Below are 60,948 nucleotides of genomic sequence, written 5' to 3'. Positions count from 1 at the left end.
ACAAAAAGAACTGATGGAATCTTCTAAACTCCAAAAGGAGGAGAGCCCACGTGCATTACCAGAGTAAGTGTCTTCTGCTTTGCATGAAAGCAATATTACCGCAGAGTATACAATTATCAGTGTATATTTTTTTCACCTAACAGACTTTGTTATTTTGTTTTTTGTCCATGGATTTATGAGTTTTGAACAACGGTATACTACTGTTGCCTTTATTTATAAACAATGTCAGAAAATCAATCGTTTTAGAACAAATATTTCATACCCTTTATTCCGTTATTGAAAATAATATAACAAAACATTTCGAACTTATATTATGAAGGAAATTCTATTTCATGACATGATCACGTCAGAAAGCCGAGTAGGACAGATTTTTTTTTCGAATAAAATAAAATTAAATCAGAAATTGTTTGTAATATTGTCCATATGCGCTCTGTATATTTTGTACTTCCATTTTTCGGAAGGATATTTAAAATGCTTTATCACGGAAAGTCTAACAAAACCATGTCTCATTTTTCGTGAATATTTTTGCAGCTTTTCGAGCTCTACTTCCACTTAATTCCTTACAATAAACCATGAGATCGCCAATTTATTCCTGACCAAAATGTAAAAACACAAAAATACTGAACTCCGAAGAAAATTCAAAAGGGAAAGTCCCTAATCAAATGGCAAAATCAAAAGCTCAAACACATCAAACGAATGGATAACAACTGTCATATTCATTTTTCTTTGTAGAAAATGGTGGATTGAACCTGGTTTTATAGCTAACTTAACCTCTTACTTGTACGACATTCGCATCAAATTACATCATATTGACAACGATGCGTGGACAAAACAAACGAACATAATAGGTAAAAATGTCAAAAATAGAGGTACAGCAGTCAGCATTGTGTTACAATCTTAATCACTATAAAAACAAACAAATATGTAGCAAAGAAGCACAAAAATGTATATATCAACTTTAACAACCTCATTGTTTTTATAATTTTTTTGTCAGACGGAATTTTCGAAAGAAATTAACGTCATATGTAGTCGTGTGGCCTTTTATTGCTTACGTCCACTTCTTTTGAATTCAAGGGGATAGTTGTCTCATTGGCAATCATCTCCTTATGTTTATAATCATACTATATGGCAATAGCATACCAGTACAAGAGCACTGGCTGCTATAAACTGATGAAATCCATCAATCCACCAGCAGTAAAGGTCGTCAAACAAACAAACGATACCACACCATATAACATTTATCCAAACTAATCATAAAATGACAAATGTAGGAAAAATAATTTATGATATAAATTAAACTTGAAATTGAAGCTGTCAAGTTATTTGAGTTTAGAATAATTGGAATTGGTGGCGAATTTAAGTCGTATATTAATATCGTACAACAAATTTATTTCGATCCTATATAAGATAACAAAAAGAATGTAACCACACTGATTACAATACATGTCAATAAATTATAAATCTAAAAGAAAAAACACAAACCTTGTCACATTGACAAGTACACAAAGGGATATTGGCAAATGCTTAAAGATTCCAAATTTCTATAATGTATTACTTAATTGCACTGCAACACTCGGAATCTCCAGAATGTACCATTCGTTTGCTAATTTAAAATTGTTTGTATAATCGTAGCACGTGAACTGGAAGCACTATCAATGTCCATTCGTATATCTCTGGTATAGACGTTCTAACGACTGACAACAATTAAAACACACAGATGATTTGTTCATGTTGTTTCATCGGGATCCGTTTCCACGACATCTATTTCCTCTTCCGGTTCCGATTCGTCATGGTGTTGGTTATTTGGCACTGATATCGTCGAAGCACTAGATTTAAAATGACTAAATGGAAAACTTGCGGGGTGTTTGAAATAATTGTCTTCTGTGTTTGATTCTGGTGTGTCACAATCTCGCGAGTGTTCATCTGATTGGTTGTTGGTATCTGTTGAAGAATCAAGTGGCTTTTTCTGAAGCTTTTTGTGTTTCATCCTCCTATTCTGGAACCATGTCTTTACCTATTAAAAAACCAAAATGACTTCTTATTTTCTTCTTGTTTGAATTTTCATAACTAATTGGCAGATGATTTTGTAATTTTGCATATCCAAACATCAAAAAAAATGTTCTGTATAAGAAAGGATTCTTGAAAGATAAGTAATATATATAAATTCATTGCGAGTGTATTTCAGACATTTGTAAAACTGCTCACTTGATTTAGGGTTACTCAACAGTATGAAAAATTATTACCGACACTAAAAGGATACAAGTGTATTGATAATCTGTGCGGCGCTACCTATAATTGATATTTGAATGATATGCCTTTAATCAAACCTGTTTCTCATAAACTAATTTAAACAATTATGGTTCAAACTTCATTAGCTATGCTACTTTTTTAAATTATATCTTTATTTCTAATTCGATTATGAGAATGTTTCTTGACACTTGAATACTACCTGTGTTTCTGATACATAAGACATGACTTTTCTGATTGACACCCAAACCATACATGTATTTTTGATGTACTAAAGTAAAGCTACTTCTTATTGACACTCGTATTACCTCATATTCTGTGTTTCGGATACACTAATAAAGGTTTTCTTCATTTTAACGCTTTAAGCATACATTTTGTACCTTTGTCTGTGATAAACTGGGAAATTGGTATTCGTGTCCGACACTTGAAACATACCTCTATTTCTTATAAATATGTATGGCTTTTAAATTGCCCCTTGAATCACATCTGTGTTTCTGATGCATTAATAAATGCTTATTTTTGATTTATGCTTATTGGATCATACCTGTGTTTCTGATAAGCTTAGTTGTGCTGCCAATTCTACCCTCTCTGGTGTAGACAGATATCTTTGTGTTTCAAATCTTTTTTCTAGACCATTGAGTTGTTGGTCACTAAATACTGTCCGAGCTTTCCTTCGCCGACAATGTTTTCCCGGACTGTCGTGTTGGAATAACGGATTCAGAGGAAATCCTGAAAACAAAATTGTATGTTTTAAAACCAGTGCCTAATTTTACTTATCATCAACCCTATAACAACATTTACAGATATACGTGTGCATTTCATATCAGTTTTGAAACATGGTTTTCGATTGGCGTTCAAGTATACACATGATATAGACAATACAAAATAAAATTCTTGAATTAATGAATTGTAAAAACAACCCAAGAAAAAATTCCTGCGATCAAGGTATACTTAAAATTCCTTGGTTTAGAAAAGTTTCATGATTTTTTATTAATGTTAAAAGACATTTTGTTTGACTTTTTGCGATCAACTTTATAGTTCCATCCTTTGTGAAAGTCACTTTAGATGATAGATTTGTAACCAAAAAATTGGGAATTGGTTTTTTTATCAAGCCAGTAACCTCGTAAAGCAAATAACGGAAAATAGATTATGTTTATCAACAAGTAAAAATATATACCTTTATTTACTTTTTGGCAATATTGATAGTATAACAGCAATATTTAGTCGGTTGGAATTTTGTAGTTTAATTTAGTAAAACATCGACAACCTTAAAATCCCATCTATCTGTCCAATTCGGTAAAAATAATAAAGGTTGAGTATTGAATAACAAGATCGAAACGAGAATTAAAGATATATGAAAATTTACGTATTGTTGTCACGAAAGGTAACTTATAAAATGAAAAACTAACTAAATTGTTACAACAAAACCCAGTGGCATGCTTATTTCCTTATTTACTTTTTCATTCTTTAATTGAATACAATAATAAACCAATTACTAGTATGTAAGTAGTATATACCAACACACATACTAGACTAAATACCTATTTATATTTAGTGTTTGTGCTGAAACTGATATATGTATACTTCCTTGTCATGAGATGAAAAGGAAATCAAAATAATACATCTTGTATTGTGTAATGTATTTTATGGTTTATTATATAGAATAGGGGCGAAAGATACCAGGGGCCGGTTTCACGAAGCTATCCTAAGATATATCTTAGTCTTATGATCCTCTTATGACTATCCTAGGACATATCTCAGATTCCGTCTCGAAGCTGTCTTATGATCATCTTAGCTAAGACATCCTAAACCTGTCGCAAGTTCTTTAAATTTTCAAATATAAATATGATCTACGGAAAAAAATCATGTAAATGTAGTATGTCTTACTATAAATTATTCTAAACGTATTGGTTAATATAATGACATAATTTGCAAAATAAATATAAGAAAATAAAAGTAATTTATATATGAATTATCTTTAAACAATACATCAATATAAATATGAAATTTTCAATGCAAAATTAAGAAAAAAGAATATAAAATTATGACATTGTTTTGGTACAAGTGAGTTGAATTCAATTTCGACTTTATTGGTTATAAAAGGTTAAGGGATAAAATCGTGCAATTTTTATATCAATACATCGAATTTTCATTGTTGACAAATCCTGATAATCCGTCAATGTATACATGTTTTAAGCAGGAACAGGAGAATAGATAATTAGATAATAATAAGATATGTTTTTTTTCAAAATTAATATAAAAAATGAGTGTAATTTATATAAATAAACGTACAACTATCCTAAGACCATCATAAGACACCTCTCGCGTTGTCCTAACTTTATGACCAACTTTAAGAGATGTCCTAATTTAGGACCGCTTTGTGAAACCCACTTAGGACTAAGATATGTCGTAAGACCATCCTAAGACATGTCTTAGTCCTAAGATAGCTTCGTGAAACTGGGCCCAGAGGGACAGTCAAACTCATAATCGAAAATAAACCGACAACGCCATAGAAAACAAAGAAAAAGACAAAACGACAAATAATAGTACACAAGCCACAACATAGAAAAGGAAATACTAAGCAACACGAACCCCATCAAAAATTTGGGGGGATCTCAGGTGCTCCATATCGTTATCGCCCTTAATTCGACTTTTCGTTGCATTCTTGAAAAAAGTATTAAAAGCATCAAAAACCATAAGTAAACAATTAAAAGTAAGTATCTATAAACCTAGAAACCTCGACAAGAAGGTCTTTGGACATTCATTTATCAATTTTCTGAACTGTATATTACAATACGAGCAAACAATAACATTTGTTACAGGGACTAACTTGCTTGATAGAGTATGTAATATGTTGTCTGTAGACTATAGAATCAGACAAATTAATGACTAATGGGAAATATACAATTAATGTAATTGTTTACTTCCTCTATGTGCATATATTTGTTTTTCAATATCCACAATATTGCTATTAATGCTACCGTAAACAAAAATTTAAAAAAAAATGTAAAGTATGTGTGAAGTCGCTAAATGCCACGTTTAATTTGAAGTTTTTATATTTAATTTCGAATTAAAAATTATCTGCATTTCGAAATTCGCAACTTTCCAATGTAAAATTTGTAATAAAAATTGGTCCATTGTACAACATCCCTAGACGACCGTGTACATGTACCGTATGAAATGAATGTTTTGGTGATGGATGCCATTATTTATATATATGCAGTAATAATTCTATACTGATCTTATAGGAAAATACATTCTTAAATAGTTTACTTCAGATCCATCTGTACTGACATTGCAAAAGATGCTGTCCTGATGTCACTGTCAGCTGCAACCTTACTTTTCTATAGATATCAAGAAACTGTCTTAAGTCTTCTGAATAGGTATATATTCAGTCTTATTGTCTATTTAAGTAACATTTACGTTATTAGTCTCCCGACTGTTCTGTCATTTCGTGTTTAGTAACAAACTTTATGTGTTAAAAAAAATTTAGATGAGATTTAAATAGAGACACGAATGCTCATTTAATTGTCTCAAAAGCACACCAACGGATTAAATACTTCGTCAGGAAGGCTTTAAGGATGTTTGCTTGTCATGTTTTGGAATTGTTGTCAGATTTTCGAAATCCTCTGGTTTTATCCATTTGAATGCCTTAAAAATTTTTGCCTATGGACCCCCATTTTTCTCTTTATAAATCTTTTACATGTATAATTATAAGCCAATTGTATAAGTCTTATAAAATCTTATTTATTTTTTAATAGTTATTGAGAACTTTAACAATTCCAATGGCTAATATCTCTAAAACAAGCACATTGACCACTATTTTGTTTTCTGCTTTTTTAATTTCTCAATTAATCCCCTATCAATATATACTAGTGTTATGGAAAGCTATTTATTCTAAAACTGAGCAGCGAACTTCCTAAATAGCATTTTCTGAATTTTAAAGCAACTGGGGATGGTGTTGTGTTTTTTAAATGTATTATTTTTACTTAAATTCCAAACATGTTGATTTCGTCAGGGATATATTTTTTCAAACGTTTAAATATCTAAGACAAATGATTTTTCAAGAGAATAACCGTTGAAAGGGGGATAACTCTATTTCATTCCTTTGAACTCTGCTTTTAACGTATAAATTTGATTTGTTTTTTGGGGTTTTTTTTATTGTCAGCATGAAAATACTGTTCTATTGATGATTATTATTCTCATAATGTGAATTATTTCAATATTTTAAAGACCTTATGTGATACAAGACAGGAACATCAGAAACCCGTCAAACAGAAGCCGTCTTTATGACGGAAAATGTAAAAAAAAAAAACAACAGTTTCAATAAAAATTGTTTGCAGCATTAAGAAAAAAAGAACATATACAATGCTTCATAAACAACCATTGTTAAAAGATTGACCGCCCAGTACCTAGCTATTAAACGGATTGTAGCAATAGTATTTGAACCAATTATTTATGTAACTCCAGAAGTGTTCCATTATTTTAAATGTCGCGCCGGTCCATCATTTTGAATGTCGCACTAGTCTGTTAGTTTAAATGTCACACCGGTCTGTTACTTTAAATGTTGCACCGATGCTTGATGCGTCGTGCAAGGTGAAGGTCAGAGTAGGTCACATGGTTTTAAATAAGTTGTTTGAAGCAAATTTAAGTGTATCAAATCTACATTTTCAAGTCGACGGTTACTTTTTCAACTTCGGATATTTATGAAACAATTTCATTAATCAAATTTCCATCTCACTCTTCATGTTTTGAGTATTATAAAACAAACGTAGTATATTTGTATGTGTCCCTTAACATTTGAAAATCTCGATGTACAAAACATAATAACAACTAAATGTATTTGATTTTGATATAAATATAGAGCTATGATATGAATAATACACCAAGACCTTGTGCAATGCTTTGAATAGCATACTTTAGTATACATTATAATTATTTGTATGGTGCTTTACTCTAAAATAGTTTTCATTTTTCAAGTAAAATATACAATTGAAGAATTACAATTGCATTTTGAGTCAGATTTCTTGTGTCTGTTAATGAGGATGCAATATTGAAGAAAATGTCGCATGCAAATTTAACATTCATACCAACATTGAAAATTTGAAATGTGTTTTGCAGGTGGAGTCAGGAAGTTATTAATTTAAATTATGTAAAAGCTATATAATATATTATGATACGTATATATACAATTATTATCTTTCAGATAAAACAGATAAAGACAAATTTGTAGGAATGGTAGAGATCTGCATCATTTAGTCAAATATCGTGCAAGTGGGGAAATAAATAAACAAATGAATACATCAAAAACAGTTGTATTTATATAACTCTTGATATACACAAATTATCTTTGTCCAGTTAGTTTTTATAAATACTTTAATAATTAAATAAAAAAAAGAGAAAGGGAAATTTTCAAAACATATAAATGGTATTTACTTTGGTTATCAAGAAAGGCATTTTTCTTCTATGACAGAATGTATACATTGTGAAATATATTAAATATGTATTTGCCGTGTTTAAACAAAAATAATTTAGCGCCATCTACTGGTATTTTATCTCATGGAATAAGCTCGAGAAGACTATACTGAAATATTCGGGTTAAATATTAAATTTTTCAACGAAGTGAAAGTGCTGTCAATAACTAGCAACGGTGAAACGTGCAGATCAAGAGGAGTAACTCTTATCAAAGTCAAAGTCCCGACAAATTAATAGCTTTAAATTATCAAAAAGAACTTTATCCCATTAAGTATATAAACACCTCAATCGAGATATCAAGCTTTAATTATATCTATATTAACACAATGTAATACTCAAGATATATCTCTATAATTCCTAAAATAAAGTCTTTTGCCTCGATAGTAAAACCATGACAATGTGATAAATACGGGATCAGACTTTTTACTTATTAGAATGATGATAAAATAGCTATTTTTTCCCAGTATCATGCTTGAAATTGTGCCGTTCTTTGTTTGATACTAAAGCTTACATAAGTAATGTTGTTTTCGTTTGTTTTTGGTTCTTATTTCTTTCTTTATCCAGACCTTGCAATGTATATAGATAAGCAATGGATTGCAAAAAAAAGAGAGAACACGGACATTTAATTGACAGTTGAAAATGCTACAAATAATGATTGTTCTCTCGTCTATCATTTTTTTACGATATAAGTATATATTTATGCATTAACATATTTATTTCCATTGGTTTGAAAAAAATCCCTTCTTCAGTTCACATTTTTGTTAGTATCACTTTTTTCAAACTTATTCAAATCTATTTTTATTTATGGTTTATTTTCATTTCGATTTTTATAGAGAGACGATACGATTGCAAAGGATATTCACATTTCTTTTATATCCGATATAAATAATTTGAAACCCTAAGCAGCAATACTAGAAAGTGAAAATGGATCTACGGTCATCATGATCATTATCGCTTTCAAAGACGACTAATTACAGGTATTAATCTCTCCGCCAGTAAGTAGTCCGACACTATAATTGCAATTATTTATCGCATAAGCAGGTGATAAAACAAACATTAACATTAAAAAATAGATATCTGAGGATTACTATCTACTAGTGTGAAAAAACAATCACAAAACTTTAACGGATTAAGTAAAACTGTTTAATATACTTCTGCTGGTGGGAGTTTGAGCGTTGGTTCGCATGTCCAAAAAAAGAACCTAGATTTTGCTACAATTGGCGTGAAATTTAATTTACTATTTCCCACTATTTTAACATCGCACCAATACTTTATAGTAAAAACTAGCGTCATTTCCGGCTTATATATGAGTTAAACTGTTCTATGTATTTCTTTGGTTTTAAAATAATGTCACTTTATAATTTTTACTTTTTGTTTTTAAAAGAAAAACTAATTCTTTCCTCTTTTGAATTCGTAAGCCGTCGGTTTGCAAATTCTACAATTTAAACTATACTTTGCTTTTGAATATTTAAGTAAGCCTACAAAGTATTGACCTTTAAAAAGCAACCATATATATAGTTACTTTTATGATAGGTTAAACATGTCTTACATATTAAATTCTAGTCGCCATCAGCATCATCATTCAAATAGAGGAAAATTTGATATATAAAAATAGTGAAAATATGTTTTAAAAACATTAAAGAAAGCGATAATGAAGTTATATAGGTTATGCGGTTTTGTGTGGTTTGATATTAATTATAATTGCTCTTCGCTCCAGGTTCAGTGGGAAATATTTCATACACTTTAAGGACGAATGTCTTTATGAATGTAAAGAGTTAACGAATTACTCTTTTATTGATGAAAGAATGTGGCACAAATTAAGGAGATTTGTTTAATTTATTTATTGCTGTTTTATAGAATAATGCAGCTTTTATTTAGAGTGATACAATATTGTTATTATGTGATTTAATAAATGAATTTATTTTTCCCTCTCAAGATTCAAGATTTTACTGTACATTTAGTCAAACTATTTTTTCAAATATTAATATTTAAATCTTAATTTAAAGAGAAATAGAGGAATCATTATTTTAGCAAGATAAGACATGAAATATCGTGAAAAAGATGGAAGAAAATACTTTAGATAACCTTTTTTAATATACATTTCTAGGCTTTATACTTTTATAGAAATAAATTGCGAATGTAGACCACAATCGATAATAAATTTTGTCTTTGTGCGTTGAGTCAATCTGTGATATTTTATATGTACATGCATTTAGGCGAAGGATAAATTAATATAGTGATTGTATTTCAAAATATGTATATATGCGGAGCAATAGAATGAATAAAGCATGCTTTTATTTTCAAAAAACAGAAATAAAAGTAAAAATTAGGCATTTATAAAAACAAAAAGAGGTAATAGCAGGTTCATATAATATATTATTTCAGTATCCCCACCCCTCCCCACCCCACCCCCCAAAAAGTAGGTTTAGATATTTCAGTATGAAATAAAAATAAATCACAATATATTACAAAGAAATTATAAAAAGGAACATTGAAAATGACAATATTTAAAAAAAAAATAATAACTCACCAGCCGTTGGTATCAGGAACGGGTGGTCTGAATGCTTGTGTAGAAAGTTCTGTGCTTGCAAAACTTGATGAGGATACAATAGATGTGTTCCCGGAATGCACTGGAATCCGTATTCTGGTATACCGGGACGGAAGAGTCCGTGGTTTATTTCTGCACGGCACATTGTCTTTGGTTTGTTTAACAAGATATCCTCTATAAAGAACGATGTTGGTCTTGATGAAGAATTTTCAGAAAAAGAACTTATGTTCATTTTTCTCTTTCAAAGTAATAAATCTAAAAAAATTAATATATGTTTCAATTTTCTAAATATTAAACTTTCAAAATTGATCAACTTTCATTCAAATGTATTTGTTATTATTTTTATTTCGCCATGTGCCACTATAAAATGTTATCTTTTATGTTCAAATGTAAATAAATGACGTATAAAAGATGAAAAATTTGTCCATTTAAGTAAACTAATAAATAGCCAATCAGATACGGTGATTTAGAAGTCGACATCACATGATTAGCTGGAAGAAAATCTTCCGGAGGTGTGATTAATGAAATGTTATTAGAAAATTGATGAAATTAATCAGCACGAGGGACTTGTTACAGTCGTGTAATTTACCATTTCCTATCCCCTTACTCCGGTAATTAGTAATTCCGGACTTTTTAGTTTTGATTTCTGATCATTTGGAATTTGTGCTTGCCATCTGAGTCCGGTAATCTTTTGGTGACGAGTTGCATAGTGATTAGGTCGTCTGCGAGTCCTGTATAATCACAAAAAGCGTTGATAAAGCTTTTCTTCATAAAAAAATATCACTCTTTTTTTTTTTGGCATCTTACTTTTAATTGATTAGAAATATATCTTGGGATAATGTACGTTTATAAATCAATGAGAGAAATACAAATTACTTCCTCGTTCTATGACCGAGCTTACTTTTGTATCCAACTGAGAACTGTAACGTCCCAACCCCACCCCACCCCACCCCCAGTTTCCATCAAATAATACCTGCTTATAGCCTACCAGAAACCAAATGTATTGATAAAATTTTACATGAAAAATACGTTTCTTTAGTTGGTGATTTGAGAAAAAAAATATTGATACAAAGGTTGGAAAAAAAGAGGTAGAAAACTTCAGCACAAAGAGGTAGGGTGATTTCTCCTGAATAAATTTTACATCTCAACCTTTACAAAAAATCAGCCTTTACTTTAATTCACAGTATCACGGCTTCCTGACTTATTTCTGACAATTTTAACACATATTGGCAAATTACAAATGTTTGTCTCTAAAGTTTATATGAAAGAAATCCTTATTGACAAAACAGAAGCTCTGTTGGAAATACTAAATACTGCCTCTCGAATAGAATTTCATTAATTTTGGTACGCGTCATTAAATGCATTTTGTTTATAAAACACATGTAAAATGACAATTGTTTACAAAAATGTCTTCAACAGCAATATATTGCAATTCATAACATATTAATTTTATAGAAATATGGAAAATATTGATATATATATATATATATATATATAGGAATTCGTCTCTTTGATATTCGAAAAAAACTTTAAAGATTTTGACTCTGTGAGTGAAACAAATACAGAGAACATTGACTAGATACGTCTTCTCTAGAAATTATAAAATAAATATTTGAAAATTAGAACTTCTCTAGCTCATCTCAAAATTAACGATTATATAAATTAAGATTGAATATATGTGTGCTGTTTACAATACAAAGTATTATAACCCTGATAAAATTTATAGTTTAAACTTGTAGATCTGTCTGCGGTTGCAATATTAACTGAAAATATGAGATATTTCTGTCAGAAAAAAATACAACCTGTTTAAGATTATGTTATTCTCTGAAGTTATAAGTGAAATTGTCTAATTGACAATCATACTACCACTTCCTATTTTGCAATTTTATAGAAATATGGAAAGTTTAAGTGTAGTAATTTGTGTCTTTGATATTCGATGCACAGCATGATTTTAAAAGTTTTAGATTTTGACTCTTCTACAGAGTAAATGACCGTACTTCTTTGAGACGAGCTTCAGAAATTTATCTATTTACTAGAAATTTAGAACCTCTTGAACTCACTGCAAAGTTTACGATTACATATATTTTAAATATATATGCTGTTTACAATAAAAAAGCATTATAACCCTGACAAGATTTTCCAATTTTTTTTAAAAGATATTGTCTGTTTCAGTTGCAATAGTTACTAAAATATGGACTATTTTGTCAGAACAAAATACACCCGCATTAGAGAAAAATATGTTGTTCATTCTCTGCAGTTATGAGTGAAATTTTCTTACTAGCATTCGTGACTGAAATGGAACTATAACTGCTTGATCAATGAATATGTCATGAAATGTATTTTTTACCAGGAAAAAGGTCAGTTATGCTTTTGTTTGAACAAACAGTTAAATCGAAGGATCCCAACCACCTCCCATAGTTCCCTCTCGGTTTAATCTGTTGAAAACAGGTCATAATATATATAGACTTTGAAAATTAGGGAGTATGGAATCGGTTCTATTATATCTTAATATACATTGGACAATAGTTTGTTTTAACGTCCTAGTAACAAGATTTTGTGTTACTAAAAGGAATGAAAAGAGAGCAGTGAGACCACCCAATTTACAACACAATAAAACCCTAAAAATCATTTTAGTATTTCTCAAATTGAAATCATTGACAGACGGGGAGTTAATATTTGAATACAGAATATAAATATATAAAGTTTTCACGAGTAAAGAGAAGTTGGGAATAAATAAAACAGAAACTACTAAATAATCGTCAACTTCAAAATATGTGTTAATGAAGAAAACCATTGAGGAGAAGAGTAAGTTTTGTTAAATTTTATATTGTATTTTTTTTTATGAAAAAAAATGAATAAAAAAAGGTGCCATCTGACTATCTAACCGCTTTGTTTTCATCCTTTAAAATATATTTTTTCTCTCCGGTTTCGTGTTTGCATAGATATTTCCTTTATGATAATGCCATTATAGATGTAAGAGTAAAGTCTTAACCTTAACGATTTTCCTGTTCTTTGAATGCCGTTATCTTCATTTTATTCGATGAAAGCGGTAATTGTCCAAGGAGTTTTGACAAATTATACAAAGTTTATTCTGAATAAATCTCGTCAACATGATAATTAAATAAATCATTACACAAAAAAACTAGTAAAACGTCCGTGTATTTGTAAAATGATTAGGAAAACACACATAATTGGTTTAACAAACGATCTTACAAAGAATCTAATACAATTTCACCCACAGTGACAATATTCTTCAGAAATGAACATAATTATGCTCGCTGCGAGCGGCGTATGCCACTAGAGACCGTCGTGACTTGGGGTAATTAATATTATAAATTTGTAACTATCGTCTTCAAAATGAGATAAAAATACGTTGATTTCGATGTTCTTCTAATTAAACGGAAAATAAATCCGTCCGGTGCTTCCTTTAGAATTTTGTTATTTGCTGACCCAGTGGGACCAATTTTCTAAAACGAGACTGATTTGTGGCGTAAAAAGACATTATACAAAGTCAATTCCTACATTGGACCATATGTGTAAAGATTGACCTTCCATAATGAGTAGTTAAGTTCCGTTTATCGTGTTCCGTGATTGGAATTTTTCCCTTGTTTATAAAGATCTTGGAAGAAAATAGTTTAATTGGCATTACTAAGGAATCAGAGAGTAGTAACGTGATCAGCTGCGTTGAGAATTACAATAACTACGGGTTTTATCAAATTGACTAATGAATAATGATAAATTCTCTCTGACATCTCTATCTATTTACATGGAAACTTAAGATTTAACCACCCAGAGACACGTAATGTTATTTAATTGCTTCATCATAAAATATAAACTATAAAATAATTCAACATCCGCAATTAAATATGAAAAAATGAGTGATTATTTCCATGCGTTGACATTTTCTAGTTTTAAGCTGGTGTAAAATATAAAAACAATAACGGCATCCTTTTAAGTCCTTTATTTTACAACCATTTCATTTTTATTTTTTTAAATTGTTATAACTCTATCTTAAAGAAACAATCCTTTCTCTGCTTAGGGGGTTTGAAAATGATTCATTCAAAAATAATTTTATATAAAAAAAACTTCATCATTGAGGAATTCGTTTTTAAAAATATTTTCCCTAGACACAAAAAGAAATGAAAATTCAAGAACAACTCATAATAATTTTTTTTATTCCGCCTTGTGGACTAATAATCGCTTGTCAACCAAGGATAATTTTCTTTCTGTTAAAGTATAACTAGAGTGGTGATTGCCATAAAACTTGAAGTTTTCTTACACTAATCGTCTTTTATTACCATTATAGGGATATCTAATGCGTTGAATGATTAATTATTATGGTATTCTAGAAATTATAACCTAACCGTGCGTCGGAGTAAATAGGAGAGCGAAAGTAATCCCAAAAGTAGATACAGATCGAGGATGTAGGTTGAGATCCTCTTACTTCTCCAAAACTTTTCCATGTAATTTCAGGGTTGGGAATAAGCAAGCTTTGAGAAATTGTAAACTGATGTTTCATGATTTTTTAGTTTATTTCGTTTTTCATTTTATAGTTTCATTATTTAATAACAACACAGAGCTCTGAAATTGCTGTTGATTTTAATGGAACATTATTTATTTCTTTAATTCTTTATTTCTTTATTTCTCTTTAGATATTTCTTTATTTCTTTATTACATTTGTCCTTTATTTCTTTATTTCAATATTTCTTTATTTCAATATTTCTTTATTTCAATATTTCTTTATTTCAATATTTCTTTATTTCTTTATTTCTTTATTTCTTTATTTCTTTATTATCAATTTTTATTTTATTTTCAATTCTTTATTTATTCATTTACAAGTTTTGTTTATTTATTCATTTATCAATTGTGTGTATATTATTAACATGGAATTTTATGTAGAATTTATTGTATCAGAATTTGAGAAATATTTTCACTTTTTCATAGTACTGTATCAACATAGGTTCTTCAGAATTAAACAATATATATATACTGTAATCAGGAAAAAATAAACTATCATATCTAATATAATTTGCTTACATGTCATTATTTTTCAAAGAAATCGAATCCGAACGAACTAAAAATAATAATACAATTGTAAAACAAAAGTACAAAATGCAAAAATTTAGGGAAAAAAGTATTATTGTTTGTTAGTTGTGAGTTTTCAACTTCATTTAAAATGAAGTTTTCGAGTTATTGCTAATTTTCGTTGCGTTAAAACCCAAAATTTTATAAAAAATAGAATATGCTATCGTCATTTTTTGTTTAAATCTAAGTATTTCAAATTTTCAACATTTTCATCAAGAGATAATTGAATACATTTGTATCCTATAAATTGTGTTGATTGTCGCTTCAACCAACTTTTTTATAGAAATTTATTGGAAATAAGTCTGATGTTTTTGAATATATTTTGCTTTATTAGAAAATTAAATTTTCGTCTGCAGTTCTATACTGAATATTGAATTATGCCTGTGTTGATTTGTTAACAGATTTTCTGCGTGATTCAATGCGTTATTCTTTCGTTTTTGTGGCTTGCCGTAATGTGACCGTGCTCTCACTTTGTAATCACTCGGATAATTTAAATAAGACATAATTAGTTTAATTCTAGCCATTTTCATCGTTTATCTCCGAAGACGTGAGCTGAAAGCACCAATAATTTGACGATAAAACTGGTTGATAAACGATTTTGTGTTATTTTCAATATTTCTTCAGAAATTTAGATTAAGGCAATGCTATTTTCTCAGAAGGGCGCAGGATATCAAATCATGTAGCCTTTCAACATATTAGCTGTTTCTTAGTACTGCTTAAAAGCGTCATAATAGCTTCAAATGGCACCAAACCTGACAAATTACATCTTAAATGCTTGTAATGTCACTTAATTTCATGTAAAACGTTGGAAAATTGGCGAAAGCATTCATCAAAATCATCTACAAAATAGCTAGCGTCACAGGAGTGCTAGAAATGCTAGATCTAATTTCCTCATTTTGCCAAATTAGATGATTCCTTCTAAATTGATGGTTTAAGTAAATTTTCTATAATATAAAATAATTGGGCCTAATTTAACAATAGAGTTACTTAAGACAGTACTTTCTTGAGTGCAGAAAACGGGTAAAAATCCAGACCAAAATTTAATAATATTTCTTCACAATTTAATGCAAAATTAGAAAAATGAGAGTAAATAATAAAAGTAAGTGTTTCTTTTTGAGGCTCATGAAGACATTAAACATATAAGTTGAAATATAAATATTATTTTACATTTCATTATTAGATTAGAAGTAAAATCGTGGGAAATTTTATCTTCAAAAGACTAATAAATAAGAGCAATTTTAGGTATACAAAAAATAGTTCTTACCTTTTGGGACGTATCTTCCATTTATGTCCATTTCAGTCGAATTGAATGTTGGAAATTATTTCTGTTAGGTCACGGAATTTGCGAAAGTATTTCATTTTAATTGTTTCAATGCCGAAATAATTTCCTTGTGATGGTAAATATATCCAGTAGTTCTAGCAAAAACGTATTATAGAGCTGCAATTTTTTTTTTGAAAATTATAGCACGAAAGAATTGAAAATACTACTCTGTTAATTAATATATCGTACATTAATGATCGGCCATTTTGGAACATTTGAAAAAAGATTTTGAAATATATGAATATTCATTTAACTTACACCTAAAAGGTGACGTATAATGACCATTGTCCAATCGAGGTACTTATGGGGATTTCAAAAAGCATTTTCATTGTAACATCTTTTTTATGTTTCTTAGTTTTTTTTTATTTCTAAGAACGTGTCCTGACTGAGGATAAAGGTAAAACGAGACACCTTAATTGCAATTGGAAAGTCGACCCAGACCTGATAAACAAACAAGACAATGTAAATCCGGATCTTCGGAGGGGTGAAGAATTATGAGGGATAGGGATTTGCCGGACAATAAGACTATAACAATGGGATTAACAGGAAGATAATGCTTCTGAATAGGAGTACTAATTAATAATAATGTCCGGATTATAACAGTACAGAGATAGGTTCGTGTACATTGTGTAACTTGGTATTCTGTGATCTCAATATGACAAACGAGCAATGATTTGTTCACGGCTGTAGTAGTTTTATCAGATGTTTATTTACGGAGGCGATTGAACTCACGATTTAAAAAAATACATTATTCGTATGTTTACTAGCTTCTACTTATAGTATTGAATTTGTGCTTCTTGTTTGGCGTCCATGTAAATCTTAAATTGCAAAAAAAAAAACAACAAAAAACCCAACACAGATGAGTGAAGTAAGTAAAAATGTGACTTCAGTTTTATTTTTACACCGACATGTATTCAAAAATATAATGTCTGTGATACATTGGCAAATGCACTGTTAAAATTAAATTTAATTTAACTCATAAAAGTCTGAAAGCAACCAAAATGATAAAATTTGAACGAAAATATTTTTTAATATAAACTATATAGACCAATAAGGCCAGTTAAAGTAACAAACGGGAGTACATTTCGTTTCCAGATTTCTGTGTTACGTATATATTTCTTCGTTTTTAACGAACAGAAAAAAATATTCAAACATTAAATGTCAAAATGCAGGTTATTTCAGCAATAAAAACTTGTAATATTTGAATTGAAAAAAATAGCACTAGGCCGAGTAACGACCTATTTTACAATACAAAGGCAAATTTCACTCACATCAATTTCACGTAAATTTAAATTCATGTGAATCTCACGTGAAATTCACATCAATTTCACCTCAAACGAGCTTATACGTGAAACTCATGTAAAAACAATTTTTGTGAGTTTCACGTGATTCTCATGTGAAACTCATGTGAATTTCACATGCAAATCACGTAAAAATTTTTCAGGTGAAATTCACATGAAATTTTAAAATAGAGTAATTCAAATAACATCTTTTTCAAATTTAATTAAAATCATGGAAAATATCAATTTTTTTTGTTGTAAATGTCACGTGAAATTCATGTGAAAAAGTTCACATCAGATTCATGTAAATCTCAATTCACGTGATATTCACATAAAAATTTTCATGTGAGTTTCATGTATAAGCTCGATTGAGGTGAATCTCACGTGAAATTTTACATGTGAAGTCATGCTATATATAGCTATTTTCACGTGAAACTCACATGACGTGATTTCACGTTAGTTCTACGTATAAATCGTTTGAGGAATTCATGTAAATTTCACGCGAGTTTCACGTATAAGCTCGTTTGAGGTGAAATTCACGCGAATTTCAAATGACGTTTACACGAATTAAAATTCACGTGAATCTGATACCGATATTATAGAGTCATCATAGAGTTAACCTCTTACACTGTACTGCTTTTTATTAATTGCTTTTTGCCTATTTGTTAAAATTGAGAATGGAAATGGGGAATGTTTCAAAGAGACAACAATCCTACCAAAGAGCAGAAATAGCCGAAGGCCAACAATGGGTCCTCAACACAGCAAGAAAATCCCGCACCCGCGGAGACGCCTGGCACCACATTAGGGATGATCTTTTGTCACATCGTAATGCAGAAGAAAATTTATGATGGAGGGGTAGATATCGGCCCCTTATGGTGCTACATATATGGTTAATGCAAAGACTTCTTTACTTCTACTTATATTGCCGTTTCGGTACTCTCTGTTTTAATTCACGAGTCTTTATCTGATCTTTTTGTCATTAGGCTTATTGGTGTGGAATTTCGAGGTTTGATTGTTCCAATCTTACTAATTAAATACTTTTTAGTTTCGAAGCGATTTATAGCTTGATGTATTGCAGTCATTGCATAGACACTTGTCTATTGCTGAAAACCTTTGCATCTTTTGCGTCGTTAGAATGCTGACTTATTAGTTGTCTTCGGTTGTTGTCTGCTCTTTGGTTGTTGTCTCTGACATATTCCACAGTTCCATTCTCAATTTTATAACTCACTAATATACTCGGGGCCTTTTATACCTGACTATGCAGTATGGTCTTTGCTCATTGTTGAAGGCCGTACGGTGACCTATAGTTGTTAATTTCTGTGTCATCTCTCCACACCTCTTGTGGAGAGTTGTCTCATTAGCAATCATACCATATCTTTTTTATATTTACAATCAAATATCAATTGAGAACTGTTCTAGGAAGCAAGTTGATAAAAAAAAAATCATATGTCAATGTATCACTTTTAAGATTGAAGATTATTATATTCTCATATCACACGAACTTGATTGTTGGTTCCTTGATAAATTGACTAGTTAACCATACACACGTACCTTGTGACTTTAATCTAATGCATATGTACAGAAATCATATGTCTCTTATTTGACTAAAATATGAATGTGGATATATGCTTGGAAATTTCGATCAACAGTAAAATAAAAATCATTTCACTTTTAATCAACACTCAATTACTTACATCAGCCTTGAAATATATTCGAATGTAGAAACAAAAAGTGTAATTTATTTAAATGCATAGATTTACTAAAAACAACAAAATGATAGTCCAAACAGCCTCAAGACGAGTTGTAATTGTTTGCTAGAACAGCAGTGGCGTTAAAGTCAACCTCTTCATACGTTGTTCTGATAAGGTTCTTCTGAACTGTTCCTTCTTCCGGTTTTTTTTCATCGTCAAAGGTAACTTCGATGTAAACTAACTGATCTGTATCTATCTGGAATGAAAACATATCGAGTCTTTTACTGTTTAATATACCTTTTTATCTTGAAAATAAGTTCGACATGTTCAAAATTATATAACAAGCATAAGTCAAAGGTAAAATGAATCAATGTTATCCATATAATACGTTATCGCATGTGCCTGATCATTTGTCTAATTATGAAAGACTTTACAGCAACTTCTGATATTGTTAACAGTATCTTGATATAGGAAGATGTGGTGTGAGTGCCAATGAGACAACCCTCCATCCAAATAAAAATTAAAAAAAAAGTAAACCATTAAAGGTCAACGTACGGCCTTCAACACGGACCCTTGGCTCACACCGAACAACAAGCTATAAAGGGCCACAAAAATACTAGTGTAAAACCATTCAAACGGGAAAACCAACGGTCTAATCTATATAAAAAAACGAGAAACGAGAAACACGTATAAATTACATAAACAAACGACAACTACTGTACATCAGATTCCTGACTTAGGACAGGTGCAAACATTTGAAGCGGGATAAAACGTTTTAATGGTACCAAATCTTCTCCCTTTTTCTGAAACAATAGCATAACATCACAACATAGAAAAACATACGATAAAATATATCTTGTCTGTTTGTCTATGTATTATCTGACCTCTGCAGACGCTCCCAAACTCTGTTTGAAACAATGAACTTCAACTTACTTGTTCATTGTTTTGTTGATGTTCCGGTTCAGGATCAGTTTCTCTAGTAAGTTGATTTTCCGTTTCTGGATCAGTTTCTCTAGTAAGTTGATTTTCCGTTTCTGGATCAGTTTCTCTAGTAAGTTGATTTTCCGTTTCTGGATCAGTTTCTCTAGTAAGTAGATGTTCCGTTCCAGGATAAGTGTCACTATTTGGTTTAGTTTTCTTTATTACTTCGCTATAAACATTATCAATTGTTGGTTTTTCAATCTGTGCTGCTAAAATAAAAATAAAAAAGTTTTTAATTTCCCATTGGAGACACGTACTGATTTCAATACACGTGTACATGTTACTCAGATCTGGTTGTATCGCGGCGTTAAACCTTTTCCACTGATGCGGTGTAAAGCTATCAATCAATTAATCAATCAATCAATCAATCAATCAGAGCTGATTAAACACATGCTATATATATCTTTATTCTCATCACCAAATACATAGGTACAGAGAAGACGCATGTATAATACAATATATTAACTAAATCAACATAAATATACAATATATACAACAACAACAAAGACAAAAAGAACTTATTCAGGAGGACAAACTCGCTTGTTTATAATTCGTATAAACTTACATAAATTTATGAGTTCTGTCCTATTTGTAGACGACATAATTTCAGTAAATAATATAATGTTTGGCCTTATACTAAAATTACGATTTATAAATTTATTTCTCTCTTCTCTAAAATGTGAACAATTAATAATGTAATGAAACTCATCTCCAATTATACTTTCTTTTTTCCCTTTCTATATTGTACCATCTTCCAAGTTCGGCTGGAAGTTTATGGTTACATATTTTAAATTTACATAATGTCAAAAAAAAATTTTCGTCTAAAATATTAAAATATTCTTCAAAACACAATAAATTCTTAAAAATACGACAATTCAAGGTTTTGGAACAGTTTTGAATAGTCTCGTTCCATGTTTGTTTGAATTGATCACACAATCTTATTTTGCTTATACAGCTTCTTGATATAAAAAGAATAGGTGTGGATATGATGCCAATGAGACAGTTAACTAAAAAAGACCAATAACAAGAAAACAAATAATCATAATCTGCTCTAAGCTACACTTGTTTATTTTTTGACAATATCTTGCTATACTTTTACGTAATTTAATTGTTTAATCTGTTGATTTATTGACTTCGGTGTCAAGTGTTGGAAAAAATGTATATGTTTCTTCATCTTCTTGTATTGGTGCTTCAAAGTTACGTCTACCTGTTTCAATGAATTTAACTAGGTGGTGTTTAGTTTAATTTACCATGTGTATAAAGAGGACATATTGTATGTGCATTGTCGACGATGGACGCTCTCCAACATTATAGACGTGAAAATAATTGATGGCTAAAATCTCTTTTTTTGCTGTTATAGTTTTGCTAATCGTTTATTTTCTGTTTACATTTTCTCTATATCTACTATGGTTTTGCCCAAATCACAAAAATACCCTGGTCAACCGTTCTAATTTAAGGAAAACAGCACCTATATGAACACAACTAGAAATTTCATCTGCGATGCCCTAATTACAGATCTTGTCTTGCTGGTATTTGTTGCTGTTTAAAGTGTCTATTTATCTTGTTCGATTTTCAAAATAATAGGTAAAAAACGAAAACAATTGGTAAATCGTCTTTAAAGAGCAATGACTCCATAAGGAGTCGAGTAAACAAATTCCATCGTGTTGACTTATAAGCAGATAATGTCTTACTGATCATTTTTGGTTTTTTTAACGTCTATCTATGATAGTTTTCAAGATAATTGACAAAACGCAAAGAATTGTAAAAAGTATCACCGACGATGCAATATCTTCAATAAGAAGAGTCGACTGGCAATTTCAGCTGTAGGACTTATGTTTGGATCTTGTCTTGCTTATCCTTTTTGCTATTGACATCTTTTACAGTTTTCAAGATTTTCAGCTATATGCCCAACTATGATTGAGGACAAATTCTGATTCTGAAGAGAAGATATTTGCAAAAGTTAACGACGACGGACGCTAAGTGATGCCAAAAGTTCACTTGCCCCTTTGGACCAAAAGAAGAAAAAAATATAGTAAAATCCTAACACTTGTCCCTTCCCATTAAAAATGAAATACTTAGTGCTTATCTTTTTTATAAATGATCAAGCGGTATGAATGCATGTAACATAACATCTTACAGGTTGTGAACAAAATATTATCTAATTGCATGTATACATTATATTCACTGCAGATTTGAAAAAGAGTGCAAATGTCGAACATGCTAAAAACCTACCCGAAACGTAACTGTTTTCTCGTGCTGATGTGCTGACTGGGTCTAAATCGTCTTTCATGTTTACATACGTTGTATCATTGTCACCACTGTCACCACTCATACCTTCAATGAAATGACATTTTATTGATAAACAACGTCTATTTCTATTCGTACCTCTTTTAAGTAGTTGTAAAGCTTGTAGTCAGCACAGTATGTAAAATAATTACCCTGCTATTGCATCAAATAGTATATTTCTATCGCGATTAGATTTAAGAAGCGGGAATATTGAACTATGCTCTGTTTGTCCTTCACGCTACCTTTTACTGCAGTATTTTTTTTTTATTTCATTACACGTAACTTATGTATAACTTGTGTTTTGGTAAGTCGCGGATATCATTATTAAAAATTATTTAAAACCTTCACTAAATTCTTCCACAGAAACAAAGATTTTTTTTTTTTTATTTTTGTGCTTCATGCATGCTGATTAGTCTTGCTTTTGTTTTTTCTCTTTTGCAGTTATATCACGGTTGCCATAGTAGGGGAGGATTAAGCTCCTTTATTTTTTCGGTCTAAAGTCAGAAGCCTGTAATCTTGTCTTTAGTTGCTGTTCGCCATATTTGGTTTTCGTTTTGGTTTCACCATAAATCAAGCAGATTTGCAAATGAATTGAATTAAATATTTTTTGGAATACATATTCTAATTAAGTGAATTATAAATAAAGTTTATGGAGATTCCGTATTCTAAATATGATTAATGTGTAGATTTGATGGCTATGAATGCACTTAGAATATTCACAATTTTCCCTTCAGGTAAAAACCAACAATTGTATCATTCACATCTTGAGGAAAAACACCTTCCATATTTGTTACAAAACTCATCAATGATACCAGGCTTCGAATTGTGTACACCAGACCAGACGTGCGTTTCGTCTACATAAGTCTCATGAATGGAGATCGAAGGCCAAATAAATACGTAGTTGAAGCCCAAACTCAGAGCAAGTTAGCAATCTTCCGCAATTTACAGCAATAAAACATATTTAATATAAACCCGTGTGCAATATATCCATCTGCAATAATTTTATCCGGATAATTATACTCACTTCTCTTCAAATAGTTTCTCCTAAAAACGACAATCACTACTATAGCCAGTACAACTGCCCCGATGACAATCAATATAACTACTGTCATAGTACCGCTAGACCTGGCTGACAGCGATGGCTCATTTTCTGTTCTTTGAAAGTCTAAAACATAAATATATCTAGTCAAATTACCGTCAGACCTGGATGACTGAAATGGCTCATTTTCTGTTCTTTGAAGGTCTAAAACATAAATATATTTACAGTCGAAATATCGTCAGACCTGGCTGACTGCGATGGCCCATGTTCTGTCCTTCGAAAGTCTAAAACATAAATATATCTTCAGTCAAAATATCGTCAGACCTGGCTGACTGCGATGGCCCATTTTCTGTTCTTTGAAAGTCTAAAACATAAATATATCTACAGTCACTGACACTGAATAGTCAAAATCTAAAACATTTATTTTTTTTTCGGAATTTCCTTTCTGTTTGACAGTATGCATGGTTTATATTAACCTTCTCTTCTTCTTTGAATTTGCCATAAAATAAATGGCTACCTTTTCGCAGAGTGCGCAACAGGTCTTACTAAAGTTAGTTTTGAAATTGGAACTAGGATAGATATATCACATTTGATAATCATTACGCTATAAAATTCTGCCTCTTTACATGCAAACTATACAGATAAGAGACAACAACTTACTTTAACATTGAAAGGTTTTTTTTATCTTTTCAAATGTGTTAGTTGTGAATGTCTGGTTATCGTTGTTGCAATATTTCGCGCAATTTTTCTTCAGTTTATGTAAAGCATTCATATTGAAACATTAAAACACTAAAGGGAAGTAATGATCACTCTCTCCTTCGTGTGTTCCCTCACTGGGTCAACATTTAAAGAAAATCAATAAAATCCTAACATTACAGAGCTGAAATGATGAACTTATTTATTAAAAAAGAAGATGTGGTATGATTGCCAATGAGCCACTCTCCACCAGAGACCAAAATGACACAGAAATTAAAAACTATAGGTCACTGTACGGCCTTCAACAATGAGCAAAGCCTGGTTTGTTTTAATTTGGATCAAATATGTTTAAATCAAAATGTTATTGTATCCTCTACATTGTTAATGAGTGCAAATTTAATAACCCAGACAAATATTTCTTTCTTTCTTTTTTTTTACATTGAAGGACTTTAAAAAATTGTATCATATACTGGTTCCTTTATTCAATACTTTACTGCGTTTAAGTGATCAATTTCATTATAAATAAGCATGTTTTCAAAAATCTAAAGGAAATTGCAATTTCAATTTACACATGATGGTTTGAAATTCTATATGTTATGTAGCTAAATAAGGAATATAAAAATGAGGTAAGTGTCAACAATATTGACAGCAATCCAACGACACAGGTTAACATAAATTGACGTTTTAAACTGATCACAAACGCCTATAATCGTCAACGTACAAAACGGTTAACGATGAATTGGTTCATCAGAAAGAGATATATATACATGTATAAAGAAAAAAATGTTTTTCTTAGTAAATCTTTCTTTCTTAAACTAAATGTGTCAAAATAAATATACCTAATGATAGGAGGTCAAATTCATACACCTAGGTCAATATTAATAGTACTTATAAATATTTTCACAAACAGGGAATTATACTTAAGTATATCATTGAATTACTTCCTGTAATTGTTTCTTCTCGTTATCAACATATTGGATATCCACATGGTATACGGGATATACATTAATAACTCCAAAAAATAAAGAAATGAAAGACAATCAAAGTGCTTGTAAGCATTGAAGGGTGAAGATTGCTTTAAGTCATCAGTAAATATTGCATTGTATAAAGCATTGGTTGTAGCATCTTCGCTAGCCAAGGGTTACGATCCACTTCCCTCCTCTCCACCCTAGGCGGACTGAGATAGAATTTCGGAGACACAAGGTAATGATATTTATTGGTTGCAGTCGAAACTCGCTGCATCCAATAAAAAAGCGCCTATAACATGACCACGTGTAAATGTAGAAAGTGTATGTAAACAAGTCTTTACATCCCTAAACATACAACTATATTTAGTGACAATTTGAATGTTTTTAATCAACTAATAGAAGTTCCTGTGTATGTTTCTTGCACAAATGCATGAATGTCAACGTATATTTTCTTTGAGAGGAGGGAAGTGGATTGTAACCCTTGGCTAGCGAAGATCATTCGTGTGGTTGTAGTTAATTCAACAAAACTCAATCTGAATAAAGGAAGATATCTTAATTTTTTAACGACGACTTCAACAATGACAACATTTATACTTTTAGAACAGATGTGTGATTCCCGCACCTTGCAAAGTTTATGTAATTTTCATAACAAGTGTAACATAATTTTGTGACTTGAATCTGAGTATATATAACATAGATAAATTTTGGGAATTTTCAATGATAGGATGTATAGAATGTTATGATCAATGCACTATATTTTGCGTACCAAAAAGGAAGTGATAAGCCTTGGAAGATTTAGATATCAAGTCAGTACCATAGGGTTTTAATTGCGTTTCGTGCAATCTTTACCCGAAAATTGAAATGCCGTCACGATATATCATTACTAACTTTTGTTTCTTGTCTTTGCCTCATTAACGTGTATGCCACACATCCCTTTACTCACGTTCACTGAACAAGTATGCCCAAACCTATTGAAAGACTTGAATTACTTATTCACCAAAGTTGAAATGAAGTGGGTGTAAGCAATTGTAAGCCACCGTAAGGCCTTCAACATTAAGAAACCCCCACACCGTATAGTCGGCTATGAAAAGCTCTGACATGAAAAATAATAAAATAATTCAATTAACAAATTTGAAATATAACTTCCTAATTCATAAAAAATTTGAAAACAATTTACGGAAAACTCAAATGGCAAACACGAACCAAAGACAACAACTGAACTACTGGATTCTGACTTGGGCAGACACATACCGAATGTGTCGGGGTTAAACATGTTTGTGAGCGTACAACTACATATATTACCAAAACCGCAGTTTTGTGTAATATTTCTTTAGGCAGTACTAGTATACAAAACATGTCAATATTCCTACTAGGGGTTTAAAAGACCTTATTAAGGTATTATCCGAAACACAACTTCTTTAAAATGCTACCTACCAGTAACGATCAATGTAACTCCACCAAAGACTTTGCCGGTAGCATCCTGTAATGTATAGACACCTGAATCTACATTAGCTACATTCAGGATAGTGAATTCAATGGCTGTTATTAGACTGACCATACGCTTGTCAATTTGGTATCTAGTGTCGTCTGTGTTTGGAATTGCATCACCATAGACGATATTAAAAATTACGTCAGTATCGTTTCTCATTATGGCAGCACTCGTTGTTGATACGGATTGAGATAGCTCCCATTTTACTATTGCATTTGTCCCACTTTGGACTCTTATTGTCGTGACTAGAAAATAATACATGCAATCATGGTTTTATTTTGACAATTAATATTCCAAAACGTATTTCAAGAAGCAATTGAACATCTCAGAATTGAATTTTAAAAAAGTAAAATATTCAATATAATTTGAAATGAATAGAATAAATTATTTTTTTAATATAGAATAATGAATGGTCAGACCTTTATTAGAGTAATGTTCGAGTGATAAAAGTAGTTTGATCCATTTTAGATTTAATGCTATTACTATCATTTCGAACTTCCTAAGGACTTGTGTCCAGTCCATTTTACTCTGAGTAAATAAAATGTCTAAACTATGCACATTTAAGGCAATACTCAAATAGAAGTCATTTCAAAAGCCTCTTTCTCTCTTGACATGTAAAATATATAAATTATAACACCCTAGCGAGTAAATAAAAAATAGAAATATAAAACTCACAACAGTGGACAGCAGAGAAACAAAGCACCAATGCAAAATATCCCCTCATGACAATCAAGTTAAAATGGGATGAACACTTAGAGCAATATATGAATTCGGAAATGATTCAACGGAAACGATCGTTTCATTAATAACTTTGTACTCATCAATTACTACCGCTTATATGAATTGGTATATATCTAAATATATATACTTGTGTGTCCTGTTGTATACGAAATACATGAATCTGCAAAAAATTGATAATTGTTTTAGTAATGTTTTTTTAGATGCTTTTCGTTTAAGAATTAACAATACTATGTGTATATGCATGTATATACGTCTTTATTTGCGACACCTCTCCGACATTTTTGTCCAGGAACAGATTCTTCACGGCTATCACTATAAATATACTTTTCCTTCGCCCGAATCGCCTTTTGAAATTGTTAGACTTCTTAGTTTCTATTACCAATAGTGCCGTCTCCCCTGACGTTATGTGCTATCTTTTTGTTGCTTCTCTATATATTCTTACAATCAGTAAAATTTTATAATGTATCTTAAAATATTTTGAGATTCATTCTGAGTTTATCAATATGTTCAAAGCTGCAGTTTGAGCCATTGTCTAATGAGCGTTTTCTTGGTAAAATGTTCAGATACACGGCATATTATTGTTACAACCTAAACTGAGTATGTACCACCGATGAAGTTTTAACAGAAATTTAATTGATACGATTAACTTTCAGAAAATGACACGCTTTAAATATATTCACGGAAGTGGGCAATACCATTTATTAAAAAAATGCTTTCAAATATCAGCTAAAGTAGACCTTAGTTAACATGTTTAGCCCCGCCACATGCTGTATGTATGTGCCTGAACCAAGCCAGGAACCTGTAATTCGGTGGTTGTCGTTTGTTGCTGTGCAACATATTTGTTTTTCGTACATTAATTAGGCCGTTAGTTTTCTCCGACTCGTTTGAATTGTTTTACATATGGGATTTCGTGGCCTTTTATACCCGACTATGCGGTGTGGGCTTTGCTCATTGTTGAAGGCCGTATGGTGACACATAGTTGTTACTTTTTGTGTCATTTGATTTCTTGTGGAGAGATGTGTCATTGGCAACCATACAACATCTTGTTCTTTATACTTAAAGGTTTATTTGGCCTTTTATGTCCCTTTTATTAATATAGTTCTTATAGTACCCTTTCATCTTAGGCTTTTCATTTTTTGAGGTTTTAAACGATTATTATCAAGGGAATCAAGAAAAGAGATTCGGTCACGCAAATTATTAGTGCTATAGTCATTGCAACCGTTTACTTACCAAATACATATTTGCCCTAAAACTTGTATATCAAAACGGACATAATGATAAATCAAGAAAACTTTTCTTGAAAAAAAGGAAAGAGTAATATCTAAAGAAAAAGAATCAATGTAAAATGTACCCTTCCAGGCGCACATGGTCATCGAAGAATCACTGTTTACAAAAAGATTTATTTAACCCTTTTCCTCGCTATATATATCTGCAGTTGCAGATCCAGAAATTTTAATTAAGAGTAAGGTCTACTGACTGGCCTAAAGGGGGAGGGGGCTCCAATGATTCCTTATATAATCAACCAAATGTTTTCCCAAAATAGGGGGCACCCCCACCCCTCCTGGATCCGCCTTTGATCTGATAATTGGACCAAATTCTAGGAGCACATGGTCATCTAAGAATCACTGTATACATAAGATCCATTTACCTATTTACTCGCTCTTTGTATATCTGCAGTGGCAATTATAAGTATTATAATATTATAAGTGGGTCCACTGACTGACCTAAAGGAGTGCGCTCCAGTCATGTTTCAGTGATTTCCTATTTAATCAACCAAATTTCCCAGAAAAAGGGGGTGCTGGATCCGCCTATGATCTTGTTATTGGACCGAATTACGAAATTTAACATTCACTTATCTCAAAAGAAATGGGGCCAGTCAGCTGAACCATGGAGGACTGATGCACATCTTACATTCATTCTATACACCGTGACCAGTCGAACTCTTACAGGTTGTATTTGATAACCTTATAAAGAATGCTTAACATGATTGATTGATGTTATCCCATTAACATGGAGTAAAAGTCAGATGAACCCTGCAGGACAAAGGCGTACATCTTACAATTATTCTTTGACAACTCACAAATGCTTAATGTTAAGCCTACTAATAAATTGGAGTCAAGGTCACGTGGACCATGTCTACACCATACACCTATACACCTTATACAGTTCACTTATTTCTTGTATCTGATATACAGACATAATCACAAAAACTTCACCTTGATCATTGAATAATGTAAAGGTCAAGACAAAACAACCCTAACAGACAGACAGACGTGTACATGTACACATGACAAAAATCCTTTTACAGTTGTACTATTGCCATAATATTCAAGAAAATTTAAACACTATACCCTAAAATGATTTGAAAGTTTAGTAAACCCCTTTCAGACAGACATATCTTGAAATGATTTAATGAACCAAATGAAGGCATCCTGTTGTTTATAATAACTGGAAACAATAATCAAATTATAAAATGTTTTTTTAAGCAACCAATGAAACTTGAAAAAGAGGTCAAGGGCAAAGGACATTTGCCATACAGAAACTAGTGTCCATACATTATCTGTAAACAAGATACTGATAATCCTGGTTTTTTACCTTCTGAAACATAATAGTTGATGCCTTGTCTGCCTTAGAATTATCATCTCTATATCTTGCATTCTTTTAAATTCATTTTAGGCGAAATTGTGTTAGGATGGAGATTGATTTTTAATTGACCATTTCTTTATTACTTTTTAAAAAAATTCTCAGCTCTTTAAAAAAGGTAAGAGTGTGAATAAAATTATTACATTTTTGAAAAAATATCCTTTCTGTACCTCTGAGTCAGTGACTTTGTGACATAATTTTGTAGTACAGCAACATTTGTGTAAATTAATAAGAACATGAGAAGCAGACCATTGTCCTTGGCAAGCTGTGAAGAGTAAACAAAGATGTGTTATTTTTAAGGATGTTATCTTTCTCTTACAGTTGAAATCTTTAAATGGATCTTCCTACAAATATATTTCATATACACAAAGTTTATAGTTTTACTTTCAATTTCTCACACTTGTCTAAGGCTGGCAATGAACTGCTTGTCCCCATAGGTATCTTCAATTCAGGAGTCTGCGCTTCAAAAGTTAATGATTTATTACAGACTATTCTTAAATTCTCCATTAATAGTTAATGTATCAAGTAACAAGAATGTGTCCATAGTACACTGATGCACCACTCACACTTTCATTTTCTATGTTCAGTGGACTGTGAAATTGGGATCAAAACTTTAATTTGGCATTAAAATTAGAAAGATCATGTCAAAGGGAACATGTGTACTAAGTTTCAAGATAATTGGACTTCAACTTCTTCAAAAACTACCTTGACCAAAAACTATAACCTGAAGAGGGACAGACGTACGGACGGACAGATGAACTAACCAGAAAACATAATGCGCTTCTACTATTGTAGGTGGGGCATAATAACTAAGGTTCTAACTAAGCTTTTTTTATGCATAATTCCTCAAATATTTGTACATACTAGGCTTTTAAATATTTGAGTTGGTCTTTTATGATGAAAGTGTATCCAGGTAAGTGCTTAGAATGCACCACATTTGTGCAGTGTTATTGTCATGCACAAGAATAGATGATGAATATATCCATCTCTTAATATATAATAATATATAACGGTAGACATGAACAGGATGAATATATGCAACTCAAAGTTAGCAATACATTCTCACTTTTTAAAGGGGCACTAGCAATCAAATTCATGGTCACTGATTTGACTCAAATTCTCATATTTGATTTATAACAATGTAAAACATTTATCCAAACTATCAAAGGTCTAAAATAAACAGTTCACAGAGCATGGGGTAAATAATATGTAGGTTCGTTTCGTGTGTATTTGAGTCCAGACGCCATCTAATTAACTATCGATTTGACCTCGGATGACCATATAAGCGATGTTAACATAAATAAAGATATGAATAGATAAAACCAATCCGTGTAATTGGATTTTTATAGGTCTGTTTCATTTTATTTTTTAGATTGAAAATATGTTTCTCATTGTTTTTACCGTATAAGAATGATTTTAAGTGGATGGAATCAGTAATCAAATGATTTACCGTAGTTTCACTTTCATTGTTGACATTCTTTTTCTTTAAATAACCAGTACATGTACAAAGCATGCATTGTCAATCTCTAGCTAGGGGTTAAATTGAAGTTCACATGAATATGGATTTAATGAGGTCGAGTTATTCACTTGCAAGTGAATAATTAATTAATTATCAATGTTTCTTAGCTTAATTTGACAAAAAAGAACCATTTTGGCTGCTAAAAGCGAATTATTATTTCATTATTTCACTTTCATTATTGATTGAACAAAAAAAATCTTACTTTAGATTTTTTATATATCTTGTCGCTAGTGCCCCTTTAAATCAACATAATCAAGTAGTCAAAATAAATGGATAATCAAACTTCACCCCAAAAACAAAAAAATGGCACTATTTTATCAATGCAGACTGAGACCATATCTTTATTATTCATTTCCATTATGACATAGCTTAGTACTCAAGGAAAGAGTTCTGTGGATCAATAATTATTCAAGGGATTCCAATTTTCAGGATTTTGAGGGTACAGGGTAACATTAATTCAAATATTCAACAAAGGAAATATTTTCTACAGTCTTCTATGCAGATCTTGACAGAACAATAACAAAATCAAACATCCACATAAAGACTATTTTTTCTCAATCCACAAAACTTAGTATTGACAGAAAATAATAGAATCCCCAGTATCCTAATTACTCCATCTCACTACCAGATTCATACAGACTTTGATTTCTCTTTACTCTTATTTTTTTTGACTGTGGACTCTCTTCACTCTCAGACCCATCACTTCTCTTTCTCCCCTCCTTATCTTCACCTAATACAAGTCCACTAGTAGCTCTTACAACCTCAGAATCACTTCTCTCGCCACTACTTGCAGGACTAGATTGTGACAATGGTATTGTGTCTTCAGAAACTAATGACGGAGTCTCCTCAACTGAAATATCTGGAACAGTTTGAAACTTTTTCTGCTCAGCAATTAGACTTGCAAGTTCTTCGTCATCACTTCCCGGTAAAGCTAATTCAACATGTCCTCTATCACTGGTAAGCTGTAATTGTCTTTTAGCTTTTTGTTCAGCAGTAATTTCTTGTAATTCTGAATCTGTATCGTCTAGATCGGACTGACTTGCCGAACTTTTTGATGGTGAGGTAGATTTATCAATAGATTGTTCTAGTTTTTGCTTTTGCATAATTGCTTTAAACTCTTCATCACTGTCTTCTTCTGAGTCGTTTTGACTTTTGGCAGGGTTGTCTTTTTCATCTACAGAGACATTTACCGATACACCCAAAGACATGATGCTATCATCTGCATTACTTGACGATAAAAAACTTAAACTCTGATCGCTATCAGCGACAAAACTTTCATATTCTGTATCATCGTCAACATCATCATCTTCATCATTATCACTGCCGACATTCTCGTCTACGTTACCGTCCATACTTGTGTCATACTTAGAATCTTTACCGAGGAAAACTGCATTAGGATCAGTTAGATCTAACATTGTACACAGTAGGGTGGTCTGTGAATTAGTCATAGTTTGTGGAGTGGGTGGATTTCTCTCCGATGGATTATATACATCTACACTTTTTTCAAAGTTATCTGGTATGGTTAATGAACCTCCAAAATCTTCAATGATTGAATTCATCTCTTCATTTGTTACATTGAAATTCCACCTGAAAATTAAACAAAAACATATAAAACTTTTCTTTCTTTATTACATATTAGAATAAAAATTAACATTAGTTTTCACATATTTACTCATGAAAACACTAGTTGAAAGAATACTTATAAATTACATTACATGTTTGCTTCATAAGAATCTGTATTTTTTTCATTGGATGACAACAGTCATTGGGCTTTTCAAATTAAGTTATGAATGACTGCACGTGTTTCCCACTACAAGGTTGGACGTGTTATGAAAGAATGATATAACAATATAGATTTTAAAAACACTAAACTCGTACATAATTTGTTTTTAATATATACCCCAATAAAATTACAGAAAGAAGCATTAAATTCTTAAAAACTGAGCATTTTGGAGAGTAGTGTGGATTTATTCAGTGTCTTGGACAAGTCATACATTATCCATTTTTATGCTACAATAGGGATCATTATGAGCAAAGGATTAAAAAAACTAGCAAATATCTTCTTACAGAAAAAGTTGCTTAAAAAACAGAACATTCGCTAAATTCCCTGCATTATGCATAAAATTGCCCTTGTACAAACTGGTGCTCACTTTGCTTATCAGGAGAAAGTCAGTTTTAGGGTTTAGGCAGCCCTATACATTCAACAAAACTGAAAAAAAATTATAACACTATTGTTGCTTATATTTCATGTCATTTGGACTTTATTTGTCTCATTGTCAATCATTCCACATCTCCTTATTATCTTACCATGTAATTAAACTCAAATGTTATATTGGTTTTGATTGAATAGTAAAAGTGTATTGTCATAATGGAGATTTGCAAAGAATGGAAGAGAGATTATAATTTTTCATAGAGTACAGTGAATTGTGTATGTTGAGGTCTTTTTTCTGTTGTGTTGTTGCTGTCCCAATGACATATATATGACATTTTCTTTCATTGCACATTTCTTTGCCTAAGTCAAAATACAGGTCATGGTGACTTAAATGCTGTCCATTTGTGTAATCTTGGTAATATTATACTGTGGATTAATAATTTTTTTGTGCACAGATTTTTGTGGATTAAGGAAATCTTCCATCATGTCTGTGTTCGTGGATATATATTTTCATGGTTTTGGGCGAAATCTACATACAAGACTATATAAAATGTGTTATTTGTTGAACTTTAAATTTCATAGTTAACCATGAATTCCATGAAAATTTGTCTCAAATGAATAATAATGAATCCACAGTATGTTACACTGAAATGTTCTTTACATTCTCAAAGTTGCTTAGTCAGACACAGATATAAAGACAAAATTAAACTTAAATCACTCAAAATCAAAACATGGGGTTTGAATACGCAAGGTACTGTTGTACTGTATACAACAATTGTTGAGGAAAAAATATCATAGAACATGAAATGAGCTGTGATGGATAGAAATTGACCTTTTGCAAGTGCACATATATATATGTACATTTATCACTATTTTGTGCATTTTTCCTTTCATCTTTTTTTGTGATAATTTTCATATCATTCTACTCGCTTGAGATGGATAATTATCGCTAGAAACTAAGCATGCACGTGGCGTTGCTAACGAAATTGACATGAATTTGACAACATTGTCATAGGTAAAATAGCGATAAATAGATTATCATTGTTCATCTCAACTCGATTGCCTTTCTCGCTTTCGCCGTCCCAGCTCAAGCGAGAAAACCAATCTCGTCGAGATGATCACCGATAATCTATAAGTATAAGTGTTTGATGGATTTTGGAATATTCCGATATGAAATAAAACATGAACTTTAGTCTGTTTTGTAGGGTTCTTATATCATTTCAATTTTCCAATAGTATAGACAGTGCATAGATTATTTTCTCAACCCAAAATAAGTAAACAGATGTTTTGATATTCATTTGTGTAAGGTCGATTTCTATCCGACACAGCTCTAATGACATTGAGAAGTATCAATCTATATCTAAAGGAAATAAGCAACAACCTTTCTCTGCCACCTGGGCCAGGTAAATATTTATCAGCTCTTTTCAAATTGAGAAGATGATTTGTAGATTTAAGAATTGCCAACCACTCAGCATCCAGCTCTATATTGATTGGTTTATCACTGTCATGTGGTACGTCAAGTACCTGTTGCAAAGAAAAAAATAACAAAAAATGTAAGCTTGAAGTTTTTGTAAAAGGCAAAGCATGTATGCAAAAATACAATGGTGGGATGTATAAGTACAGAGTTACACCAAAATGATATAACAAAATTTGACTAAACACTAAAGGTTAATTATTAACAAAGACAAATAAACTCTATAACACGTAATTATGGTGATAAACAATGTCATTGTATGCATGTGCTTGTTCCAAGTCAGGAGCCTGTAATTCTGTGGTTATTGTTTATTGATGTGTTACAACTTAACATTTTTGTTTTTCGCTCATTTTTTTGTACATAAATTAGGCTGTTAGTTTTCTCGTTTGAATTGTTATACATTTGACATTTCAGGGCCTTTTATAGGTGACTTTCTGTTATAGGCTTTGTTCATTGTTGAAGGTCGTACTGTGACATATAGTTGTTAATATCTGTGTCATTTGGTCTCTTGTGGAGAGTTGTCTCATTGGCAATCATACCACACCTTCTTTTTTATATCTAAATATATTATCTAAAATAAAAACATGGTAAATTTGAACTTGAGCCTTATTGACACTTCAAATGTGAATACCGGTAACACTGAGTCATAAAATAGAATACCTTAAGTAAAATAACAAAAAAATCAAACTCCAGAAAATTCAAAGTCTTTTATAGTTTGTGGAGCTACAGTATTGTATTTGGAATAGTCATTTGTATGAAATTATGGAAAAGCACCACAGGTGTTATACACTTTTAATGTATGTCTGTTGTAATTCTAATCAATGAAGAAATGTTCCATAACAGAGAAGGCTATGTTATATTTATAAACAAGAATGTGTCCCAATTACACGTATGCAACATCTACACTATCATTTTCTATGTTCAGTGGACCGTGAAAATGGGTTAACATCTCCAATTTGGCATTAAAATTAGAAAGATCATATCATAGGGAACATATTTACTAAGTTTAAAGTTGATTGGACGTCAACTTCACTAAAAACTACCTCGACCAAAAACTTTAACTTGAACCGGGACAGATAAACGGACGAATGAACGAACAAATAGAAGGAGAAACAAACGGACGCACACACCAGAAAACATAATGCCCGTAAATGGGGCATAAAAAAAAGTATGGACTTCTTCCATTCAAATGAGTTTTTTTCAATTATCACAAACAGAAATTCTTATTATATATAGATTCCATAACAGTAACAAGTGCGTTATGATATTTCTCCACTCAAGACAGTTAAATTTTAATTGTTTAAGTGCAAGGCTTGCAGAGCTTTTTAAATAATTAAAATTTAACTGTTGAGAGTGGAGAAATATCAGAATACTGAAGTTATAGTGGTCAAAGTTTCTAAATATCAATGTGTACTGTCATTGTTATTGAAAAACTAACATAACCATAGAAAAAGCATCAAGTACCTCTATATATATATATATAACAAAGGAAGAAAAATATACCTGTAAAAATTTGCGTCTTGGCAGACACTTGTCCAGTGATAGGAACTTTGTTACCTTTGACTGACCATCTGAGGACTGAAATAAAATTCAAATATATACTTTTTAATATTTCAATATTTAAAGAATATTTTGTACTGGTGCTCCCCAATATTTTGTACTGGTGCTCCCCCTGAGATATAGATATATAACTGTCCCAGGGTTGGTCTCCTGCTTGTGTGTTTAACGTCCACATTCTGTTTCACAAGTATGTGTCTGTCACAAACCAAAAGGCTGTAATACAGAGGTTGCTGTCTGTTGCTGTTTGTTGCTGTTTATCATAATTTTTTTTTCAAAACTAAAGCTGTTAGTTTTCTCATTTGATTTATTTTAAATTTCACATTTCAAGTCCATTCATAGTTTGCACTGCAGTATTGACTTTGCTCCTTGTCAGAAGGTTATAAGGTGACATATAGTTTCTAAGTTGTAAGTTTTTTTATGGAGTGTTGTTCTATTTGAGAACACACCATATCGTCTTAATTTATATTTTAGAACTTATTTAATATCGAAAAGCAAACATTTGCTTCAAAATTTCAGCTAAAGATAACAATTTTGTATGAAGGACCTTTTACAAATCAGAAAATCCAGGGTTGACAGATGTGCATACTGGAACTTGCCTCATGTTGGACTGCTGCAGGGAACTTGATGTGTAGATGGGCAGCAAACCAGTATTCTGGCTTTAAAAAATACAACAGTTCCTCATGGAAAGGATTCCCAAGTCTTCCATCATCTATGTCCTTCTGAAAATCTGGTTTCCTCTTCAACAGCTCATGGACATCACCGTATTTCCAAATGTTTCTAGGCCAATCATGGGATACAAATATCTTGACAGGTCTTGTTAACTATATTTTATAGTATAAAAAAAAAGTACAATTTTCAAATGAATAAGAAGATTTAGGTTATGCATTAGCAAAACACTTTTTTTTCATTACCATAATCAACTTGGAAATGTTAAAGCCATCTTTTTTGCTAACAGAGTTTATGTTTCTGCCATTATAAATTAAGGAATTGATTTTAAATATTTCACTCACCTACAAATAAAAGTATCTGTGAAAAAAAAAAATTTCAAATTGTTTGTCACTTTACACATTTATCATACTTAATACAAATCTGTGACATGACCGCATGATATACGCCCATCGCTATATCAAAGAATAAAGTTCAATGACTTAAAAAAATAAAGTGTTTTTGAGTTATTGTCTGAAAACTGGAAAATCAATTTTTTTAATGAATAAAACCCCAAAACACAAAAACGTAAAATCTAAAATTTATAAAAAAAAAACAAAAGGAGCTCACGTCAACAGATAAAAACAATTCTTAAAAGTTTCATGCAAATTGATGAAAGGCTTTTTTTCAGTTATTGTCTGACATGTTGATGACGGATGGACAGGCGGTATACCATAATATGTCCTGTAAACAAGCGTAAAAAAAATGGTTTCCTTGAAATATTGTAGGAAGGTTTAATTTTAATAGTATTTCAACTCTTAACCATAAAACAAAACAAAACTGCCACAACAATTTCCTGGTTTTCAATACGAGCTTAAAACTTTGGTTCATCCGACTATAAAGATTTATATATATTGATATAAATCTTTAGTTTAAACATAAATAAATATGTTTAAACTAAAGATTTATATCAATATTGTTTTTCTAATTAATCCAACTTCCATACTTTTGGTGTGTCTTTCAATTTCTTTTTTTTTATTGTCTTACCTGCTTCAGTCTAAATATTTCCAAAGCTCTAACATGGTATGCTGATCTCTTGGCATCCTCATTGTATGGTGGATGTTCATAATGTCCTGGAATCATAAAATATTCTCTCAAAATATATTGATATCTTATACTATATCTTCAATTTTTTGAATATCCTTTCAATACAGCTTTCTGTTATAAATTCTCCTTGTTTAAGCCATTACCTTGATGAACCAGTCAGTTTAAAATCAAACCACTCACTTGCTATTGTTTAAACATGCTACAGATCATAAAATTGGAGCGCTGAGAGGTTTAATTTTAATTAGACTGTTGATGAACAATCCTCCATACTTAAATGTAAATTCTCTACTGTTGATCCAGTTAAATTATTTTTACCTAAAATCCTGGAGTGTTTAAAACTGTTAGTATATTTATAGGCGGATCCATGGGGGCTTTCCCCCCCCCCTAAATTGTGGGAAAATTTTGGTTGATTAAATAGAGAATCACTGAAGCATAACTGAAGTGGCCCCACCTTAGATCACAGTGGGCCCTCCCCCACTTTTTTATGAAAAGTTCTCAGGATCCACCACTGATATTATCAAAATCAGTTATGAGGATAGGATTTTGAGGATTTTGGTTTTTAATCTTGATATGTCTCATTTGCAATGTTTATGATTTGATTATCACAATAAGATATTGTTTACCTTAAAATCAGATATTTCTATTGACAGTATATTCGTGACTCGGTGAACCCTAAACTATTACATATATCTCATTCTTCATAATATGAAAGCTTTGGCCAATGATGCTCCATTAAAAGTGAGCTGGTTGATTTGCTTCAAATTCTGTTCAGCCAATTTCCTTGCTATTCTGCAGATTTGAGCTGCACTTTCAATCAGTATTAATTGAATCTAAATATATGTAGCTTTTATGGAGGGATGAGTTGACATTAACAGCAAATACAACAGAAATTTTGACACATTCAGTTTGATTCAAAGATAATTTTAACTTGTAGAAATATAACTACCGGGTATGTAGACAAGTTTACCTTTATGTGCATTGTGGCCTTTAAAGATACCAGAACAGCCAGCTATTCTAACTCCTCCTACTTGGATAACACCCGCATATCCTGTAACAGAAAAAATAAGGTAAGTTTAAAGACCAGAATAACCAGCTATTCTAACTCCTCCTACTTGGATAAAACCTGCGTATCCTGTAACAGAAACAGATAAAGTAAATTTAAAGACTAGAATAGCCAGTTCTTAAAGCTCTTCCTACTCGATATATTGTAGCTGAAACTACTTACATATCCTTTATATTTCAGAAACATTTAAGAGCATAATTTTACGAAAAAGCTGTTCTAAGAAATTTGTTTAAAAATGACATGTTATTGCAAATAAAAATATGTTTGTTTTTATGGCTATGTCAAGATTGCATGATAGCTATAATTATGCATATAAAAGTTGTTGCCAGAAATAAAATGTGGTTTTCTGATACATGTAATTTAATCAGAAGCAGATAAAAATTAACCCTTATGCTTCTAATATGACTATTAAAAGTTTAAACTCTCATAACTCTGAATTGACAAACCAGAAAATTTTCAAAATCAAAAGCAGCTCTATATTCACCAATCCTTACGACAGTATCAAGTTTGTAGTAATTTGATTCAAGGATACTAGAGCTTGTGCATGATATTAAAAGAATGCCCCTTATTCATTTAATGGTTAAAGTTCTACAACTCTTGAATGACAAATAAGAAACTTTTTGTTATATTCACTGATTTCAAAAATTTAGTAAAGTTTTCAGTAAATCAATCCAAGCAAACTGAAGTTATTGAATTGTAAGTAAAAAAATACAAAAATCTGTCAGTGAAAAACTTTACCTCTATCAGAAAATAACTAAATGGATATCAAGTTCAACAATAACAGAGAGTTTTGAGAAAAACAATCCAGGAATATTGGAGCACTATATATAAAAAATCTCTGGAAGTATAATTGCAAGATATATATATACATATTCTGTTACTGTATATTACATTAATTTGTAGGATCCTTTACTATAGATAATTTAGCTGATCTGTAACAATAACATCTTCATGCCTTATATATCATGTACTGTAGTACGCCGCTAGATTAAAACTGACGAGGAAAGGTAACACACGGCCAGCGAAAGCTCTTTTTTTGAGAGCCCAGGTGGTCGTGTGGTCTAGCTGGACAGCTGCAGTGCAGGCGATTTGGTGTCACGATATCACAGTAGCATGGGTTCGAATCCCTGCGAGGGAAGAACCAAAAATTTGCGAAAGCAAATTTACAGATCTAACATTGTTGGGTTGATGTTTAGACGAGTTGTATATACATTATGTACACAGCCATGTATCACCATCATTGATGGCGATCTGATGGATACATCTGTTGTAGAGTTGTCACTGACTCAGACATACTTATAAATATAATTATTTTCTGTGACTGTATATTACATTAATTTGTAGGATCCTTCACTATAGATAATTTAGCTGATCTGTAACAATAACATCTTCATGCCTTATATATCATGTACTGTAGTACGCCGCTAGATTAAAACTGACGAGGAAAGGTAACACACGGCCAGCGAAAGCTCTTTTTTTGAGAGCCCAGGTGGTCGTGTGGTCTAGCAGGACGGCTGCAGTGCAGGCGATTTGGTGTCACGATATCACAGTAGCATGGGTTCGAATCCCGGTTTTTGGTTTATACATACATATATATATCTCGTCTAAACATCAACCCAACAATGTTAGATCTGTAAATTTGAACTACAAAATATGTTTGTTTTTATGGCTATGACAAGATTGCACTACAGCATTTTTGTTAAAATCAAGCCAAGTTTAATTTTGGACCCTTTGGACCTTAATGTGGACCAATTTGAAAACAGAACCCAAAATTAAGAATCTTAATACACGGTTAGATTTGGCATATCAAAGAACCCCAATAATTCATTTTTTGATTTACTTATACTCAAGTTAGAGTGCGAAAAACCAAATGTCTTCGGACGACGACGCCAACGTGATACCAATATACGATCAAAATTTTTTCAATTTTTGAGGTTGTATAAAAATCATTCAATTACTCCCAACTCGCCATATTGATGATTAATGTATGTGGTTAATGAACTCCTTACCCATATAATAAATATTAGGAGCCACCCATCCACCATATGGTAATTCCTGTAAATAATTTGATGCCTCATGGTTGCCACCAACAAATATGGTTAAAATAGGTGCTTTCTTCTCTCCGGAATAATACCTGTAAATATAAAAAGAGATATATTTTTTTTTGGTATAATAAACATATAATTACTCTCTTATAACAATAGTGATTACAATATCATTTTGAATTAAAGAACCTTAGTGAGCACGCTCACATACCCCACGTCCCCACATTGTCATTTGAGAAATTAAATAAGTGTAAGAAAAAAAATTGTATAAGAAAAATATTGAATAATAATTTCCTGTCAATATGCACATCTAAATAGTCTGTCCTTATTATCTACAAAATTTCATGAATTCTTTTGTGTGGTCTCAGAGGAGTTGAGATGACAAACTGTTGCAGAAGTACATTGAAGCAAATAAGTTCAAAGGGGCGTAACTTCTAGAAAAAAATATGAATCGTAATTTCCTGTCGATATGCACATCTACGTAGTATGTCCTTATTATCTACAAAGTTTCATGAAACTCTGTTGTGTGGTTTCAGAGAAGTTGAGATGACAAACTGTTAAAGTAGTACCTTAAAGCAAATAAGTTCAAAGAGGTGCAACTCCTAGAAAAAAAATTGAATCGTAATTTCCTATCGATATGCACATCTAGATAGTATGTCCTTACTATCTAAAAAGGTTTCATGAAATTCTGTTGTGTGGTTTCAGAGGAGTTCAACCCGTTGCGTGGAGTATAATAAACAACAGGGTTGCTTTCCAAAGTACAAAATGTATAGAAAGATATGCTACATGTAACTTATTCAACTGAATGCTGACATAAACTATCATACATTGTAAATGTACCAGCAATGACAAAATAGCAATTACGAGGAAATTCAATGTTTAAAATGTAGCTTCACGAGTATCAAAATTCCTCCTCTCAACAGTCTAACCGTTCCCCCCCTAATTGATTCTTTCATTCCTACATGTGATTTTGAATAAATTGTGAGCCTTTTCCCTTGTTTAAATCAGCTGATCTCAGGTTTTCTGATCTCTTTAAATTTCTTATAAATATTCTTGATATGGACCATAATTTGGTATTCGGTCTTTGGTTTCTTTTTGCATCCTTTTTTATAAGTTCTAAAACTTTAACTTTTATTCTGTGGGTTGTGTTGGTGTTAGAATAGTATTAATGGAACAATTGAGTTTTTCAAGAAAAAATTAATACATTTTGATTCACCGTCTACGTGACAGGAAACCAAACAGGAAACCAATCTTTATTTTCTTTATTTTGCACAATATATTTCAAAAAACATAAATGAACACCATTACTAGTGTTACTTGCTTCATGTTTATATTTAAAATCTATTTTCGATGTTAGATTAAAGTTTTTTTTAAACGCGGCAGGAAACCATAAGAAACCGAAAGCATTTTTTTAGTTTTATTGTATTGCAAAATCTGCTTAAAATAATCTGAACAGTATACTTTTTCTTAAAAACCATCTTAAATGTAACAGTATGATAAAACTCCTAAATATGTGCTTGTTTTGAAAACAATTAGTACAATTTATTCAGAAATTTCCATATTTTCTTCATTGATACAGGATACCATAACCGTTGTATCTTGATGTTTTAGCCAAAAAAATGTATTTATATTTGGTTTTGAAATTCCAGTTATATACAATTTATTCCAAATCATTGGCAATGTAAAATTCTTTAAATCCAGTAAAGAAAAAAACTTTGAACTTGGAATTAAAATCTTTAAAATAGGCACCATGTGATATTTGTGACCTGTACCCCATCTACATGGTTTCCACATTTTAACCTACTTTAGTGGGCTAAAATCAATAAAGTACTTCCTTTCAAGTCATGCATGGTAAAAGTTTACTTCTCCTTTGACAAGTTTATTGCATTTCTGAAAAGTGTTTACAGAACATGAATAAAAATAATAATTAAAAATTGTGACAAAGATACCAAATTTGTACATTCAAAGTTTAACGGTATATTAACATGTATTTTTTATTAAATTATCTTAATTCACCTAAAATATCCAGTAATATTTACTGATGAAGCAAAATCAATCCAAAGAGCATCCGCACAATGATAAGAGACGTAATTTCGATTGAATTTTCCAAGGACCCTTTACATCGTTATCTTGAAACGAAGTGTGTTATAATATCGTCAAATCTGAAATTGATTTTGTCAAGTCTTTGGGCATTTATTTTCACACAAGATCATATGTAACATTATGCACATAGGAAAAATAATAGACCCCCGGCGCAATCTCTTTGAAAATTGTATTTTCGTTTTTGTAACAAGACGAAACAAGTCTACAGATTATGATTGCTAACATCCCGTTGGAAACAAAAACAATGTTTAGACCTAGTATTTCGTATATCCAGCAGTAAGGGCGTGATCACATGTTAGTCACATGTTTCACGTATGACCGGAAATGATTAGAACTCAACGACAAAAACAATTTTAATAAAGGAAATAACTGGACTTCTGTTTCGTGTGAAATGTAACGTATAACGATAACGTCATTTTCTAACTTAATTATTACAAAGAACAAAACTAGAATGTAAATCATCTCTGATTTACCTGTTTGAACATCTCGCGAGAGTTCATATTTGCATATTGATATGAGGAATTCTGTTACAACAAAGCAGATTACATCATCTAAAATTTGCGTTACGAAATCGGAAACGAAAGTAATGCCAGTGTTCTTACACCTGCTACAGAAATACTTATAGTTCTCTGCATTTTCTTCTGACTATTCTTATTGGTCGATGTTCTTTATTATTTGAAAGCAAAAGTTACGAATTTGCCGGTGACGATTATCTATAAATCAGTCAGCGTTATGCACTTCGGAAGCGAAAAGTAACGCGAGAAACGACACAAAAATACGGTCGTATAATCTTTGAAATTTGTTAATTTCAATTTTTTTTCTAGGGAAGAGTAGCATACACTTGTATGTTGATAAAAATAAAGGCATCTTTAGATGTAGTTACAACTTTTCTTACAGAAATACACATTTTTATCACTTTTCTATCGTTATAGGTAACGAGCCCAAAAGCAAATTATGGTCCATATGCAGACCCTTCTAATCAATTAAATCTGCATGTTCAATGTATTGGTTTTCATGGACATACAAGTACTCAAAACAAATCTCTTTGCTTCTAAATTTCAAGAATTTTGAAGTTATATGTACGTTCACATAAGTATTTGTTTTAAAATGATTATTACTTGTAAAATGTTTTAATTTCTTGATATTTTTGTGGTACAGCCATACATTGCATATCACTTTTGTTTCTAACAGCTTGAAAATCTCCACACATGAGCAGCAAATCAACCTTAATATTGTTCTTCTGTTCAAGCAATTCTATTGTTTCATAAATCTTGTCTAATTCTCCATGGCAACAACCTTCTACTGCAATCTTCATCCTGAAAAAAATTTGATTTAAATACATTTGTAATATAATAGTATACTTTTTTCTGTCACAAATAAATCCTACAATATTACTTCCAGTGAGAACAAAACTCCAATATTGTCATGAAATTGATATTTCATTTATCATGATTCATGTTCATAGCCTTTTTCTTCTAACTTATTTATCAGTATCAGAAATTACATTTCATGATGACGTATTGGATATATGTTGTCATCTTTTCATGTGTTACTAGTCATGTGACAAAATAAACAATAAAAAGTGAAATAAATTTATCAACACATTTAAGCCTCCTTTTATAACAGATTGATTGTACAGTGTTTATTCATTGATATGCTTTAAATTGTTTGAAGAAAAATAATTGAACCTAGCTATTGAAAGGTACAATCTCTTAAACAGAAGGTCCCAGACCACAAGTCCTCAGAGCACTGCTAATTTGAAACCCTGTACAAAATATATATCTTTGTTATGTTTTCAGTAAGTAACATACAAAAACTTGAAATGGTTCAAAGAAGAGCAGCAAGATTCATCAGGCATGAATATTTAGTTTTATGAATGAGGGTATGAATACTGACAATAAAAGGCATTCATACCCTCATTCATAAAACTACAGTGTCAGTAATGTAAAAATAATTATTGGAAAGGCGTGCAGCTTGCATGACGTAGTTTTGTAAATAATCAAAGATATGGCATATATCTTTAAAATTTGTATGGAATATAGTATATAAAATTAAAAAGATTACTTGTTTATAATTGCAGTGTGATGTCATGTGTAATCTGGTAATAAATGCTTAAAACCTGCTGGCTGCCTTTTCGAAATTCCCCCAAAAAAGTTACAGGAAGCTGTTCAATGATGATAAAATAGAACAAATTCAGGAGTAAGTCTGGTATATTTTCCGGAAGTTGTGGATGAGATTCATTTTTTTTTACATTTTTTTTAATAGATTAATGATGGTTAATGGTTGAGGCAGATATATAAAAAAAATACATTGAAATATGTAGATTAACTGCAGTATTTAAAAACAATCTTATTTAAATGTATCAGTAAGTATGTTATCATGGTATACACCTCAATTTATCGCTAATCCCGGCTGACCCGGCCGCTTGAAATTTTTCAGAGGCAGATCCAGAAATTTTCATAAGTAGGGGCCCACTGACTGACCTAAGAGGGGGCCCGCTCCAGTCACGCTTTAATGATTCCCTATATAAGCAACCAAATTTTTTCCCAAAAAGGGGGGCGGGCCCCCAGCCCCCCCCCCCCCCCCCCCTAAAATCCGCCTCTGATTTTGACGCATACAACAATCACTTTTCCATTGTGGCGTCAGATATTTTGTTTTATGACGTCAAAATTTTACGGGAACCTGTGTGATATCTAGTAATGGCGGACAATTAGCGATAAGGTGTATTGTATAACCAATTGATTGATTGAAAAAATCTAATTATATTTTAATTTCCACCAATTGATTTGCATAGTTAACTATACAAATCCTTGATCAAAGCAAAAAAACGGGTTGCATCGAAAAATAAACATATTTCTCGGCGATTTTCCTTTTTTTGCATGTGTCTAAATTTTCAGCACACTGACCGTGATATATACATTTAACTGAACAAATATATTGTAGCAAATGAGGTAAGAATAACAAACTCATTCATAGTATTCAGTTTCTCAACTAAATAACTTCAAATAAAAGGAAGAAGTTAAATACTCAAATGAAAATGGACAGACTAAGCTATTAGCAATGCCATCGACAGTTAGCATTTTGCGGCATACTTAAGAGAAAAAGTCAAATCAGCCAAATCATAATCATTCAAGAAATGTACAAGACTCTGTTAAAATGTGAAAATCTGTTTCCATTCTTGGAATGATTTGCCGGGATATATTACCATGCAAATGTAACTATAATATATTGTATCTCTTTTAGTAATTTTAGTTGTGCATTATCAATGCACATTATAATATATATTTTTCATGCTATGATAATTATTGTGAAAGTGTTGTATTTTAAAAATTGCGGTTTATAAAATCTTGAATCTTAGATCATTTTTAGGAAGACAATTTATATATAGCTTACAAAATCTTATTTGATTCGGGATGTATGAAACAATAAAACATAAGGTCTTTGAAAGTGTAAAAGTTTTGCTCGAAAATACGTGACTATCAGCGGTCTACATTTAGACAGCAGCAAATACAAAACAGTAAAGCAACCTTTTTTTCGCATAAAAATGAGTATGAATGTATTACTGGTACGCAGATTGGTTGAAACGTATTTTTCAATGTTTGTCTTAAAAAACTAATTATATTTTAATTTCCTGCAATTGAAAGAAAAACGGGTTGCATCGAATAACACACTAATTTACATCCGAATAACACACTAATTTACATCCGAATAACACACTAATTTACATCCGAACAACACACTAATTTACATCCGAATAACACACTAAATTACATCCCGTCATCATGTTATTGTGTCATAGTAAAAGTTTCTTTATGTTCACACATCGTTGTAAATATAATGGAATTTTATGTGACTGTCATACAAATTAACTAGCTATAAAAAGCATGTTTAATCCACCATTTTCTACATAAGAAAAGGCCTGTACCAAGTTAGGAATATGACAGTTGTTATCCATTCGTTTGATGATTTTGCCATTTGATGAGGGACTTTCCATTTTTAATTTCCTCGAAGTTCATCATTTTTGTGATTTTACTTTTTTATAAACAAAAATATACAACCGAATTAAAAATGCAATGTATCACAACTTAAAATTTAATTGTCCATGCATGTGTAACAAATTCTTACAGTTCTTTGGCGTGGGCGTGTTATTAGTAAATCGGGCACAAGACAAATGTTGCCATTCTAGGTATGATCTGCACATAGTTCTTGCATGTTTCTTAAAGTCCGCATCATATAATCAAAAATTTTGAAAAATATGCATGGGATTCTTTTGTTTTTCCAAATGGACATTATGTATGTGAAGTTCACAGTACTTTTTAAAATGTTGACTAAATTATCCAAACAAGCAGAGGAGACACGTGAACTCTGTATTATTCTCATCAGCCTAGGTCTTCTGTGATCAGGAAATCCCCAGGAAAAGTTATAGCTGCAATCTCACTCCCAACAAACTATTCCCGCTATACAAGTCTCTATTGCCTTTGAACTCTTCTTTTGAAAGGGCCATCACTTTTTTTGAAATAGGGCAATCACTTCTGAGTAATCATTTTCTCTTTTATGCAACCATTTCACACTTTGTGTCATTCCATTGGCGGCCTTCGGCTTCCACGCTTTTTGATAGCTAGTGGAAGTTGAATATTTTTAATATCAGTGCACAATCTCAGTGCACAATCTGGAAAGTTTTCCTCTTAGGCAATGACATCTCGCTTCTGTTTTGTGTTGTTTGGCTCCAAACCGACCGCAGAACTTTCTTATATTTCATTCAGATCTGGAACAACAGTAATTACAGTTGTAGCTAAGCTAACTGAAAATAGCTCAAAAAATGCATATATCTCTTTTTTTCTTATTTTCTGAAATATAACTGAATGAATTCTTCAAAAAGAAAGTGAACATTTGTATAGAAAGCACATATATAAATCGGCGAAAAACGTTCTTCAATTCGTCTTAAAATGATCAAATCTCCAATTTGAACTCCATAGATTGTTCTTAAAAAAACAAATTTTTGGAGAGACTATAATTTACATTAATTTCTATTTAAAAATCTGTGTACGACTCTGGAAGATTTAGAGCTGATACAAAATTGTCTTTAGATGAAGACCCTTTGTTGTATTCATTGGCATCAATTTTGAATGTCTGCTTTATGTTCATTTGTAAATATTTCTATCAAAACGAAGACTTGCAAAAAATCTTTTTCAACTTGTCACAGAACCAGGAAATTGAGGTCAAGGACAATGGACATGTGACAGACAGAAACTTCGTAACATAAGACATCTATCTACAAAATATGAAGCATCCCCGTCTTGGATATTCTAAATATACAGCTTTGAAGAAGTTAGTTAAAGCCGCCCCAGCTGGATCACTATCCCTATGTTAAGCTTTCTGCGACAAAAATCGCAGGCTCAATAAAAATAATAATAAGTAACAAATCATCAAAGCCAAGCTGCTGATCACATTAATAAATTGCTTCGCTGAGCGCAGCTGGATACCATGGTAGAGGTCCAACCATGAACAGTTGGGGCAAAAATGGACATTATATTCGCGCTTGATACACAGGTCTGAATTTGGAAAGTAATTAAATATTTGACACTTATATAGGTTTCTGACACTGAATAACTAGTCAAAGAACTTAGAATTGGTAATATAATATGAATTTATATTCATTTTTTGTTTTGGCTACTGTGCAATACACCATGCTGTTGCGAATTGATCCAGACCCCCACCCCTTCCACGAAATAAATCCCCCCAATTTCTTTTCATGAAATTTAATTTTGAAATTTTTGAATTCTTAAGAAAAATAGTTCCCCCCACAATTTCTTTTTTACCCCCCCCCCTTTCTAATATTTTCACTCCCCCTCCTCACCCATTTAAAAAAACAACCACGAATTCTTTCCCTCAAGATATGGTCAAAATCTCAATTGAAATTTCCGAATGGAGTTAGCAACCATAATTTCCTATTTAATAATTTAAAAGCAGTGTAAGGGAGGTAATCCAAACTTATCAGTAATTGTACACCCTTGTTTTCCCCCTTTGTTGCCCCTTATTCCTAACCCGTTTGAACCATAACCCCCAAAGTCAACATTAACCATCCCTTTCTGGTGTGGAACCTTGTGGTATAATTTCAGAGAGATCCATACACTATCCGCAAGATATTGTCTGGAAAGACATTATATGAAACTAGAAAAATGCTTGTTTTGGGCCCCTAATTCCTAAACAATTGGGACCATCACCCCCAAAATCAATCCCAACCTTCCTTTTGTTGGATTGAACCTTTTAAAAAAAATTAATAGAGATCCATTTACTTTAAAGTTATTGCCCGGAAACCAATGCATCTTCGGACGATGATGCAGAGGCGTAGACGACTACGACGACAAGGCGATACTAATATAGGACCTCAAAATTTTCTGCAGTCCTATTAAAAAGACATTCCATAAATATTACCCAAGAAAATGTGTGATGGAATTATTTGTTGCTGGAACACACAGATATGGCGAATGCAATATGTATAATCTCCTACTTTCAGATTGCTTTAATCAATCTTTTCTGTTAACTATGACCTTGACCTTAAAGTATCTTATAGTGAACAAATGGCATAGTTTTTTCTTTTTCTGTGCATAAAAAGGTTTCTTCATAATGTTATATGTTACCACAAATCCAAGTAAGGTTGCAGTCCTATATGCAGTATCTTATTTCAAATCCTCAAGCCATTGTACTCTACAAATTTGGTCTAATTTCAGTAACTGATCTGGACCCTACAGTGAACTCTAAATTATTTTAAGATCTTTGTGTCAGGTAATGTGACCATATATCAAACTAAGACTCCATGAAGGGGTGGAAATTATTCTTCTATTTTTTTGTAAATATGACCTTGACCTGAGATGTAAGGACACAGCAAATTAGCACCTGTCAATCTTTATATGTGACCTTATACCCAAGTATCATTATAATCCTATATAATGAATTTGATTTAGCATCCCAAAACATTATTTTTTCTGAATAAATCAAATAAATAAATAAATGTCAGAGAAAAAAATAAGGATGCTGCTTTTGCAAAAATATTGAAAAAAGTGAAAAAGCTACTTTTTGGGCATATCAGCTGAAAATTGACCTTTTTTACAAAATTTCTATCAAATAAAAGTGGAAATCATTTCTTCTCATATAGTTTGACAAATTAATACCAATAGATCATTCAGAGAATTTGTCAAAGTATAAATTCAAAATTTGCTGAAATGCACCTCTTAGGCTCAACCACAATTAATTCCTCTATCATTTCTTTATAACGTTTTGTCGCATTAAAAAAAATTAGCCTATTCTTTTTGTCTAATTTTTTCTGTGTGTGATGTACAGTACAAGTCCAAAAATATATGCAATTTTCAGAAAAATTGCATGTTTACATCATACAAATTTGGTCAATACACATCCACACCCCTATAGGCAAGTCAAAGGATGTTCCAAAGAGTGTAAATATTACCTTTTTGCACCTGGCCTAATCACTCTTTCCTGATCAAAATCAGTTAAAATAAAACATCCAAAAGTTTATTTCAGCTCTCTTCCATCATTTCCACCCCAGAAAAGCTAAGAAATGTATGAGAAAGGGAAAGAAAAAAAAATAAAGAAAAAATACACTATAATCAAAGGGAACTATATTCACTGTGGTCTTTGGCCTATGACTTATCGGGAAAGGATTCAGTTTTCGACTTATCTCACTTGAAAACGAGTTCATGGACCCCTCTGTTTTAAAATGCCATTTGGTTTGATTACGTAAGACGATTATGTGTGCCAATTTTCATGAAAACGTAAAAAGTGCAATTTTTTTAATTTGATAAATATGCAGCCAAAAAAAAGACATTTTGTACTTCATTCGTGAACATATGATAGATATGAGCTATTTGAAAAAGGTCATTTATATAAAACAGAGTTTACAAATAATTTATCCAATCAAAGAGCAGAATGCTCTGATGGATATGATTGCCGTTGCTTTCATTGACACATGTATAGCAGTTCTGCCAACTTTGCATGAAGCAAATGTGTGAGATTTGGCCAAAGATCAAAGAGAAAAAAACCAATAGATCAAAGGATAATGCCGCAAAAAAGCATGAATATGCGCGAGTCTCATGCATTTTTGGCAGCCCTGGTATACAATGTAGCTGGATAGTATTATTTTCAAAACTAAATCATGCACATGTAAAATGTAATTTTTGTAATCTGAATAGTTACTCAACTTTAAAAATAGCCAATCCCGGATACAAGTGTATGAGCAATGTACTTATTGTGTTTTATTTGTGTACTATCAATTCCAAGTTTACTTTCCACAGCAGTCACTGAGAGTCAGAGATGGTATTTCACTTCGTATCCGTGTTGTTAGAAACACGCATATAAGTCAAGGGAAATATCAAACATGAAGATTATGAGAAGAACATTACAGGAAAGTTGTTTAAGTTCAATCCTTTTGTTTGTTTTTACATTTTAAAGCAAGACAATCATAAGAATCTGAGATGTTTAGAATAAAACGGTTGACGTGAGGACATGGCCCTGAGTCAATGGTATATGTCTACAGATTTCTTGAAAGCAATCATATCCAAAAAACACTGGTGTTTATCTTTTTAAACAAAAAAGTTTATCTGTCGAAAGGAAAAATATGTCCACAAATCCGAGCAAATCTATAAAATTTGGACTTCATTTTTTCCAAAAAGTAGCACATGAAGGTATATTTTTTATTACATACTTGATTTAATCAGGCAAAAAATAGCTTACCGGTATACACAAATTGTCAGCAAAATTTCAATATGGGATCAAAATTGTATTGTATGCCTTTAAGACGTTTAAAAGTGCTCCATGAAAGGATGATGACAGAATAAGTAATTATGAGTCCGTAAAGGGAGATAATTCATATAAACTGCAATAATTATAGCTTAACACAGCTGTTGTGATAACCTTGGAATTCAACAGTGCAAGATCCTCCTGGCTAGTCCATGTCGTAAATACCACCCACATGGTTGACAGCCTTAGAACTTAGACGACAGCCAGTGTTGGACATAAGTTGGTATAAAAACCTTCTTTTATCTCAAAAAATGTATTGTTTACAATAACAATGAATGAGATGATTAAAGTTTAACATATTGTTTAAAATTATTTTATGCCAGCAACCCATGCCAAGAAGCTATGGAAAAATTCTTCCATAATCTTAATATTATTTTGGAAGATAATTTTTGTTTCAATATTTGGTTTATAATTTCATATAAAAAAAAGTTCTGGATTTGAAAAATTAATTCTTTTATGGCCTTGACCAAAAACAATTAATTCTTTTATGGCCTTGACCAAAAACAATTAATTCTTTTATGGCCTTGACCAAAAACAATTAATTTTTGGGCACAATTATGAAGAAAGACAAGTTCTCTTCCTCTGTTTTATGGCAGTAAGAATAAATGTAACACACATATTTATTCTGCAGACAAATAACAACCAGACATGTATTTCATTATTCAAACAACATTGTTTTTAAAACATTTACCAGCCTCTCTTCTATCACTAACACACATACACACATACACATATACATACATACAATAAATACATCAAATTTAGTGTAATATTAACAACTTCAATTTACATAAAATCTACTCAGATTTTTACACATTGACATTTTTATTCCGGCATTTGAAAAAAATATTTTTAACAGCTTTAGTTCAGTTTAGGTCATTAAATCCATATTAAAACAATAAACACAGAATGTGGTATTTGTTTTTTCAATGTACTATTTTCTCAAATAAGATAAGTAATCATATACAAACAAACCAAACAGACTGAGTTCCAAAATTAGATGCAAAGAGAAAACAAACCAGGCTATACATTCAAAAACCTTATTCTATTATATAAACTGTTTTTGATCAACATATATTTGGAGATCAATTATTGCTGGATTGGATTATGACAGTAAAAATAAGCATAAAAATAAATAAAGTTCTATAGTTTGGGTATGGTTATCTGTGACTTTCTTGTAGTCTGATGTGTCTCCTAGGAGATGACCTTGACTCACTTGATTGTTGTGATGTTGACTCTTTTGGCTTACTGGCAGTGGATGGCTTTTTGAACAAGGAACTGTATAGACTATTGGATATACTAACTACTGGTGAAAACAACTTTAATGGGAAATTACTGAAAAAGAAACAAATCATTTTATACGTATCTGATTATATGTACGGTATCTCTTATTTTTTATTTTTATGGAAATTTAAGCTAAAAACAAGATGGAAACATCATTTTTCAATCTTTCAAGAACCATAACTCCTGAACATTGAAAGTGAAAATCATCAATATTACACTTGACCTCCATTTTGTCATCAATAACAATATATCAAAATTTGAAAAGGTTTGGTTGAAGGGTTCATGAGTAAAAGCAGGGACATTATTTGACAGCCACCCACCCGGCCTTACATCCCCAAAACAAAAACCTATTTTTCAATAGGAAATTCTGTTAATAAAAGTGAACTGAAATACTTCAAAAGACCAAAAATAACTATTTTCTGTACAGGTATTTTCATGGTGTTTGTGTCATCATTTTTATAAAACATGGACGTTAATGTTACTTACAAATTCTGTTGTGGTTCCTCTGCTTCATTGGCACTTACAATAAATAATGGAAACAGGATAGAGAAAAGACATCCACTGAAAGATAAAATAAAAAGATTGATTGATTGTTGGTTTCTTAACACCTAGAATAAGATGATGTTTTTTAATGACCAATGAGACAACTATCCATCAGAGACCAAATGACTAAGAACATAGAAACAATGAGCTAACTTAAACCCATACAGCAGAACATCTATTACTAATAAATATCAATGGAGGACTGCTGAACCAAGGCCTCTAAAGTTGTGAAGGCAGAGCTTCCTTAAGTGGATACAGATGGTATGCATGGTTGTCAAAGAAAAAATCTAAATGCCACTAGATTGACAACAACACTTAAGTTATCTGCAAATTTATTAAGACCTGCGAAAAATGTTGACTTAATAAATTTGAAGATAACTTAAGTGTTATTGTCAAACTAATGGCATTTAGATTAATTAATATCAAATATCATCAAAATATGAATCAAATACATTTTTGTAAAATAATTAGATCTTGAACAATGAGAAATAAGCATGACTGAAAAACTGGCTTGACTTTGCCATATATTTGTGTGTGCATGTCCAAATATTTAAAAGGCCATAAAAAGTAAAAAGTAGATATTTTTTTATTTGTACTGATTTGCATATGCACATAATCTGTATAAACTTAATAAAGTCAATTCAGAAATTATTGCAAGATTGTTATTATTCATGCCAATAATAAGACTAGCATGTATCGAAATAACTTAAACCTATATATGTAGGGGCAACTTTTTCATAAATCCCAATTATTAATCCACACATTTTTGTCCATTCTTAAAAAATTTGAATAATAAATACATGCAACATTTTTTAAATCTACAGTTTATGAAAACAACTCAGTCATTGCTTAAAAGTATAATCTTAATTCTTAGCAGTAAGATGGTTTATCAAATGTATGTACTTTTACCCAACTTCATTATTCTTTTAACATTAAAGAAAGCCAGTACAGAAGGGCAACCGAACAGTTTATAACTTGAAGCTCTGAAGACTTAAGATTGACCTTTTCATTTAAATTAATTATATGCCCCCAAACTTGTATTAAGCAGTCACTCTTGGGAAATATCAAAAGTCAAAAGAGGTGATCATTAAAATGAGGTTTCGTAAATATTCCAATGTCTACATTGACAGTGACTGGGATCGGGGCAACTTGTTCAATTGGTAGATGTATCTTACTTGGGAACAATGCATTAAAAAATGGCAGGTTCTGGCGCTATAACTTTGAAGAAAATTCGAAATATATATGTTTATATTGACGAACTTGTTTTTGCATTCAGATTTTTGGTAGTAAACAGCATTAAAATGACGATTGTTAAAAGTTGAAATGATTATTTCATTTGAAAATTAGTTAACTCTGGAATCAAGTTAAATTAAATGTTTGAGAGGATCTAAAGATGACTGTAAGTTGCAGGTGACCATGCTTGCCTCCATGCTGAATAGTAGTATGCTTGCCTCGAGTGGGTGAGGTCGTGGTTTCGATTTCTGAACAGGTCAAACACAAAACTTTAATGAAACAGATCATAGGAAGAACAAACAAAAGTATCAAGCGTCCATTTTGTTTGTAATGAATTTATCATCATGTATTCTAACAACATACCTGATAACAACAGAAGAGTGGAATGAGGTTACTAAAGCTAGAGGTAAACCAAATCCACAAAAATAGGGCCATCTATTTTCTATATACTGTAATCTTTTATGCACTTCCCAACCTAAAATTATCAAGAAAATTAATAACAATAAAGTTTTAAGACAAAATGAAACTGCAAAATTCTGCACATCTGCATTGCTGGCCTTCAACTATTGGCAACAAATTCTTTGACACATTACAATTTCCATTCTCAATTTTAATTAAGGAATGACTGTAATATTTTTCTATCTATGAAGAAATAACATAAAAAATTTGGTGAACACTGAATAATGCGCGTAGTGGGTTATTTAACAGAGTGCAACACATTTTTTATGTTATTTTCAGGCGCGGATCCAGAGGGGGGGTTCAATGCATTTGAATGGGGACATGTAATTGGAACCCCCCCTTTTTAAAATGGCTGGATCCGCCCCTGACTTTGAATAGATAGAAAAAATATTACAGTCATTTCTTATAATTTAATTCTAAATTCCATTTTAAACAGTAGAAAACCATAAAAAAAAAACCGAAAAAGACGTCACAGTCACATGACTAAATTATGTCTATGGGCTGATAACAAAATATCATCAGATAATCAGAAGATGTGTTACATCCAAAATCAAATTATTCTCACATAGTCATAATATCTAAATGTCAGTTAGTACTGTACATTTTGTGTAATAACAGTAGTCTTTACACTTCTGTTTTAATGCAATACAAATTTCTTAAATAATTATTCTGAACAATTTAACTTTCATTCTCCTGGTTTTTTAATGCAAAAAAACTGACATGTTTGATAACTTTTCTTTCTTTTTTCATTGAAAATAAATATTTATAGATAGACAATTGGTTACAAGATGCAGGATTTGCATTCTAAAAGAATTGGGATTTTTTTTCTGCTTTAAAATTTTACATTTTCAGTAAGTTACAGAAATAAGTTACAAATTTAAAAAATAGTTATTCTGTACATTAAAGTCATAAGAAACCTCAAATTAAAAAAAATAATGCATTAATATTGCATAATTTTATGTTTTTTTTATAACTCAATGGATAGTTCTCATTATAAAACTTATATGTACATATACTTTTTTCTGAAGAAAATTCTTTAATTTGTTCACATTTAGAAGAAGTTTACTTTATTTTAATTGCTTCCACGACATATTTTCTGTATGCAAAGTGACCTCAGTGTAACCCATCTCGTAAAAATCCGGTGATCGCAATAGGCATGGATGTCATTAAAATAAACTATTATCTGATTGTACATGTTAAACACTTTCTCAATATCCATGCTTTGTTGTTGATTGTTGACAAACAGGTGACAATCGTTAAACTTCGGCTTCAAAACATGAACTTTACTTATCTGCCATATTTTCACAACAACACTGACCGATTAAAAAAATATTGACGATTATACTAAATTTATTCGAAAAAAAACGATAAGATTGTTCACAGAAGACTAAGTTAATGATGTTTGTATGCATTGGTTCACGGATTTGAATAACATTATTTTTCACCAGTCACTCGTTTCTTATGACTTTAATATTAAGAAAACAAACATTTTTTTATTTTTTACAAATTAGGTTATCTAGCCTTTAAAGTATGATTTATTGTTATTATTTTGTTTCCTTGTCTTTATAGATTTAATTGTAGTTAAAAGTATATCGTGGTTATCATATTTCAATTATTCTAGTTATTTTTTTAAATTACAGAATCACTAGAATAAAACATGATTAATCATTAATCATTGTAGATTGTTACTGCCTTAAAATAAAACATACAGTTATCTCCATTCTAATAAGACTGACAGAAAGCAACGTCAAATCATACAATTTGTCAAACGTTGTCTGCCCTTGCACAAATATTTTCATAGCATCAATTGTGAATTGATGCCAAGAAAATAGGTAATCCAATCAAAATGAACATTACAAACAATGTTGCAAAGAGTTGCATTAGAATATGTAATAAATATTTGGTTTTCCATTTGAATCTGTATTTGTTTAATTTTACATCTGAAATAAACTTACCCATATTGAACCATTTATATTCAAAACTGTACAGTGAATGTAACAAGCACATGTGTATTAAACCAACAACTGTCCCAACCATAGGAATAGGTAAAAAAATGGCAGCTGTACTCTGGAAATAAACAAAATGGTTATATGGTTGCTACATCTCCCATGTAGCTGTAAAATTGAAGAATTAAATTGTGTGCCCATTGTAGTACATTAGGCAGAATATTGCAAAAGTCCTATAACTCTCATAAATATGGTCAAATCTAAACGATGGTGGTCAACTATACATGATATTTTTACTTGTTGTTTTATTGGTTTGACGGTACTAAGTGCTAAAGTTTATCATTTACCATCACTTTGTTGTATTATCCTACAAATTCAAGAGAATCTACAATGATGTACTCTTTTGGACTTTTATTGTAAACTCAGAAATTAGGTTTTTATTATCGCAATTAAAATGAGACATGGTTATAATTGCAATAATTTAAACTCGCATTTTCATATGAATTGATTTGTTTTGATTTTTGGTGTTTTAACGCCACTTTTGGGCTATTTCTTGGTGGCTAGTTTTGTTAGTGGAGGAAGCCGGAATGCCCAGAGAAAACCAAGACCTTGGATTGGAAAACCAGTTAAGATTGGAATCGAGTGCAACCGCAGCAGCAGGATTCAAACTCAAAACCTCAGTGTTGACCAGCTAATCAATAAAGTAGTAAAAACTTAAAACACTTGGCCATTGAGGCTCCTTCATATGAATTAAACAGGATTTTTATTAATATCACAAAAAATGAAAATAGCATTTTAGTCTTAAATTACAAAATTGCAATACCGGTAATAAATACATGCAATAATTTGTGAATTTACAGTACTTCTTTACTCTTCTGAACTTCAATTCTGTTTATTCCTTGTCTTTTGTTTACATGCTTTTATGTGTGACAATACTTTGTTCAGACTTTAAAAGTGGATTGAAATGATGAGTAGAAAACTTTATGTGTACCTGTATAAGGAAGAGTGCCTGTATCAGTAGACTGAAAGACATGTCTGCTATAAGTGTACTTATATATAACAACTGGGGTTTCCCCCTGGATTTAACATACGCTGCATCAGCAATGTCCTAAAATGAAAAAGCAATAGTATGGCATATAAGGCCAATTAAAATTAATTGGTAGATTTTCATCCCCGCCCGCCCCTCTGAAATCGTCCCGCCCAGATTTTTGTTATTTTGAAAAATTTTCGATTTCCGGATTTGTTCATCTCTGTTTCCGGTAACCGTCAAAAATTGTGTTTCCTTCCAAACTTCCTGTTTCAAATTTTGAAATAAAAATTAAAAAATAAAATCCTCCCACCCGCCCCATTTTTTTCAAAAATTTGGATGAAAATCTACTAATTAATTTTAGTTGGCCTAACCATAAACTTTTAATGGAAAATTCAGTAAATATATGAATTCACAGGTTTTAACTTGTTCCTACCTACTGTTGAAAAAAAAAAAAAAAAAGGTACTGTAATTCATTAAGTCTTAACCCTGATTGACATACTTTATTAAGGTGTCAGACCACAAATTACTCCCTCCAATTTAGAACCTATGTAAAAGTATCCCTATTCTTGACACAAAATAGTGCTTTTGATGTCATTGTTTACTTAAACTAACCAACAAATTTGCAGAAATGAACCTTTTGGTGAAAGTGAAATATATTTAAACCTTTTTGAGCCAAAATTCACTTGTCTATGAGTTTGCATTAAAAATTCAGGATTTATGCGCTCTATATCATACTAATTAAAGATCTTCAGAAAACCAGGGGTTATTTTTGGAGTACCTCTGTTCAAAGGTCAGTTTTTTTCTTAGAAGATTTTAAAGGTGTGTTGAAATTTGTCATGTAGAAACCTGATACATGTACAATTCAGGATATACCAGGTTTCTATGAAGTTAAACTTAAGGTAAAATATTTAGAGAGTTGTGAAAATTGCAAAATTTGTTTGAACAGATAGGGAATTTTAATTGGTGGTCTGACACCCTAACTATATACCAGTACATTCTGTATATTGAAATATATGTTTCTACATACTCCTTATTTGTATCAGTAACTTAAGGCAGTACAGGATATCTTAAGTTGCAAATTAATCTAAGTACTATTTCTATTAAAACAAGATATGTAAATTTCCTAAAGAACGTTGCTGAGGTTTGAGAATTAGGAATAAAAGATACTAGAAATTTAATCTTATTGGCTGTTTTCACATTTAAACCAACTGCACAGGCTTGAAAAATTTCAATCTGGCCTGTAAGAATTTCTATTACAAGACAATACTGTAGAAACATTTATTTTTTAGGTTAATATTTTGTAGTTTCAGCTCTAGATAAGATTTCATGGGGATTTAATTTTGTGGTTTCCAGTAAATGGAAGTCATATATTATACGTAGGTTAAATTTTTGTGGGGTTTTAATTTCGTGGATGTTTTCTTTCCACCAAAAATTCAAAATTAAATCCTGCACGAAAATTTCTGCTTTTACAGATATTCAAA

At 31.3% G+C, this 60,948-nt stretch overlaps 4 protein-coding genes across 8 annotated transcripts in view; all 4 read right to left on the bottom strand.

Annotated features, from left to right (window-relative positions):
- Window positions 1–1,378: 1,378 nt before the first annotated feature.
- Window positions 1,379–16,901, bottom strand: LOC139522544 (brain-specific homeobox protein homolog). The gene is made up of 4 exons (XM_071316017.1): window positions 16,620–16,901; window positions 10,253–10,525; window positions 2,792–2,976; window positions 1,379–2,014 (listed from the first exon to the last, which is right to left on the bottom strand). Exons 2-4 carry the CDS (start codon window positions 10,500–10,502, stop codon window positions 1,727–1,729), a joined length of 723 nt encoding a protein of 240 aa, XP_071172118.1. The 5' UTR covers window positions 10,503–10,525; window positions 16,620–16,901; the 3' UTR covers window positions 1,379–1,726.
- Window positions 16,902–19,675: 2,774 nt separating this feature from the next.
- LOC139524619 (uncharacterized) lies at window positions 19,676–27,925 on the bottom strand. Of its 2 annotated transcripts, none has more exons than XM_071319567.1 (6): window positions 27,782–27,925; window positions 27,052–27,351; window positions 23,939–24,079; window positions 22,861–22,962; window positions 20,581–20,837; window positions 19,676–19,903 (listed from the first exon to the last, which is right to left on the bottom strand). In XM_071319567.1, exons 1-6 carry the CDS (start codon window positions 27,828–27,830, stop codon window positions 19,748–19,750), a joined length of 1,005 nt encoding a protein of 334 aa, XP_071175668.1. In that variant the 5' UTR covers window positions 27,831–27,925; the 3' UTR covers window positions 19,676–19,747. The 2 variants fall into 2 exon arrangements, with proteins under 2 accessions (XP_071175668.1, XP_071175669.1); XM_071319568.1 differs by having other exon boundaries at window positions 20,581–20,834; window positions 27,782–27,903.
- A 4,412-nt stretch (window positions 27,926–32,337) lies between these two features.
- LOC139524618 (lariat debranching enzyme A-like) lies at window positions 32,338–46,353 on the bottom strand. 2 transcript variants are annotated; one of them, XM_071319565.1, is made up of 9 exons: window positions 46,223–46,353; window positions 45,277–45,474; window positions 42,020–42,144; window positions 39,915–39,995; window positions 38,888–38,973; window positions 37,792–38,016; window positions 37,139–37,213; window positions 35,543–35,685; window positions 32,338–33,596 (listed from the first exon to the last, which is right to left on the bottom strand). In XM_071319565.1, exons 2-9 carry the CDS (start codon window positions 45,471–45,473, stop codon window positions 32,618–32,620), a joined length of 1,911 nt encoding a protein of 636 aa, XP_071175666.1. In that variant the 5' UTR covers window position 45,474; window positions 46,223–46,353; the 3' UTR covers window positions 32,338–32,617. The 2 variants fall into 2 exon arrangements, with proteins under 2 accessions (XP_071175666.1, XP_071175667.1); XM_071319566.1 differs by lacking the exon at window positions 46,223–46,353 and adding an exon at window positions 45,847–45,918.
- Window positions 46,354–53,578: 7,225 nt separating this feature from the next.
- The window catches only part of LOC139524616 (etoposide-induced protein 2.4 homolog), a 14,344-nt gene continuing 6,974 nt past the window's right edge, over window positions 53,579–60,948 (bottom strand). For all 3 annotated transcript variants that reach the window (XM_071319561.1, XM_071319563.1, XM_071319562.1), the window contains exons 6-10: window positions 59,429–59,545; window positions 58,447–58,558; window positions 56,396–56,507; window positions 54,743–54,817; window positions 53,579–54,307 (exon numbers count right to left, since the gene is read on the bottom strand). In XM_071319561.1, coding sequence (XP_071175662.1) covers window positions 54,133–54,307; window positions 54,743–54,817; window positions 56,396–56,507; window positions 58,447–58,558; window positions 59,429–59,545 — 591 coding nt within the window. In that variant the 3' untranslated portion in view covers window positions 53,579–54,132. The remainder of the gene's footprint in view (window positions 54,308–54,742; window positions 54,818–56,395; window positions 56,508–58,446; window positions 58,559–59,428; window positions 59,546–60,948) is intronic.

This window comes from Mytilus edulis, chromosome 5 (assembly GCF_963676685.1).
Source record: "Mytilus edulis chromosome 5, xbMytEdul2.2, whole genome shotgun sequence".
Classification (NCBI taxonomy): domain Eukaryota; kingdom Metazoa; phylum Mollusca; class Bivalvia; order Mytilida; family Mytilidae; genus Mytilus; species Mytilus edulis.
This window is presented reverse-complemented; position numbering and strand designations above follow the sequence as displayed.

Coding starts and splice junctions, on each gene's coding strand:
- LOC139522544 (XM_071316017.1), bottom strand. CDS start 10,502: ATGAACATAAGTTCTTTTTCTGAAAATTCTTCATCAAGACCAACATCG. Junction 2,977..10,252: donor GTTCCTGATACCAACGGCTG/GTGAGTTATTAT, acceptor TTTTGTTTTCAG/GATTTCCTCTGAATCCGTTA. Junction 2,015..2,791: donor TAAGCTTATCAGAAACACAG/GTATGATCCAAT, acceptor GTTTTTTAATAG/GTAAAGACATGGTTCCAGAA.
- LOC139524618 (XM_071319565.1), bottom strand. CDS start 45,473: ATGAAGATTGCAGTAGAAGGTTGTTGCCATGGAGAATTAGACAAGATT. Junction 39,996..42,019: donor TCCTAATATTTATTATATGG/GTAAGGAGTTCA, acceptor TTTCTGTTACAG/GATATGCGGGTGTTATCCAA. Junction 35,686..37,138: donor CAAGACGCAAATTTTTACAG/GTATATTTTTCT, acceptor TCTTTGCAACAG/GTACTTGACGTACCACATGA.
- LOC139524619 (XM_071319567.1), bottom strand. CDS start 27,830: ATGAGGGGATATTTTGCATTGGTGCTTTGTTTCTCTGCTGTCCACTGT. Junction 27,352..27,781: donor TTTCTCTGCTGTCCACTGTT/GTGAGTTTTATA, acceptor ATTATTTTCTAG/TCACGACAATAAGAGTCCAA. Junction 19,904..20,580: donor ATCAACAAAACAATGAACAA/GTAAGTTGAAGT, acceptor TTTTCATTCCAG/ATAGATACAGATCAGTTAGT.